The sequence below is a fragment of the Adiantum capillus-veneris genome, chromosome 13 (genome assembly GCF_014529385.1).
Source record: "Adiantum capillus-veneris isolate H3 chromosome 13, ASM1452938v2, whole genome shotgun sequence".
Lineage (NCBI taxonomy): Eukaryota > Viridiplantae > Streptophyta > Polypodiopsida > Polypodiales > Pteridaceae > Adiantum > Adiantum capillus-veneris.
Genome location: NC_140943.1, coordinates 81,563,726 through 81,635,814, shown reverse-complemented (window position 1 = coordinate 81,635,814; position 72,089 = coordinate 81,563,726). Strand labels below are relative to the sequence as shown.

Sequence of the window (72,089 nt, the reverse complement as noted above, 5' to 3'; positions counted from 1 at the left end):
GAATCATAACCACCTAGCGAGTGTTGAACAACTGGCGAATGAGGATAACCACCTAGCGAGTGGCGAACAACTGGCGAGTTTTCAACAACCATAAAAACCATGACATGAAAAGAAACTTGGTGAATGATGAAAACCATAACCACACTAACCATAAACACACCTGGCGAGTGACGAAACCCATAATCATAAAAACCATAAAAACATAAAACAATAAAAATTTTAAAACCATTAAAAAACACATGGAGAGTGTTAAACACGTAGTCGATAATGAAAACCATAACTATAAAAACCTAAAAAAACCCTTATCCATAAAAACACTTGGAGAGTGTCGAGCACGCAGTGAATGATGAAAACCATAACCATAAAACCTGAAACACCTGGCGAGTGTCGAACACACAATGAATGATGAAAACATAACCATAAAACCTGGAAAAAATCATAACCATAAAAACACATGGCGAGGGTCAAAATCCATATTCAAAAAACCATAAAAACACCTGGCCGAGTGTCAAAATGCATATCCATAAAAACACTTGGCGAGTGTCGAACACACCATGAATGATGAAAACCATAACCATAAAACCTAGAAAAAATCATAACCATAAAAACACCTGGCGAGTGTCAAAACCCATATTCAAAAAACCATAAAAACAACTGGCGAGTGTCACAACCCATATTCATAAAAACACCTGGAGAGTGCCAAAAAATATAACCATAAAACCACAATAAATAATGAAAACCATAACCATAAAACCCGGTGAATAATGAAAACCATAAAACCATAAAAACGCCTGGCGAGTGTTGAAACCCATATCCATAAAAACACCTAGAGAGTGGAAAAACATATAATCATAAAACCATAGTGAATGATGAAAACCATTACCATAAAACCTGGAAAAACCCATAACCATAAAAACACATGGCGAGTGTCAAAACCCATATTCATAAAAACGATAAAAACACCTGGCGAGTGTCGAAACCCATATCCATATGTACCATAAAAACACATGGCAAGTGGTAAAACCCATAACCATAAACCCATAGCCATGACATGAAACCCATAGCCATGACACTTTGATTCTGATTCCAAAAGTGTGGACAACCAAACAAGAGGAGCGAATACAACCTGCCATGACAAAGCACACACCACCATCAATCAACCATAATTTCAAGAACAAGAACCAACATACCACAATCAAGCAACATATTAGAAGCACACTACATGCCATACCTGCAACATGAGAACCATTTGTAGCAACTATGTCCTAAAACCAGTCATCAACAACAAAAAATATCCATCAACAAAGAAAATTCATCGAGCAACAGCTATGAAGGCTGCAAATAGTAATCAGTGAGACTCCAATCTCTCCTAGAAAAACAAAAAGCTATGAGAAAGTTGAAAGAGAGCATGGTAAACATGCGTGTCAAGCACACAAAAAAACTTACAAAAGACTGGCTCTCGTCTTCTAGTCACCCTTGCGCGATCTTCAAAGAGAAAATCCACAACAACTCTTGCATGGTAGTCCTTGAAGCCAGGATCAGCACACATTGTTTTCTTGCAATTACCACATCCCCACTTGGTATGGGATGGCTTTGAGCCATCCACTTCCTTGTGCTCAAACATGAGATTCTTTTCTTTTGCAGAGCATACCACACAATACTTACTTGCTACATCATGCAAACGTGTGGGAAAGTGACCATTGTAAGCATCCTCAACCACCGGCCGCTTACATACATAAGGCCTAAAAGCATTGTTTACCAACTACTCATGCATATGTAGCATAAAATCAAACCTAGATACATCCCTCTTTCCATAGAGGTCCTTCCCAATGATCCAACAATTTGTGAACACAGAATCCATGAGACCCCAAAAGCCTGCATGCCACCACTTAAACCCATGCATTGTAGTTTTCAAGTTGTATCCATTCCCAAGAACCATGCTATCAAACACATCACAACTAGCTTTACATGCATTATATTTCACAGCAACATCAAGCATGTAACAATCATCCTTGTTCCATCATTTACCAAACACTTCACCTCACCTTTTTGCATTGCATAGCAATTAGAAGAAAAAATAAATAAAAAAATCTTCTCCATCCATGAGCAAGCAATGAGACCTTTGCTTCTTGCAATAGGCAAACCAGTTAGCACCCCATGCTTGCTTACCCAAGTGTAGCATTTTTGCATTGGGAAAGTGCTTCATATTGCCACATAAGTACATGTAACACCTTGCCCTTCACATCTCAAGTGCTCTAGAAGCTTCACACAAGTAAAATACCTGTCAAAAAACACATGGTGCCCTTTTCTTGGAAGGGCTCTCACCATGTTTGCAATTGTATGAAAAGACAATTGAGGGCATGGCATCTTATCAAAAATATGAAAAGCAAAGTTATATCTGTTGCTGAGTCACACAAATTCCATACATGTATGCCAAATTTATGAGGCTTCTTTGGATTATAAACCCTGCATGGATTCAATTTGCATTTAGAGGGAATAATGTGCTCAATCACACATTGGCCTAAATTGTAATGCTTTTGAAATGTGTAATTTAACCTCTCCTCCAAGTCAAACAACTGCCATAACTTGTGCTCTCTACATCCACGAGGTGGTCTTTGTGAATTGTCTCGTAAGTGAAGAAGTCTTTTTATCTGTTGAAATGTAGTTTGACTCATTTTCTCACCAAACTTAGGAAACTGAAGTGAGCCTACCCATATCATCTTTCCAATAGTGTCATTTGGATGGCATGTAGTGAAGTGCCATGCCCTTAGCAACACCCATAAAATGCAAAAAAGTGACAATCAATAGGAACCTACCTGCATATAGAGTCATGCAAGCTGCCACACCTTTGCCTTTCTTTTTTAGCATACGTATTTGTTTCATTAACAATGTGATCAATGAGATCGAGTGGAAACAACATAAAAAACAAATGAAAACTCACAAAACTCAGGAGGTAAATGCCCCAAATCACGCCCTTTGACTCCATTGAAGGGGGGAAGACTCCTAAATGTGCCAAGAGGCTCTTCCTCAAGGCCTTGACCACTATTCCACTCGGGAGGAACAACATCAACAAACTCAGCATCACCCTCAGGAGAGTCATCAAGAACTAGAACTTCTACTTCTAATGCCTCATCATCACCACCATCTACCCTCTCACCCTCTGATGCATGTTCATCATTACTATCATCATCATCATGAACCACATCAAATGGGCTACTTGATGGTGTATGTCTCCCTTCTACATGTAGTGGATTTTGCTTGCGAGGCCAACCTGGTACCTGGAGCAAGGCACCTTCTTGGGCCACCAAAAAACCATTAAAGTAATCCTTAAAAAGGGAACCTACCCCTGCAATCCCATAGCGTTGTTGATTCAAAGCCATGCGTGCAAAAAAAAAAGCACCCTGTACAGTAGCGTTGCAGAGATTAGTTGGCCAAAAGCAATACTCATAACCTCAGGTAAGCATTGTGTGAAGCGAATAGGCATCGCAACGCAACCTTAGGATGCAACAACCATCAAACGGCCAAGAATTTGTGCAAATTTGTCTTCCACGCTATAGATTTCCTTCCACGCTCTCAAGTGTACAACCTTGTAGAGGTTGGCAAAATTGAGGGATAGTTTGATGATACAATTAATTATCTAATTATTATGCAACTAAAAAGTCATCAAATCAAGCTAAAAGAAACTCTGAGTTTTTTTCAAGCTATACGTAACTAGTTCCTATGGTAAATTTCAATGACCGCACTTGGGTTTATGGAATTAATTCTTCAAACTTTGTAAGTTAAAAGGACACAAAAGTGTCTCAGGACATAAAAATGTCATGTTACCAACCTAGTGTTAAGGAAGGTCAAATAGTTCTTTCTTAATTCATCTGCATTGACCAAAGCATTTATTTCTTCGTTTTGCAAACAAATGCACGATGTTTCTTGAAGATGTCCTTCCGTTGTCATTTGATTTTAAAATTTCTTTAAGTACCCATCTATTTCCTAATGGATGAAATGTTATAGCTTAAAGAACTTACACTAAATTATAGAATTTTAATAACTAAGGAACCACCTAGGACTGATCTGGGGCTAGGTTTTATTGTGGATATGATGCACAAATACTCTCATTAGTCAAGATGCAACTCGGACCCACCTTTTGGTCATCAGTGACCCTGGCCCTCTTGGCAGTGACCTCCTCCTCCATCTGGTGGCTTCTACGTATTATCCTTTATCATGATGTAAAAGGATGCTGATGTAAAATGATGCTTAACCATTAGGTAAAGTATTGAAAAGCTTAAAAAATTACCATAAGAGATTTTGTGGTATTTTTTCTAGTTTATTTTATCCAAGTTTTAAGAATCTAAGACTTTTATTAGATTATAATACTATAGGTAGTTCCTGTTGTTATGATATATTATCATGGGTTTCCAATACCCTTTTTTAGCTTTGATATATCACATAAATTTTTGAGTTAATTTACTAATTTTCTCCTTTAATTTATAGTCAAAAATAGAGAATTTTTGGCATATTAATTACCTAAATAAATATATAAAGAACATCCTTTTTCCTAGCTTTTTAAAATGTGTTGTAGCTCTAAATTTATCACCTAATTTTCTAAATTGAGTTTTAAATTCTAAATTCTGATTTATAATTGAAAAATTAAAGAATTATAAGCATATAATTAACTCATCTAAATATTTGAGTAAATATTATTTATTCTAGCTCCTTAACAATGGGTTTTAGCTTCGACAATTATCACATAATTTTTTTGAGATAATTTACTGATTTTCCTTATGAGTTTCTGCTAGAAATCGAGAGTATTAGACCTAATAATTGTCTAATCTAAATATTTGATCAAGAGATTTTTATTAAGATTTTTTAACAGTGTGTTCTACCTCTAAAAGTTATTACATAATTTTTTGAGTTAATCTACTAGTTTCTCCTCTTATCTTTCTACAAAAAATTGAGAAGGTTAAACATAGTAATTAGCTCAAGTAAATGTCTGATCCCAATATTTTTATCATAATTGACTAATAGGATATTCTAACTTTTAAAATTATCACATAGTTTTGTGAGTAAATTTACTAATTGTCCTCTTTGATGTTTTGCTACAAATAGAGAATTGGATATGGTAATTGTCTAAACCAAGTATCTGATCAATCTTTTTTTATCGCCGATTTTTCATAGTGAATTATAACTTTGAAAATTATTGCATGATTTGCTATGCCTTTTTATTAAATTTACTTTTTTATTTTTTCTAAAACTAAAGAATTTTAGACTTGGTAATCAGCTAAAATAAATAATTGACCAAAATATTTTATGACTACTTTATAAAAATATATTTTGAATTTAAAAATTATCACATGATTTTCAAAGTTATTTTGCTAATTTTCCACTTTAATTTTATGTTAAAAACAAAGAATTGTGGACTGAATCCTTATCAAAACTATTAACATGATTTTGAAATAATTTCCAAGAGGTTCTCATAGTGTATAAAATCTTTAAGAATTATCTCATGAGTTTTTAGGTAATATTTCTATATTTTTTATTAGTTTTAAGGATAAATAAAAGATAACTTCTAGTCTAATAGTTATCAAAATTTTGAAGACAATTTCTATAGCTTTTTTATAGTGTGTGAAAGCTCTAAAATTTAATGCATAACTATTTGAGTTATTTTAATATACTTTATCTTAATTTAAGCTAAAATTAAGAAATTTTTAATCCTAATATATTATAATAATCATGTAATTATTCTTTCTAATTACAAAGTCAATATTCAATAGTTTAAGTATATAAGATGAAGCTAATTAATAGAAAATCAATATTCAATAGTTTAAGTATATAAGATGAAGCTAATTAATAATATGAAAATCTTACTCGTTTTTAATATAAAATATAGCCAAATTAATTTTCTTTTCACTAATCTACATCATTTAGGGTTAATTACCTCGACTACTTTAATTGGAGTTTTGTACCCTTACGACTCTCTATAGAGCTAGAGAGAAAACAACAGGGTCTCAGAGTCTTAGAGAATTTGTGAGATCTACCGACTTCTTTATAGATTTTTGGCAAGCAGAGATTGTCCCTAAGTGTTGGAGTAAAGGCGCTCCATCGTTGGCCTGCCCGGATGTCCAGTGTCTGACCGCCCACTGTTTATACACACTTCCTTATTCTTTCTATAGATAAGAATAAGGAGCACCTCACTCATACACTAGAGTCTCTTCCAGAGGTTGCTCCACCCACACACACTGTGTACTCTCTCATTCCTACACGCACATCGCACCACGCATGCATGTATCCGTGCACTCGCACTCGTCAACTTGTATTAGAGCTTTGGCAACACGCATGCGACGGCTTCCTGGCGAGACGGAAGCGATGGAGCTCACCTATTGCGGCTTGAGCTCGACGGCGGTTGATACGGCTTGATGGTGTCAAATCTCAGCTAAGGCATGTATATTCAGCTTGCGTAGAGCTTGTGTAGCAAGCCATTGCTGAATTTTGCAGAGAAAGTACAGAAACAAGAAGTATTGCAGCTCGTTTTTTGCTGTTTTTTGCTCAAAAAAGAGTGGTTTTTGCATATTTTCATCACACGGAGTCGGATGGATATGATCCAAGAGTTTAGATTGGGGTTTTGGCACATTCTGCACACGATGGTGATATCCATTTTCTAAAATTCTGCTTTGATTATAGCAAGTGCAGCAGCAGCAAGTTATGTTGCATTTTTGGGCCGAAAACGGAGGTTTTTGGCATATCTCTCACACCCGGACTCGGATACATGTGATCCAAGAATCTACCCTAAGGTTTTGGCACATTCCAGATGCACTGGTTATATCAAAATTTTGAAATTCCAAGTGTTGAATTTTCTGCAGCAGTCTGTCAACAATCTCGACATATCGAGGTTTTGCAGTTTGATTCCTACAGTGTAGAGAGTGATGCGGTTTTCATCTTTGGCTATGTATGGCACTCTGTGGTGCTATTTGAGAGAGAATTCACCTTGTTTTTTGTGTATGCAAGTGATACTTTGGGATATGACTTTCGGATTGTTATACATCCGGATGCGGTTTCATGCGCATTGTTTGATTGTGTGGGGCATTTCAAAGAGCTTTTTTAGCATGGTTTTGTGCAGTTTCATGCTATGTATGCATTATGCAAATACAGTTTGAGTTAGCCATAGCTCGCAGATAGCAGGTTTGCAGTGTTTTTTTAGTAGGTACACGTTCATAGAGCTACTCCGGTCAGGAGTGAGCCAGTTTGCCAGGCTTTTGGCGTTGCATGTAGACCATTTGTGGATTTTGCTACTAAGACAGTGTCTACTGTCATGCATATTTGGTGATATTTTTTGAGTTTTTTTTCAATTTCCAGGGAAAACTCTGTCGTGGTTTATGTGTATTTGTAGTTTGCTCTCTGATGGTTTAGTGGTCTAGTTGACTCCCACTCTAGCAGTTATCTGCAGTTTTTTGGCTTGCGGTTTGCGTTGAGTTTTGACTCATTTTGCGAAGAAAATTCTGTTCGTTTTTCCCCGTCTTCTCGCCATAAAATTTTGAGTGTTATGCATCTTGTACAGTGGTCGATATATTCTCACTTTGACAGTGATCGAGTGTTTACTCTCACTTTTGACAGGTTTTGTCAATTTGGACACGGTTTGGTGTTCTTGTACCCACTCTTGCAGGAGTGAGGATTTGTGTATGCTTGTGTGGATACAATACAGGCTAGTCACAGGTTTCACATTGTAGATTTTTGCAAGCAGTTTCTCTTGTGGGACACGTTTTGAGCTAGTTTGTTCTCTACTTGCATATATGGTTATGCGCTTTACTCTCGGTTGAGTAGTTTGTCCCAGTTTATGCTTGCAAAGTTTGCAAATTGTGGAGTTGTTTTATACATATGTGAGCATCGATTTTGATGCGATTGATCATGCTTTTCAGCATTGTGTAGTGGTTGAGTTACCTCGCACTTTGTTGCCAATTTGGCATGGTTTATGGTTGAGATTGTACTTGAGGTTTTTCTCAGTTTGCAGGGGAGATTCTGTCAGATTTTTCCCAAATTTCTTGCCATACTTTGGTTCTTAGCCATACATTTATGGTATGCTCATAGTGGTTACATTTTTCCTTTGATTTTGCTTCATGTTCTCATGTCAACGCATATTCCGAGCGTGAGACTACAACATGCAGGTTACAGGTTTTCACTGTTGAGCTACTAGTTGGTTTATGCTTGATTAGCACAGTGGTCGAGTGATCTCCCACTTTTGACGCGTATGCATTGACATGATGTGTGGCACAATTGAATCTACAGTGATGGCTCGTGAGAGGAGGTCTCGTTCTTGCCGATACTTGCGTTGTTGGCATTGTGGTCACACAGGACATAGTAGACACCGTTGTTTCAGACGTATGAGACAACAGTGGTAGTTCCAGTGGCAGTGTATGCCATGATGGTGATATCATGCTTGTCTCGAGTGTACCTCTTGTAGATATGCCTATGGGTAGCACACTTTCTCCACAGTGATTACTAGATAGCGATGCTGCTTTCCATGTGACACCATGTTGCGAGTGGTTTAGCACTTTTTCTAGTGGGATACTTGGTTGTATATGACTTTCTAATGGTTCAGCATGTGACATAGAGGGTGCAGTATATGTTTGTTTCTCTTTGCCCAGTGGTGCATCTCACATGTTAAGGCATGTGCGCTATGTTCCTCAGCTGAGGTAGAGCTTGATCTCAGTGAGACAATTAGTAGATTTTGGTTGTTAGACACTTCTCCAAGAGGAGTCTTTCCAGATGCATTGCGGTTCACTAGTGATTGCCAGAGGAGCCCGCAGCAGCCTAGTATATCCTATGCATGTGTCTGAGGTTCGAGACATCGTAGTCTTGGTTTTGTTGCTAGCATGCTTTGAGCGAGAGACGAGACGTGTCTCTTTCATGGGTGAGCTCCACCATGCTCACTATACAGAGCATTTAGTTGTGCAAGACATGTCAGTATACTCTGTAGAGACAGAGATAGAGAGACAGTGCTCAAGTGAGACACAGCAGGTGTTGTCAGACTTTGTGCATGCAGAGGTAGAGCAGATCCGCTCCCTAGAGACAGATATAGAGTTAACAGATATGGAGTTCTTTGATATGCTCATGTTAGAGGCTGATGAGTTGGTTCCAGGATACACAGTTCCGTGTATGGATGAGAGGGACGTGGTTACCCCAGTGTCGACAGTGACACATCCATACCCAATGAGTAGTCTTGATGATTTAGTGATTACAGATAGCACAGGGGAGGCAAATACAGCCAGGTTTGTGCAGATTTTTTCAACATTCGGGCTTCTCATGTTCGACTTGTTAGTGTCAAGGCCCGATCTAGCAGCTGCAGTGGAAGCATTTGCAGCAGGGGTAGTCAGTCGTACGGTGACTGACACTAGCATGATGCTTCGGTGGAGCTTTGCATACCATACAGAGTAGTCTGTGGGATTTACATGCAGGCTCTAGCGGTGGTACGTACGCTCGCCTATCACCAGAGCGGATACGAATGCGTGTAGATTGACAGAGTGAGCCAGTGGACATAGGTTGAGAGAGTCTCTCACGTAGTTTCTTGTACATACTAGTAGTTTAGCTAGTAGGTCTCGGTTATCGATGCATCACCTTTAACTGGGAGATTCTTGGGGGCGCTCTGACTTTTGCCTGCCCGGACGTCCAATGTCCAACCGCCCACTGTGTATACACACTTCCTTATTCTTTGTATAGATAAGAATAAGGAGCACCTCACTCATGCACTTGAGTTACTTCTTGAGGCTGCTCCACCCACATCCTGTGTTCTCTCTCTCCCCTTCTCACTCTTCGCACACGCACCGCATTCGTGCACTCACACTAAGCACCCCCCATCTCCCCAATCAGGCCCTTAGCTACACCAACCACCCTATGTTGCTACTTTAGTCACTAGCATGCCCAGATATCTTCCCCAAGTACCCACCCAGCTTAAAATGGAAGTTCTGCTAACTTTGGTTGCACTTTCCTACTTCAACTAAAAAATATATGGCCCATGTGATAAATAACTATAGTCCATGTGATTTAATATCTTCAAGCCCATGTGATATAGTATCAACTCCCGAATTGGATCCAAAAAAAAAAAAGCTTAACTAAAGTCGTACTTAAGATTCCAAAAATACCAAATGTAACTATATTTATATTGAGGTTTCACTCTCAGTATTCTCATTTAATATCACGACACATTTTCTTTATTTCAAAAAGGTGGGAACCATAAATCACCCTAACTTAAGAATTTGACATGACCTCATCTCAATCAAAGTTAGGGAAGTCTTTACAAAAGGAGACTTCATCCTCCCACATGGCATCTTCAGTGGGATTATATTTCCATTTAATTAGATACTCTCAGATCTCTTTATTTCTAAGTGTTCTTTCTCTAGATCTCTTTATTTCTAAGTGTTCTTTCTCTAGTTTTCAGGATACAACTTGTTGTGTTTTATCACTCCTTGCTTTTGCATTACAATCTACTCATCATCCAAAGAATGATTGGGATTTGGGATGTAAGGATTTAGAAGACTGATATGAAATACATCATGAAGCTTGATGTGTTCATGTAGCTTTAGTTTATATGCTTGATCACTAAGTACTTTAACTACTTCAGAGGAACCACGTTATCTATGGCTAAGATTTTTTAATTTCCCTAATAAAAGATTACTTATTTTTTGTTCGACTCGAAGAAATGCTTTATCTCCTTGCTTAAAAATCCAATTGGATTGCTTCAAATTAGCATAGTGCTTTTGGTGGTCCGTAGCAGCCTAAATATCTTGTCATATGGCCTTCCATCTCTTCTAACATTCTCTTCAAAGCCTCTATTATTATGGTTGGGTGAGAGAAATTCAAGGGGGATACACATTCATGCCTATAAAGTGCAAAAAAAAAGGTGACATTCCAATGCTTCTATGAAAAGAAGAGTTATATGCAAAGTCCACCAAAGGAAGAAATTGTATCCATTTATGAGGCTCTCTGCTACAATGAGCTCTAAGAATGTCTTCAATTACCTGATTAAATCTTTCAGTCTACCCATCAATCTAAGGACGATAAGATGAATTGAAACATAGTTGGGTTCCTACGGCTTCAAATAAGGCCTTCCAAAACTTGGAAGTGAACTTTGTGTCCCTATCGTTGACTATTGGTAGGTCATGAAGTCTAAAGATTTCTTTGACAAAGAGGTGGCTCATATCTGAAATTGTATAAGTTGTCTTTATTGCAAGAAGTGAGATATCTTGGTGAGTATGTCTACAACCTCCATAATGGATTCATAGCCTCCTTGAACGGGGGGAAGGCCTATTACAAAGTCCATGCTAATAAATTCCCAATTCATTTGAGGATGTCTAGTGAATGAAGTTTTTTTGGCACCATCACACGCTCATGCTTAAATCTTTGACAAGACATTGTTTCATGTAATGGAGTACAACGCCTTTCATTCTTGGCCAGAAATAACTTCTCATAGCATTAAGGGTTTTCACATATCCAGGGTGTCCTTCTACCAAGGGGTTGTGTCCTTCAAATATCGTCTTCTCATAGCATTAAGAGTTTTCACATAGCTAGGGTGCCGTGCTACTACCAAGGTGGTGTGTCCTTCATATTGGATTAACGCTAGGTTTGTGTTTCAGCCATTAATGTGGCTTGAGCTACAATAGTGGCTTGGTGCCTCATTCTATAAACTTTTCTTTAGAGCTACCTATTTTTTGTGAAACCATGAAGATAAGATATTAATGAAGTCCTATCAAATAAAGGAACATTTTAGTATACCATTTTTTCCAAAAAAAAGTTCAAAATGAAAAATATTGATTTTCTAAAAATAGTAAAAGCCACTTAATTGGCTTTTAAATTCAATAGCATACATGTATTTCAAGCTTAGAAGAGTTCACAGTCATTTTTCTAAAAATGGTATAGGCATAGATTTTTATTGTATGCATGTCCAAGTATTTCTCAAAAAGTTCAATTGCTTTGAAGGTTTTTAAGGGATTTACATGGGGTATTAAAATTATTGTACTTAAAAGATAGGATATTAGAACTTTAAGGTTTTTAAGGGGACTACATGAGATATCAAAACATTTGAGCAATTTTTCCTCAATTGTACCTAAACGATAACCCCAAAAAAATACTAATTTTATAGGGAATTATTTATGTATATTTTTTTGAACTTCCTACATGCCTTGGGCACAAATCCCTAAAAGCTTTGGTGAGGTTTTCTATGGTTGGTAACAATAAGAATTTACACAAAAGCTACTTATAGCCACTAAAGTGTCTTATGGCCCTAGTGTGAGTCCTTTAGAGTTGAATTACTAGGGATGTAAAGTCAATGCTTCTACTAGAGAAGCCCATCTTCAATGAAAAATCATGGCTCTCTTTTTTGAAATTGAACTCTCTTGACCAAAGATCAATCCTTATGTTCCAGTGAGGCTTACTTGACCTTATCCAAAATTGAATTGTTAACCATGGAGATGGTTCCAAGGCCGTTTGGTTAAGAACATCAGCAATCACATTGTCCTTACGTCTTCTATACTTTATTTCAAATTTATATTCTTGTAAAAGCTTCATCCACCTTTGCTTTGCCTCATGTTGAGAGTCCGTTGGGAGAAGATCCACTTTAGGCTTTGATGGTTGGTGATTAATTGAAACTTGCATCCCAGAAGGTGATGTCACCACATCTTGAGAGCATGAATGACAGCAAAAATGTCATAAAAACTAATATCTGATTCTCCTAAATGATTTACTCATGTTAAAATAATCATTTAATATGGGGAAGTGCCAGGGGAGAAAAAGCTAGAACATTGGTTAAGCTGGCAGACCATAGCTTAGGATGGCCCCCCTTTTGGAAAATAGGGATCCAAAGGGGGGGCCATCTGCAAAAGATCAATGTGCAACAATGGGCTTAAAAGATCCTAAGGTTCAGCCCATTAAGACTTCCAAAATGCAAAGGTCCCAAAATTCAAAGGTTATGTCCAAAGGTCAAACATTAGGGAAATTGGATGCTTTGTGTCTGTCCCAAAAGTCTTCATGCATCCCTACATAGGAGGGGACGAGCCCTAGTTGTAGGACATGACAGAGAAACTCACACACACACACACACACACACACACACACACACACACACACACACACACACACACACACACACACAAGCTCCCTTTACACAAAGGGAACGAGGGACACATGTCAGCTCCCTAGCCCAGATGCCCACAAGGTGTACTCAAATCCTATTGGATGACCTTGGAGGTGGACCAATGACAATTAGGCTAGAGTAAATCTAGTTTAATCAATTTAAAAACACTTAATAAAAGAACCAATAAGAATTAAACTCTCTAGAAGACTATTGGATAGTCTCCCAAGGGGTCCAATGAGCATTCAGGAGCCCAATGGCTTGCCTGATTCCTATTGGCCAGGAGGCAAAGAGATCCAATGAGAGTTTAGTTGCATTTATTAATTACCTAAAGCTCTCACAAAAGGGGAAATGGGGACACACGTCAGAAGGCTATCACTCATGTTGCTTAATTTCCATTGGCTAGGCTTGGGGAGGTCCAATAGGATGTGAGCATGAGCAAATAGCAAGAGGGGTCGACCAAGAGAGAGGGGGGGCTGATTTTCTCAAGGCATTATTCACTTACACGCACACACAATCAATGTGTGAAGCAAGAATACTCTCTCTCTCCTTCTCAAGCTTTAATGGAAAGCTTACCACCTACTCCAAGCTTGTGAGAAGGGAGGCCTACACCAATAACTCTTGGCTTTGTGATGCAAATCCAACCAAGAGCCAAGCTTCAATGCATGCTCATCTCCTCTACCATGATAATTACTAAGCTAATCTATGCTAATATGAGTGATTATGTGAGGAGATGTATATCTTTCTCGTAAGAATACTCCTTCTTCCTCTCAATCTACTCTCATACCCCGCTAGCTCTCACCATCTTTGAAGGTGTGTGAGGTCTTTTGTTTGAGACCGTGAGGAAATTGATGTTGTGTTTAATAAGTGTTGTTCTTAGTGCTTGAAGTTTCCATTTTCATAGCACTAGCTAGTATTGAAGGAACACAAAGAATTGTATTGTAAAATGTCTCTCTTGATGGGAGAAACCATAATACACAACCTTTTGGAATGGGGGACCGGCTCCATGGAAATCCGATCCTCAACTGTTGTCAATTGCTGCTTAATTTCTCTCTCTTTTGAATTATTGTTCATGCTATCCAACTAGGTGTTATACTTTTTGTTGCTCTCTCCACCCAAGCACTCTTATCATTCTCATTAGGAATCTATTCTAATGAAATGCTCACTATGTTCATGCTATTTTTTGCTACACACAAGTTACTAGGCCAGTAATGTTACATTGGTATTAGAGCACAGGTTTCTCTTTTCTTGCTCAAGAAGGGAGGTCCTCAAGTAAGCTATAAATGGTTGGTATTATTAATTGCATGTGAGTAGGTAGAATAGGGATTTTTCAGCCTTGCAGTGCGCGTGCCTTTGTGCAATTAACAGGGCATCATCGTCGAGAGCTATGGTCTTAATAGTGGAGTCCTACGGGACTACGGCTTAACCATTATTGAGCTATTAGAAGCTTGACAGGAGCCGGTGATGTTTTGGTGTTGAACGACCTTCTCTTCTATTCCTTGTAATTAATGATATTCGAGCCACGAGTACAGTAGCTTGAGTTCTTTTTCTAAAGGGGTAAAGAGGAGTAGCCGCCTAGGGCTTGAAGTGCCAAAGTACACCTAAAAAGTACATCTAAAAGTTGTTAGAATGGTTCACAATAGTAAAGAGAGTGAAACTAATGTTGATAACTTTGATTTTGCTAATGAGCGGGCTACTAATGATGCCACGATGCTTGTTAACTATCTTGTTTCTAGGCTTCAACAAGCCATGGGCAATCCATCCCTCTCCCCACCATGACGAGAGAGCACCTAGGAAGCCTCCTTGCGAGACTTCCAAAAGAGGTCTCTCTCCGATTCGGGAAGAAGAAGAGGATCCATATGAAGGGCTCAGGAATTTGCTCCTTGATGACGCATCTCCTTCTCAAAGGAGAATTCAAGAGCCTCCACCGAAGGAACGAGAAAGAAGTGAGTGTCCTGCGACCTTGGCGGAGATGGCTCCACAAAGACGGCGGGCTAAATGCTCTCCATCACCTCCAAAACGGAGAAGACCATCGCATACTTCTCCACACCATACTTCAAAGAGGGATGACAAAAATCAAGAGAAGAAAAAGGCGAGAAAGAGGACACCCTCTTCTCCATCTTCTTCATCCTCTTCCTCTTATGAAAGTGATGGTGAAGACAACGAAGATCAAGGCAAGAAAAAGGAAAGAAAGAGGTCACCCTCTTCTCCACCTTTCACAAATTCTTCATCTTCTAAAGAAAGTGATGGTGCAACCTTTGAACCATCAAAAAGAAGAGGCCATAGGAAATCCTATGCCGCGTGGAAGAGGTCATCCAAGCTCAAGAAATGCAAAGAGGGAGGGAAGAGCATCTCTTTCCTTACCTACAATGGCACTTTTGGTGCTACGGACAAAGTCTTGGCCTTTATCCAACAGTTCAATGTGGCGTTTGGAGATGAGGGCTTCACAGAGTCCTCTAAGCTACGCCATGTAGCTATGCATTTTCAAAATTCCGCGAGACAATGGTGGTCTAGCCTACGGGCCAACGGTGAAGCTCCACGAACATGGAAAGCTTTAAGAGCTTCCATTATGAAGCAGTTTTTGGCAAACATATCCAAAGACAAAGTACTCACCGGATGGCGAATCTTGAAGCTCTCTCCCTACAAATCCATTCACAAATATGTAGACAAGTTTTGGGACTTACGACTCAAAGCCACTGTCTTCAAGAAGTTGGATTTTGGAGAGAAAAAGCAACAATTTTGTGCGGGCTTAACTGAAGAAATGGCGGAGTATGTCAACTCCCAAAGGCCACGCACCATATTGGCGGTTATACACCATACTATGGTGGCTTCTTGAATCAATTTCCAAACGGGGGCTAAAATAAATTCTAAGCCCACGAAAAACAAGGGTTCCAATGAGCCTAAGGGGAAGGACAATGTCCAAAAGTCTCCTAATGGCAACTCCAACAAAGCTAAAGAGAAGGGAGTTTACAAAGGCAAAAATAAACTCTCTCCTAAAAAGCTTGAGCGTTATTGCAAGGATAACCGTTGTTTCAAGTGTGGCGAGCAAGGGCATGCATACTGCACTTGTCCCCAAAAGAACACCCGCCATGAACCTCCTAGAGCTACCTTGGTCAAAATCCAAGAGGAGGAAATTCACCACAAAGGGTCTCCTCTATGCCATGCTTGGGGAAAGGTAAGAGAACATGATGCTTTTATTCTCTTTGACCCTGGTTCTACTCACAATTTCATATCCATAGAGTTGGCCACCGAGCGAGGCATACAAGCTTACAAGATGGGAGATGTCCTACCCGCGGACGGTGCTTTCAAGGGGCAAGAAGCTTCAGTCACTCGCTTAAACGGGAAATTGAGGTTCCATGTCCAAATCTATGTGGACAAAGAGGACTTCTTTATCTTCCCTCTCAAGCATGAGGATGTAATCCTAGGGGCACCATGGTTTAATCGCATGGCTGCCAATATTAAATTCTTTGAAAGGGGAAAAAGATATGTACATAGATGCCAAGCAAATGGTTAACACCATACCCATTGTACATACACAAGCTTTCAATAAGTCAATAAAGAGCTCTATTTTTGTGTACATGATTTTTGTTAAAGACTCTCAAAATGAACCTAATGTTTTAGCAAAAGAAAATATACACAACCAAAAGGAACTAGAGTTATCCAATTTTCTCAAGGGGTTTCAAGATGTCTTTATTGACGACAGCCCTTGTGAGGTACCTGTGTATGAGTTAGTTGAGAAGGGCATGGTTAGGCCTAGCTCATCTCCATTTTGTTCTCCTGTGCTACTAGTGCAAAAGAAAGATGGCACATATCGCATGTGTGTCGACTATAGAGCACTAAATAGGATCACTATCAAGAATAGGTTTCCCGTTCCACGGGTAGAAGACCTATTTGATAAGCTACGAGGATCCACCTACTTCAATAGGATTGACCTAAAAAATGGCTATCATCAAATAAGGATAGTTGATCAAGACATTGTAAAGATCGCATTTCGCACTACGTTTGGTCTTTACGAATACATCGTCATGCCTTTTGGCTTGACTAATGTACCAGCCACATTCAACCGCTTGATGGAGAAGCTATTCAGGCCTCACCGAACCTTTACTGGAGTGTTCTTTGATGATATCATCATCTACTCTAATTCATTAGACGAACACAAGCAACACCTCCAGGTAATATTTCAAGTTTTAAGGGAGAATAAACTTTATGTTAATCGAAAGAAAAGTGAATTTTTCTTACAAGAGATTCAGTATTTAGGTCACATTATCTCTCAAGATGGCATCCAAATGGATCCATCAAAATTAGAGGTAAAAAAAGGATGGCCTAAACCAAGGAATCTTCATGAACTAAGAAGCTTTATAGGTATGTGTGCATACTATAGACGCTTCATAGAAAAGTTCTCACTAATAGCAGGACCATTACATGACATAACAAAGAAAAACGTTAGGTACACATGGTATGCCAAGGAGAACAATGCTTTCGAAAAGCTTAAAGAAAAGCTTATCTCTCAACCTGTGCTTACACTACCGGATCTCTCGAATCCATTTGAGGTCCAATGTGATGCTTGTGGTGATTGCCTTGGAGTTGTTTTGCTCCAAGAAGGGCACGCCATAGGCTATGAAAGTCAAAGGCTCGACCCTGTTGAGCAAGCTCTAGGCATATATGAAAAGGAACTCCTCGCAGTTCTACATGCCTTAGACTCATGGAAGCACTACTTATTGGGGACTCCTTTCATTCTATGAACGGATCACCAAAGTCTTAAGTACTTCATGATGCAGACCAAGCTCTCCGACAAAAAAATAAGGTGGGAAAATTTTCTTTCGCAATTTCATTTTCATATCGCTCACATTGTTGGCAAGCATAATCAAGTAGCCGATGCACTCTCAAGACGGCCGAGAGTGAATGCGGTTTCCATAGCAACTCACAATGATCTATCTTCTATGATAGATGAGTATACTATTGATCCCGATTTTAGAGATGTGATTTCATCCCTTGCACTAGGGAAGAAAGAGGAACCATTTACTTTACAAGATGGTTATCTTCTCTATGGCAATAGACTATGCATTACTAACTCACTCCGTGAGAAAGTAATGTATGAATCTCATGCTCCTCCTTATGCGGGGCATAGAGGGATTCAATCTACCCTAAAGGGGATTGAAACATATTTATATTGGCCTACCATGAAAGCAAACATACAAGAGTATGTTTCTAAATGTGTGGTATGCCAAAAGACGAAGTTTGATAGAGGGAAGCAACCTGAATTGCTTCAACCTGAATTGCTTCAACCTTTGCCAATCCCTAATTCACCATGGGAGAGCATATCCATGGATTTTATCTTTGAATTGCCTAAGTCTATCCATGGGAATACGGGAATATGGACGATAGTAGACAGGTTTAGTAAACAAGGTCATTTTTTACCTGTCAAGAAGACTATCAAAGCCCATCAAATGGCAACCCTCTTCATTTCACAAATCTTCAAGTACCATGGCTTTCCAATGTCTATAGTGTTGGATAGAGATCCTAGAATGACCACTAATTTTTGGAAGGGTCTCTTTCAGAATTTAGGGACAAGGCTAAATTTCTCTTCATCCTATCACCCGCAAATGGATGGCCAAAGGGAAATAGCTAACCTAACAATTCTCGATCTACTAAACGCCTATGTAACGGAAGTAGATCAAAGATCCCAATGGGAGAAGTACTTACCCTTAGTGGAGTATGCCTACAATAACACTGTACATACTTCCACGGGAAAAGCACCTTTCGAGGTAATTAAGGGAAGATCAAAAAGTCCCCTGCTACTTAAGGTACACGGAAAGATCTTCATTGCAGATGAGTATAGCCGAAACCTACAAGAATCTTTCCAAAAGATTAAGGATGTTATCTCTATCTCAAAGCAAAGGCAAAAGGCTATTGTTGACAAGCACAAAAGATCCCAAGCCTTTAAAGAAAATGATTGGGTTTTACTCAAATTTCCCAAGGCTCGATTAAGACACACGACAGGCAAGAATCATACGGGACACCAAAAGTACTATGCTAAGTTAGCAAAAGGGTACTATGGTCCCTTCCAGATTCTTAGGCTAATCAATGAGATGGCCTATCAACTCAAGTTGCCCAACCATTGGCTCATACACAATGCTTTCCATGTGAGCCTACTAAAGCCTTACAAAGGAGAGCCACCTCAAGAACCAACTATTGAAGACCCATCAGAGATCGAGGACCAAGAAGAGGTGCTGCAACCCGAGTCCATTATCCGACATGAAGACAAGGTACTAAGAGGCGGTAAGACTATCCGACGATATCTTATTAAGTTTAAGAATTATCCTTTTGAAGATGCTAGATGGATGCAAGGCATACAAGTAAAGGATAACCTAAACCTTGTCAATGCTTACAATGCTTCCCTAGAGTAAGCAAATGTACAAATGTTCAAAATGGACAAAGTTTTTGTCTTATAAGACTCTCTTTTTCTTTATTGTGCACAAAAATGAAGTAGTATGCATGCTTAGATCAAGTTTGCGGAGACGACGTCTCCCAAACACCAAGTAGAGCTTGTCACTCTACTATGGAAGATTGATAGGACTAATGTGCAGACATGATTGCGGCAGTTTAGGCTCTCAAGCGCCAAATGGACTAGTCATCCATTCTGGAACGATGTTGTAGGGTAACATAGGGATCTTCTATCCGCTAGAAACAGAACTAATGAATATGCTTTATCTTCTCTACCCCATAGTCGAGGACGATTATGACCTTACCTAAATCTCTCACAAAAGGGGAAAGGGGGACACATGTCAGAAGGTTATCACTTATGCTGCTTAATTTCCATTGGCTAGGCCTGGGGAGGTCCAATAGGATGTGAGCATGAGCAAATAGAAGGAGGGGTCAACCAAGAGAGAGGGGGGGATGATTTTCTCAAGGCATTATTCACTTAAACACACACACAATCAATGTGTGAAGCAAGAAGACTCTCTCTCTCCTTCTCAAGCTTTAATGGAAAGCTTACCACCTACTCCAAGCTTGTGAGAAGGGAGGCCTACACCAACAACTCTTGGCTTTGTGATGCAAATCCAACCAAGAGCCAAGCTTCAATGCATGCTCATCTCCTCTACCATGCTAATTACTAAGCTAAGCTATGCTAATAAGAGTGATTATGTGAGGAGATGTATATCTTTCTCGTAAGAATACTCCTTCTTCCTCTCAATCTACTCTCATACCCCGCTAGCTCTCACCGTCTTCGAAGGTGTGTGAGGTCTTGGGTCTGAGACCATGAGGGAATTGATGTTGTGTTTAATAAGTGTTGTGCTTAGTGCTTGAAGTTTCCATCTTCATAGCACTAGCTAGTATTGAAGGAACACAACAAATTGTATTGTAAAATGTCTCTCTTGATGGGAGAAACCATAATACAAAGCCTTTTGGAGGGGGGACCAGCTCCATGCAAATCCGGTCCTCAACTGTTGTCAATTGCTCAATTTCTCTCTCTTTTGAAGTATTGTTCATGCTATCTAACTAGGTGTTATACCTTTTGTTGCTCTCTCCACCCAAGCACTCTTGTTATTCTCATTAGGAATCTATTCTAATGAAATGCTCACTATGTTCATGCTATTTTCCGGTACACATAAGTTACTAGGCCAGTAATGTTACAAAAAAGTTCTAGATCATCAGTTGATAATTCAACTTGAACATCAATTATGTAGGAATTTAAGGGGATAGAAATGAAAATATTAATATATTAAAATGGACTCCATTCATAAAATCTCCTACAAACTTCCATACATGTGAGCCATATATATACGCTTTGAAGTTAACATTCATTGGCTTGCAGCATTGCACCATCTACCTATTGGTCTAACTAATAACTTCATCCATCCTAGACAACTAGAGGGGTTTTCCACAGTCTCGTACTCGTCAAGTTGGGGGCTTAACCCCAACAAATTTCCCCTTAAGCCAAACTTGAGGATCATTGTTCTCGTGGGTAGTGTACTCCTAGGATACTATTGAAAACACTGATTCATCATGGTGGTTCTACATAGATTCATCACCATGGTTCACAAGGTGTTTTTAATCTCCTATGCTAGGTTCACAAGGTAGTTCCTTTAGCAGTACAAATTTATGTTATTTATTCAGTCGTATGTTGTTGATGCCATGTAGTGGTTCGAGTCTCATGATATCTTCATGATTCATCATCCAACATTTTTGTTCATCTTCATCTTCAACTTTATGTTTGTCGAATTGGTTGAGAGTGCAAGCTTCATGGCCAATGAGCATGATCGCCATAGCACGAGCATCAAGCTCCTCCCATTCATCATCAGTGTAAACACTCTCTTTACGCTCTTTCAATGGAATTGCAAGGCCCTTATTGACCAAGACATTTAGCATATGCTGCTTCCATATCATGAATTTTATGCCATCAAACTTCTTGATATAATACTCTTCTTTCTCAGAATTTCCCGCCATGACTGACAAGAGCAAATACAGGAGAGTGAGACTGGAAATTTGTGGCATAATTTGTGTGAAAATTTTGGCAGAGTCTCCTCTATTTAGAGATCAAAATGCTCAGCAAAATCACTGCAATGTCAATGCAAAAGAGTGCTATAGGAAAAATAGAGGACTCACACGAAAAATCCAACAGTCTCCTGTATACGGAGATCAAAGTCTTAAGCAAAACTAAGCCAAAAATAGTGCATAAACCAACAAAGAGTGTTGATCGGACATAATATATTTCTCAAAGAAAGTGTTGAATGACTATGAACTTGGTATCAAAATACATATACATCTATACATGTCTTATTGTGAGGCCACCAATGGGAATCTCCAGCAACCTAATCCACCTCACAGTGGGTAACTTGGTCCCCCAGTGCTTGTCTTCAAAAAACCTCGCGTAATGACCTTCACAAAAGGCTATGCAGACACAACTAGCCACCGTCTCAGAAAGGGCTCTTTCGAATCGGGTCTCAAAAATGGTTGAGACTGTCAAAAGAAGCCAAAATTGGCTCCAAGACGATGTATAATGGCAGTATATCTGCAACACAATGTACATAAAATTGTCACTTTGAAACAATAGGACATGCGTTCAAATAGGCACCAATGAGTATGCAAGAAAAATCAAAGAACCAGCTCCCTGTTGGAAGTAAAACGCTCTCAAAAGAACACATGCACTCTCAAATGCTAGTCACACATAAACCATATGTATCTAAAACTCCGACTGGAACTATAATGGCTATCACTATCAAAGATGCTCACAAATTTATTGAACTTGTGACTCTCTTTATGCGTGTAAAATTGTACTTGAGAGCAATCTCTCTGAGAAGCCATAAATAGCTCTGCATGAACAATAACACAGAGAACATACATCAATAATCCAAATCTGCTCTCAAAAACGCATAGAACTGTTGTTAACAGCAATATGTAACTTGTCTCTCACTGCCGACCGTCTCACTCTATACAATGCCAGAGAGCATGTGAAAACCTATAGTCAATGCCGCTGAAGTCGATGCCAATGTTGGGTGTTACTCCTCTATGGAAGAGATACCTCGTATGTCGATGTCCGAGGAGAAGTCATAGATGCCGCAAGCCAGGAAAACGGATTATCGATGGCGAGAATTGGAGTATTTGTCGTACTATGTACGCAATCCCTCTCTTCTTGTCGAATCCTTTCTCTTCTTTGTCGAGAGTGTGTGTATTCAAGGCCTTCAATGTTGAAGTTGAGATGAAGCTATTTCTTTTTCTCTCTCTACACTCTCTCTCTCAACTAGAATGCACAACTTCTCCTTAGAAAACAGCTTCGGTGTTTTTTATTTTGTGCATACCTACACTTCGAACCAGCAAACGGGTCTCCGTTTTGATAAAAAAAAGTTTTTGAATCAGAGTTTTGTAGCTCAAGTTATAAGCAAACAAGTTACATGTTCTTGCTTCTCTCTGTCTCTTTGAGCTCACAGAAAGCTCAATCTCTCACCCCTTGTGCCTTGTGGAGTTCAGCCCCTTGCCACCTTGATGCGTGAGCTCTATGTGTTGAGCTCACAATGCCTCCATAGCCATGGAAGCTCTGAGATTCGATCCATTGCCGATGTGAAGCTTACCGAGAAGAGAAAAATGCTAGGAGAGAAGTAGCACTGTAACCTTCGGTTGTGATACCATTTAAAGAGTGCATGGTGCGTGCGAAGTGCGAGAGAGAAGAAAAACAAACACAACCACTATGTGGGTGGAGCTATCAGTGAGGATTCGAATTGCCTCACTACTCATTATTATATATGATTAAAAGAATAGATAAGGTTAGTACGGTCAGTGTGATGGATGTCCGGTCATTTGGCATGAACCCTAGCATATTTCATCAAAACACGGCATATACAACCAGTCATTGACCAAGTGCAACTCTCAAGATGTACACCTCACAATAGACAACAATACAAAGCATACAAATATAAATCCAAACAGTCTTCTCTTTCCCACAATATGTTAATGGTCTAGTGTCAAAGAGAAAACAATTTTTAAAAAAAATTAGAAATCTCTAAAAACTCTTATGATCTTGCACAGAGAGAGAGAGAGAGAGAGAGAGAGAGAGAGAGAGAGAGAGAGAGAGAGAGAGATCATGCCAATCGATGATCGTCTTCTCTTGTCCATGACACACATAGCTAAGGTAATGGTCTATTGTCAAAGAGAAGAAATTTAAAAAAATCAAAAATGTATAAAAAACAAGAATTGTTCCACTGTTATGATGAGTTAAAGTTGTTTTCACTATACGGTAACAATTGTTTGTGTGTGTGTGTGTGTGTGTGTGTGTGTGTGTGTGTGTGTGTGTGTGTGTGTGTGTGTGTGTGAGAGAGAGAGAGAGAGAGAGAGAGAGAGAGAGAGAGAGAAAGAAAGAAAGAAAGAGAATGGTAACAATTATGTGTGTGTGTGTGTGTGAGTGAGAGAGAGAGAAAGAAAGAGAGAGAAAGTTCACATCCATTCAGGGTGATTTGATTTAAGTAAAATTGATTATTTGGGTGTAGAATGTTTCTTACACTCACTATTATCATTGATAATCAAAATCTACCAAATCTCTGAAATACCCAAATCCAAACTCACTGCAATAAAATAATTCCTTGATAGATAATGAAACGTCCCACGTATGGCCCTACAATTTTGAAAAAATTATGGAACATGAGAATCTTGCAAGTTCCTTGGCTTCGGTTAAGATGGAAACAAGAGGGGATCTGTGGCATCGGGCAAGGGGCGCAAGCACGACACCTGTTGTGACCAACAAGTGCACGCACAGGGATGGAGACGGCCGGGGGCAACCACGACAGGGACCACATATTGGCTACTCTTGCGATTTATTAGAGAGAATCAATTCAGATTCCTCCCCTCTACCTCCTCAAAGGTGCGGACAAAGCAAAGCTCTATGGACTCGAACTTTAAACATTCCCTTCCCAATGCAAGTCATTCGGGCTAGCTATCCCAACACAGCAATGTTGCTGCTCCACGTGCCCATGGCTCTCTATATTAAAAAAAATATTTTCTCTTCTACCCCTACATTCCCACCCTTGAAATTTTGCAAAATCCCATTTTGAACGGTAACAATTCTACATTTTTGTTAGACTCCCGAATGCCTTATTGTTTCAAAGTCGGTAATGACAACCCTTGAGTGAGAATATGTTGGGATCCGCTGCACCTAAGAGAGAGAATGATGGCCGAAGGCCAACCACGACACTATCTAACATGGGTCTTAATGACCCCAAGGCGTTGGGATCGACGGCTACATGCTCTCTGTAAGAATCTCGAGAAGAACGAGCAGCTGAAAAAAAACAACACCCCGTCGGAGACTCAAATGCGAGACCTCATGTTTTGCAGTTAACCATGCGCTCGTGTGGCATTCCTTGTCCCCAAGGCCATGCCACTCCATGATAAAGTGAAGTCGGACATAGGAAAAAGTAAACACGAACAAAAAAAGGGTAAACATGGACAAAAAAAGTAAACAAGGACAAATTGGATGGCGTCTGAGTTTTCGCGGGAAACGTGCTTCACTTCAACGGCGTCGATCCCACCCCTTGCACTTCATTCAATATCCCGTGTCAAAAAGTGTAGAAGGAAGTCCAGGAGTAGCAGCAAAGGGAGAGAGGCTACTTTATTATCTATTTTTGTGTTGTAAATAGCACCATCAAGCCTCTCAATATTTCACTCGAGAAAAGAAGTTGCACGGCAAGGGCTAAAGCATGCATGGTTGCATGAAGCTACGCAACCAAGAACTCATTTGCTAGCCTGCTCATGTCAAATGGCTAATATTTTGCTAGCCTGCTCATGCTCATGACAATGTGGTTGGGCATGTTCGAGCCACTCCATGGTGTTGTTCATTGCCATCATTTGCATGGTTAGCATGGACATTAGCGTGCAATGTTAAAGCACTACAAAGCAAATATAGCCGCCAACATGTGTTGGTTGTAGGGGAGTGTGAATGGCTACTACTTGTAAAATCCACGACAATGCCATCAAAGAAGCAATAGTGCTAGCTACATAGCAACCCATCCTGTGGCAGAAGAGGCAGCATGTCCTCCAAAGCAATTGCGGCTACATTTCCAATGATAGCGGCCGCGTTGTTCACAACCAACTTGTGGTGCAAATGGCAAGATTTGGTAGGACTGCAGTGTTTACGGGGTAGGGAATGGTCATTCAGTGACCATTCCCCGAAATAATTGTGACTACATGGCGAGCCAAGGGGAGGCCGCGAGCCATGGTGGGAGCAGTTATTTTGTGGGAATCGTCATTGAAGGACCATTCCCGGTTGTCAATAGTCCAGGGGAGGGTGGCCAATCGCATTCTGAGTGCTGACGTGTCTGCAATTTTGTGAAGCCCGGGTTATGTCTGCTAAATTGCACAATTACCAATGTTGACGTGGCTTCGTGTTATTGTTGTGCAGGCACTGACAATCGATGAGTGTGCCCTGACAATTCTGACTGCTAATTTGTCAAAGATCTTATGACTGGTCTCCTAGATTACGTTGTGTAATGTCTAGTGGTTGGGAGGGCCACGATCACCTACCCCTTGACCTTGGGCTTTGATAGGATGTAGTATTGTAGGGTAAGATAGATAGATAGATTCATTATCGTCCTCAGCTGCCAAATATGACCCATGGGACTAAAAAACGGGGCATACAAATGCTAACAAAGAGAGTATCAAATTTACAACGGCCAAGGCAAAGGTGGCAAGAAAGAAAAGTGAGAGGGAAGGAAAATGGTTGGGGGTGTTTAAAACAAAATTGCAACACACGTTGCTTATGCAATGAAGGTTGCTATGGGGCTTTTTGTGCCCGAAACTCCTCAATGATGGCTCTACCACCACGATAAATGGCCCATTTACCTGCATCATGTGCTTTTCTTACCTTTTGCAACTCTTGTTTCTTCATCTTGAGTTGCATGGGCGTTAGAGCTTCACTAAACTAGATGGTCATTCCCTTTAGAAAGTGAGTTTTGTTTTAGGAGTGCCGTGCGGTCCTCTTTGGTTTTGAAGACAAGGCTCCCTCGGTTGGTGCAGTGGTCACGGTGTACACACTCGATGGTGGAGGCATCGAATTTGACAGGTTGGATGGACTAGAGTGGCAGGAAAGTTGTCACCCTCGTCCCACCAAGTGGAGGGCAAGCCACCAATGCAAACGGTCAATGCAAGACCTTCACAACGGCGGCGCTCTTGCAAGCACTTCTCCACTTTAGAGGAGATGGCGGCAACATTCTCTTGAATTTGAGTGGCTAATGCGGCCACATTTTGGGTAAATGTGTGCACTACCTCCTTGGCCTTGGCTAAAATGCGATCGGTGTCTGCTTTTTTTTTTAGATTCAAGAGATTGGAGTCGGGCTTCGTGGGCGGTGAGGTGCATTTTCAGCTCGGCATTCTCTACCTTCAACACCTTGAGTTCAACTTGGATGGAGTCGAACGGATCCACCCGAAGAGGGACCACGAAGGATCAAGTCTTGGTGTCGAGAGTGCTCCTTTGCGTTCTGCCATGGAACTTGCAACAGTGCAGATTTGTTGTATTGGACTGTGTGCAACCTTCGTTTGTCCCTTCACTCACCACGTGGGAAACGTCCCTTGTGATGCAAAGTGCCGACCGCAAGGCATCCAGAGTGAGGGGATTCGAGGGGGTTGCCACGGAACTTGCAACAGTGCAGATTTGTTGTATTGGACTGTGTGCAACCTTCGTTTGTCCCTTCACTCACCACGTGGGAAACGTCCCTTGTGATGCAAAAGTGCCGACCGCAGGGCATCCAGAGTGAGGGGATTCGAGGGGGTTGCCTCGGCGAGAGAGTTGCCAGGGGTGAAACGCTGCTGCCGGGCACACATAGCGGGGGTTGCTATGGCATTGCAGGCTATCGGGCATAGAATGGGGGCTGCCTCAGCGAGGTGGGAGGGCGAGGCTATGGAGCAGCCATGGGAGGCTAGGTGTCGCCCTCGCACCCAACTGCTGCAGACGGCGTTTGGATTCGACGAGCGAGAGGGGAACCCGGCCAGTGAATGCGTGACGTGGAGGCCACTTCTCGACCTCCCTGCCTTCCGCTTCCCGGCTGGCTGTGCAGTGATCTTCAATCGAGCAAGCCTGCTGGCCGCTCCTCCGGCTATGCCGAGCAGCGGCCGGAGCTCCTTTGGGTGCTCCTCTGTCCGAGAAGTGTGTTCTGCCCTCCTACGCCATGCTGCTTGTCATCTACCCCAGCCCAGCTAATCTTTAATTAAAACCAGCAGAGCCGGAGGTGCAGCCCACTGCACTGCCCAACAAAGTCACGAGTTCAGGCTGCAGCCGTTGTTCTGAAGACTCGAGAAATTAATGTATAGGATTATATAGAATATAGATAGCAAAACCCCCTACAATTACCTTCTTTATGTGCACTTAGACTGGTATGATCACCCTGTTTATAGATTAGATGAGATGAGAGGTTTGCCAATGCTAATTCCGCAGAGGAGAGAGAGAGAGAGAGAGAGAGAGAGAGAGAGAGAGAGAGAGAGAGGTGGCTTTAGGATCCTCCAGCTTGGCGGTTCTGTCCCCACAATGCGCATGCCTCGGAGCTTGCTAGCCTCACCAAGCGATGCCTCGCTGTTCAAGTCATCACTGAGCTGAAAATCCTGTGGTCACCAAATCACTGAACGATTCCATGAAACCAGATGATTTCCCTGCAATACTTAAAGACAATTGTTGGGTGCTCATGTATAGAGAAGGACCTTACTTTCCTCCTGAATGAGGTGCTTTGAATGTGGCTCTTGCAATTTTGTAGCATTTTATTTAAAAGCTGCTCAAATTCTTGTTCACCCATGAAGACCTTTGGAATCAACTAAAACTCAGAGTGGACACATTTAAGTGATTATTTTCCTTTTCATCTACATATTATCAATAATATGGATCAAGTTCTTGTTCTAATGCCCCATTGCATTAATTAACTATAATCTGTGGATTTGGACTATTGCAATATAGTAACATGAAATATTTGAATCTAAGAGGTACTACTAGTCATGGCCACATCCTGAAGTTTTAACAATAGAGGACCCCCCTACTTCCAGAGTGCCGTCTCCGCATAAGCAATAATGGCCAGCCTATAAATGAGAAGCCCCTCTTAGCTGGTTAAATAGTTAGCATCCATATAAATGTTCCAAGAACATAAAACCATCTATTGTTAAATGATCAGAAAATTTCCTCAAGCAAAACCTAATAACTCAATGCCCTCAACCAGTTACAACAAGGGCAAATAAATTACTATCTCAATCATGATACAAGGGAGCATAACACTATACATTAGTGCTTCAGCGACATCAAAGGCGAGTGTGTCCTATGCAAGGGCCAAGGATGAGCCCAGTTCAATATACAATTTAAAACAAAGCTTGGCAGACACATCAGATATTCACCCCATGATCATGAGAAAAAACATGTAAAAAGGACAGTGTGTATGGATTTCTTGGCCACCTTGAAGTGTGATTCCCAAAATGATATACATTGTCGAGTCCAAGCATCGAACGTAACCTTTCAAGACCGTTCGTTATTCACCCTCTTCATCCTCAATGTTTAGACGGGGCTTTCCCATACTGAAATTCAATACTCTGCAATTCAGATTATACTCGATTTCGTTTTTCAATAGCATTTGCCGAATGAAATGCTCCAGATCAGAACCAATCAATCGAAGCGTGTATTCTGTTAGGTCTGCACCCTGCTCAAAAAGAAGAATCCTAAGAGGTCATGACACTTACATTCAAAAGGACCTGCATGCCAAAGTGTCATAACACACACAGGTTTTTAATTGTAATCTATATACCTAGATGAATCCAGGATATGCCCAGATTCACCTTTACAGGAAAGTACGAGGTATAGACTCATGGTGGTCATCCACAAGTCAATATAGCCATCAGCTCCATCATGCATAATATTGACTACATACTACAACATCCCCGCTTACTTCGTCAGTACTCAATAGTGGGTGTAGAACTAGGTACTCATACACCCTCCCCCCCCCCCCCAAACACACACACACACACACACACAAGGATACATCAATACAAAGATATGCATGCTGAATTTCTGTCAGAACTCTAGAGATGCGCAGACTCAGCCATAATGAAGCCTGGCACCAAAAGAAGGATTAAATAGGAAAATTTAGCACTAAAAATAAGGTCATTAATGTCGAGAATGTAACTCGGTTTTGTGTTTGTCCAGCTTCTGAGTTCAACAGAATCTCAATCTTTACCTCAGTCCATCCTTTGAACTACATGTTTCTTCGGACTCTTAATTGTGGAGAGAAATAAGACAAGCAGGTCTGCCTATTTTTGGAAGGAAAGGCAAATTTGTTAGTGGGTCAAGCCATGTAGATGAGAGATTTGGGAAGATGGAGAGAAGTTCAGAGAGAGGATGTAGTAACATCTGGCTAGCAAATTTGGAGCCCACTTTTGGATTTCATAAAAATTTGCATGGAACCTTCCCAATGATCAATGGGCATCAACCAAAATTTTGCAAAGAAAACTGAGCTTCATAAGTCACCTTGATTTAATTTTTCTCGATTGTTACCATGCTCTATTTTTTTTCTATTTGGTAGCACAATGGATGAAAAGCAACAGAGCTCTAAAACATTTCTACATTCAATTCAAAAACATATAAAAGAGCTAGAATTAAAAAAGTGAAAAAGTAATCTTAAGTAACATTATGAGCAAACGTCAAGAAAATAAACTTATTGACAACATATAAAAATTGAAACAATTAAATATGATATTGTAGAATATTCAGTTTAGCCCGAAACCCTCTGCCTCGCTCAGCAGAGAAACCTCTCTTTATTATTCTCGTGTGTTACATCAAGATCTGGATGGTTGGCTGCTACCTCAAGAAAGGTGAACTGATCTAGCCTACGTGGAGTTAGTTAGAGCTCCCTCGAGTTAGTTCCTCCACAATATGCACACAAGAATAAATGAAATAAATTTCAGAAATGTAGAAATAGTCTCCCACTAAAAAGTAGCAATCAAGAGATATAGTACCACCCTCCCATAAAAAAGTAGCAATCTCAAAGATCATTACCACGTCGATTCCTCACCTGCTTCCCAGTAGCATATATCTCCTTCCAATCAAGAAGTGCACTATCAGGCTCAAGCAATGAGACCTTCAGAAGCAATCCTAAGGTGTTCACTCATAATTCCTGTCTATGATCAGTTTTCAGGAGATTTTGCTTCGAAAAACCTCTTTTCACAAGGCATTGAAGATACAGGAAGTACCAAAAGTATTTTCCATAACTCCAAAAAATGTAGAAATGTCTCATGCCATTGTAATGTGTCCAAAAAATCCGACATGCATCTTAAAAACTTAGCCCCTCACATCCCATAGTATATGCTTTTGGTTCTCTTTTCCAACCATCTATAGGCTGCTCTGTCTGACAAGCCCACTCGGCTGCCTCATAGAAAGTGAAGATATTATCCAAAATACACCAATCCTGCACAAAACCTATTTGTGAAGCATGGATGAGATCCGGCATGAAGGGTTTCAAGCACCTACTAATCATGCGAGCAAAGATCTTATGCACGGAAGACATGAGAGTGATCGATCTCCATTGTCAGAGGGACAATGCATCTCCACCTTTCGGTATTAGGGAAATGAGTCATGAACACATAGAGGCAGGCATCTCTCTTGTGTCAAATATGTGTTGTAATCCTAAAAGCATAACAGGGCTGAGTGCATCCAAAGCTGCAAGAAGAACTGCCTATTCAATCCATCCTCTCCAGAACAAGATGCACCATCGAGGCCAACCATTGCTTCATGCATGTCTTGTATAGAGAAGGGGGCTAGTAAAGTGTGGCACACAATCTCTGAACCACAGGCTGAACGTGACACCAAAACTCTTTTCTAGCATTCAAAATATCATCATTCAACTGATCGGCAGTAATCAAATGCTCAAAATAATCTGATGCTCTGTCAAGGACCTCATTAGGATTCGTGTGTAACCTATCTACAGAATCTCGTGTGGCTCTAGTAGAACTTAGAAGTCCCCTTGGGACACTCCCGGAAGTGTGCAAAGAAATCCTTATTCATCCTATCCACTTTGGATATCCATGTTGATACCAAAGCATGGTACGCAAATTCGGATTTTTCGGTCTAGATGTGACCAATTGTTTGTCTAGTGTCAACCTCACACTCACCCAAAAACTCGTCTCCTAGAAACTCCTTGAGCTGCAACTCAAACGGTCTTGTAACTCAGGTTCCGTACGGAATAGGCCTCATCGCCGCTCTACAGCCGTCTCTCAGCAAGCTTAGGAAGATGCAAAGATGCATGTAGCCAGATGAGACGTGGGAGGTGCAAAACCAGTGCGTGTCCAAACATCCTAAATCAATCGAGTCAATGACGCATCCTGTAACACCAAGTCAGGTATACGCGATCCTCGTCTCAAATCTCAATGCAAAGCATGATCAGATAGCACTTTACAACGCCAAATCGTAATTGTCCCACCATGGGATGTTGCCCAGGCGCCAGCGTAAAATCTATCTAGTCGCTCTAGCAAACAAACTAACTGCCTTCTAATACCCTACGAAAGCATGTGGAGTGTAAGCCACAGATGGGATATGCCAAGCATCTGTACAAGAAACTGTAAAAAGGAATCTGTCCCAACCATCTCTCACATGGTGCTACGTATGGTAAAGATGGAGGCTGAACAGCTCTCCATTCCTCATTGGTGTCTACATTGTTGAAATCACCTCCAACAACCCACGAATCCACAAAAGGCAATACATTCACAATCTACAGGTAAAAATCGGCTCTTTCCTGCGCTGAAATGGGGGCATAGATGCACATCACCCGAGAAACAACTACCTCTAGAGTACACCACCTCGCTCTACCATGTACCAAAGACCAAGATCAAAGACGCCAATGAGGTCCCACAAAAACACATACACCACTGGTAGAATACTGTTGGCCAATTGCAGTCTCCCAAAATGTGTGAATCCTAAGGTAACAACTTGCCACATCTACAGTAATTGTCCAAATATAGCTTGTGCTCTTGCACAAGGAGAATCTCCACATTGCAACCTACAAGAGCGCAAACTCTGCAAAGCAAATTTTATTTGGGGCCACTGATACTAGTGTGATGCAACCCATTCACATTCCAAGTGACATTATATAAATCCATGTATCAATCATTGATGAATCTGAAACCTCAAGGGCATACATCAACAGTGTCAACGGCTACAAGACTGAGGATCGATGTCGAGCCCTCGATCTCTAGTCGAAGCCGTAGAACAAGGGCTAATAGAAGTGCATCCTCATCATGTGCTAAAGGTCGTAGGAGTCGTCCTAGAGCAAAGGAGCGAGCAACTATAAACAAAGAACCAAAGTAGTATGAAGAATCATCCCAGTGCCGACCGTACTCGCATGGTGAGATGAATCAGGATAGTATTGTCCACAGACATAATCAGAGGTAAACAATAACAGTCCCTTGTTCGTAGCCATTGTATAGCTCCTATACTCAGTGCCAGTCTATCTATAGCAATGCATGATGGAATGCACCCTGCCCAAGTCTAGATAGCCTGCAAAGTATGGCGTAGACAAAGTCCATGACTAAAACCTCTGTCCATGTCTCTGTGCCAGCAAAAGGTAGGAAGAAGGAGAGCATGAGACTCTGCCTACTACCTAGAAGAGAGCGTGCTTTTTGCGCATGTCACAAACTGGTGATGTGGCATGGCCCTGGGCATGGGGCAGCAAAGCGCACACACACACCCCGGTTGGCAGGCCCATGAAACGCGGAGACTGGCTGTAACAAACTGCTGACGTGTCGACCTACTGAAGAACGGAGCTACCGGCCGAGGGGCCTAAACAGTAGAAGAAGCAGAAGCAGCAATAGATTTCCGAAAATTGCATCGCTGCTGATGACGTGGCAGATTTTCGAAAAATACGTTGGCTGCTGACGTGGCAGAACTGTACGGATTTCCGCTTTTCACGCTGGCAGTGCTGACGTGACAGAACTGTACGGAGATTCCAGATGACAGGCTACAGACCGATTGGCACTTCACTTGAGCCCGGAGAGAACATATCGCTTCATGATCCTTCCCCACGGATTGACCTGGAGAAGTACAAGAATGTTGTTGGCTGCCTCGTATCTTTTGACTTATTCCCGACCAGACATCGGTTACACAGTTTCTGTCCTCTGTTCCTTCAACACCTGACCTCTTAGCGACATTGGTAGTGTACCCTGCGTACTTTGCGGTACATCAACGGCACCTTGGACCATGGTGTGTTCTATGGTTACTCCACGAGTTGCACCTTACTTGGTTGGTGAGATTCAGACTTGGCAGAAAATCAAGATACCCGACGCTCTACTACATAAGTAGTTTTCACACTCGGCTCGAGATCCATTTCATGGAGCAGTAAGCGGCAACCCACAATTGCGCTATCTTCTACACAGGCAGAGTACAGTGCAGCTTGATATGCTGCTTGTGAGGCCATATGGCTAAGGAGATTACTGGAAGGGTTGTGTTTTCTACGACTCGTCTTTTGTGCGACAATCAGAATTGCATTGCTATTGCCAAGAACCCTATCTTTCACGCTCGGACAAAGCACATTGAGGTGCAGTACCACTATGTTCGGGAGCGGGTTTTGGCTGGAGATCTTCATTTGGAGTATGGACCTACAGTGGACAATGCAATAGACATCTTCACGAAGGCTATACCTCAACGGACCTTGGCTTCTCACCTTCAACTCATCTGTGTTGTCTCAGCATCCGGTGCTGAGAGGGGGTGTTAGAGTTACACCACCGTTGCTTCGCCATTTTGTACGGCTAGTGATTGTCCCGTGGCCACCCATCGCACATCACGTAGATTGCATGGGAAAACACTTTTAGCACGTGTCCGGCCGGTCATTTTCTGAGCCTAGCTGGGTGCACACATTTTTAGCCATTTTTGGGCTTTTATGTTTTTTGCACCGGTTACATATTTTGCCCTATCTCAACCTAACATTCTATAAATAGAACGGTTAGGGTCTTATAGTCATTCATTGTGTATTGAGAGCTGCAGAGCACTTGTGTTTCTAGCGTTTTCTCTCTCTCCCTCCCTCCAGCATTTCCAACGCGCATGGCTCACACCCTCTCCGTTGCTCACTCTCACAGTAAGCCTATCTAGCAACTTGTATGGCTGGTGTTTACATCGCACCCAAACCTACATCCGCAGTATCCACCCATTTGGAGGAATCTTTATCGGTTATGCATTCACAAGCATCAGAAGCAGTCAGCATCAGAAGTATAGAAAGAATCCAAAGCTAGAAGTTCGGTAGTGGTGCCTCACCTTTAACAGGGGGGGATGTCACGTGCACACTTCACCTGCGCTACGTGGACATGCTTCTACTACAGTCTAGCATGAGTCACTAGCTTAGGACCTTGCCTGGCACCTTTGTGAGTCTCTAGCAGGACGTGCATGTCCAGGCCAAACCTGCATACCCTCAGTTGCACAATTAAGTCACTTAAGCATATAGGCATATGAACAGTCACTTAAATCATTTATTAATAAGTGACTTTGACATGACATTTATTAAAAGTGGGCAGGGGCAAATGGCTAAAGGACCTATAAAAGAAACCCTTTGGGCACCAATAGAAGGCAGAGAAGCAGTAGAGAGCCTCTCAAGAAGCACCAGCAAGACCAGCAATTTTTCTCAGCAAAAGCCAGCGTTTTCCCCAGTAGCCATCTGGCGTTTTCAGCCCAGCATCGCCAGCATTTCAGATCAGACCCGCGTTTTTTGATTCAGCCTCAAATCAGTTCAGCGTTTTCTAATTCAGCTTTAGATCAGTTCAGTGTTTTCAGATTCAGATCAAATCAGCGTTTTCAGATTTCAGTCATCTTCATCTCCAGCGTTCTTAGTTTTTAGCCTGTCGTCATCCTCGGCGATAGCATTCAGCCATAGCCTCTTCGTCGTCGTCATCACAGTACCAAGTACCCGTAGTATCCAGTATCCAGTCCTTAGCCTCGTTGTCGTCGTCGTCGTCGTCATCGCCGATGCAGTATCAAGCATCTACAAAGTACCCCTTAACACCTCATCAGTATCAAGCATCTACGCAGTATCCCCTTAGCACCTCATCAGTACCCAACATCAAGTACGCATTAGCATCTCATCATCTCAACACTTAGCATCATTGTATCAGCATTGTGCAAGTTATAAAGCAAGTACTTGCTCTGGCAACAGAGCAAGGGGGCGAGGGTGGTTAGGACCTGACATTCGGTGTCGTCTCTTCTCTCTCTCGTGTCTCTCTTTCATTGAGTTCAGTTTAGTTCTTTCAAGTGGTAAAGTAACCTTGTGTTTGTGTGCGGAGTACTAGATCCGAGCTAAACCCACTTTTGCTACACCTGACAGAGAGAGGTAGAGATGTGTAGAGGGGGGGAGAGAGGAAGAGAAGAGAAGAGAACCACACCCGATGGGGTCCCAACCAACCCTCTCAAGGGCCCCCCGTACCGCCAATGTGGTATTTGCTTATGATTGGGTACGTGGAATGTACACACATGCAATACCTCAAGTGCAGACTCTACTAACTCGAATGGGAAATGTCGCCTCGGTAACTCTTCAAAATGAAACACCTCCGAGGCTGATGCGGTGCACCTTTGTATCCATCTCGATGTGGGATTGTGGATGGCCACCAAGGAGTAGATCTGGGGCTGATTTGCACTCCCGATGTGAGAGGAATGAAGGTCTAAAAACGCATATCTCGATGACGCCAATGATAGGCAGCAATGGGAGCAATTCGGAGCAAAAAGCCCCTCGAGCCTCTCCTCGGTCATTCCCTCGCCGCATCGAGTGCTCCCATTGCTACCCATTATTAGCTCCATCATCATGGATGTTTTCAACCCGTCATCCCTCTCACATCGGGAGTACAAATCAGCCCAAGATCTACCCCTTGGTGGTGTCACAAGGCAGGCACCACGTGCCAATAGAAAAGAACAGACTGAACAGACTTTCAGCACTTCAATAACAACTGAACTGAGAGAGAAAGAGAGAGAGACGACACGCAACACGGAGTGGCGGAATTCCACCCCCGAGAGTATTGGCCCCAAACCTTGGGGTCCCTTTCGGTATTTCTTTATATTACTGCTGACTCGCAAAGTAAAACAGCCGGGGAGCACCTGCTCTGCAATCTGCGCGCTAAAAAGTGCCAGAGAGGGCCCCCAAGGCTCATATTTAAAGGCCCAAAGCCTAAAAGCATCAAATATGAAAAGCTGACCCCAAAAATCACTTTCCTAAAATTTCGGGATTTCCCTAAAAATCCGCCGCAAATTCCGAGACGTCCGTACAGGTGCCACATCATCATATTTTGATGTGCAAAGTCTTTTGAGTGTGTTCTGCTTTATTTTTAATGCCTTTATGTCACTTGGGGCCCCATCGGACGGGTCCCGATAAGTTGGTAGGACTTCTTCTTCTGTTGCTTGTTCTTCTTAGGGTTTCTAGAATTAGGGTTTGCAGGTTTTAGGGTTAGGGTTTCCAGAATTAGGGTTTGCAGGTTTTAGGGTTAGGGTTTTCAAAATTAGGGTTTCAATAGTTAGGGTTTCTGGCAAAAATTAGGATTAGGGTTTCTGCTCTCGAGCAACCACATCATCTGTAAGTTGGCTCCATTCTTTAGGATTTGACACGTCAGCAGTTTGTTACATCTCTCCTTCTTGAAAGAGAGTAATCGTCCGCGATTACAGCATATCTGCAAAACAACTCAAGTTAGCTCAAAAATTTCCGAGGATCATTCCGAGGGACAATCAGTTTGCTCTTTTTATTAAGGAGTTAGCTTCTCCTTTCTGCTCTTTTGATCAAGGAGTTAGCTGCTCCTATCGGCTGTTTGATCAAGGAGTTAGCTTCTCCTTTCGTCTAGATCGGAACTCTTGATATTCCGGCGTAGTAAAATTAGACATCACACCCAGACCGTACTGATCTTCCACAGGTGTCTTGATGCACTAAAATTACATACCCAGGCAATCTCATCCAATTAGGAATATTCAGTGGTTGGCACATCACAATGCAAACAAATGCTCACATATGCATGTTACAAGACATAGAAACATAAAGCCGCCGATGAACACTCCTCCCGTATAACCTAACAAGGTCCGGGCCGGGAGATATTCAACAACTCCCTCATCACTCCTCCCGCATAACCTAAAAAGGTTCGGGCCGGGAGATACAGAGCCTTTTACAACCAAACGCCCCACAGACCGCAGCCTGCGTCGTTTGGAGGTGCTGAGAGTAACCACTGCTCAGACTTCTTAATACTCCTCCCGCATAACCATCCAGGTCCGGGCCGGGAGTCACAACAACAATTATTTTACAAGCATACAACCAAACGCTCCCCAGGCATCGGCCTGCGTCGTTCGGAGGTTTTCAAACATACAACAAAACGCTCCCCAGGCATCGGCTTGCATCGTTCCGAGGTTCAAACAATACCAAAACAGTATTTTTCACTTCTCCACCCGGGCGTAAAATCACCAATCATTGAAACCAGTATCAAACCAGAGTCAAACAATTCAAATCAGCACCAAAACAGGTTCAAAACAGATACCATCCATTTCGAACAAATTCCAATCAGGATCACCACACAAGATCAAACAAAACTCAAACTTAAAAAGCAATCTCGACAGCAGTCGAGCTCGAAAAGTCGACTAACTTTCCATCTTGAAACCTGCACCAAAACTTAGGGTTAGGTTCCTTCCATGAGGTCGTAGCCGAGCACGGCATGGTCCATCAGCTCTTGGACAGACTGTGTTTCTTTGGCGGCGATGGTAGTCCCAAGAGATAGCAATCACACTAAACCTCCAAGGTCATCTTCTCATGAAAAGACATCTACTGGGAGATGTCGAGAAATTTCAAGTTATAATCTGCTAGGGTTTCCATGGCAAGCATTTCAGAATACCCCACTCTGCCAAAAGTTGCACTCCGAAGGAAGATGTCAGAAACCATATAACATCACGCAAAAATTTTCTTGAAAGCTTGCCAAGTACTTGGAGTATGCTGCTTGGTAGTTGTAGACATCAACATCTGCATGGCACTGCTTCTGAGAAAAACAATGACTTGAAACAAATCTGGATCCTTCTCTTGCAAGTGATCTTAATTGGCTTATGCCCTGTAAGACACTGCGGTGGGAGTGGCTCATACCTCAAATATAATTCAATTCCAATAGCTCTGTTTGCTCTTTTGTAGGACCGGTATGCTTTCAAAAAAGCACACGCCTGATGCTCTGATACCACTGTCACAAGGCGGACACCACGTGCCAATAGAAAAGAACAGACTTTTAGCACTTCAATAACAACTGAACTGAGAGAGAAAGAGAGAGACGACACGCAACACGGAGTGGCGGAATTCCACCCCAGAGAGTATTGGCCCCAAACCTTGGTGCCCCTTTCGGTATTTCTTTATATTACTGATGATTCGCAAAGTACAACAGCCGGGGAGCACCTGCTCTGCAATCTGCGCGCTAAAAAGTGCCAGAGAAGGCCCCCAAGGCTCATATTTAAAGGCCCAAAGCCTAAAAGCATCAAATATGAAAAGCTGACCCCAAAAAATCACTTTCCTAAAATTTCGGGATTTCCCTAAAAATCCGCCACGAATTCTGGGTGTCCGTACAGGTGCCACATCATCATATTTTGATGTGCAAAGTCTTTTGAGTGTGTTCTGCTTTATTTTTAATGCCTTTATGTCACTTGGGGCCCCATCGGACGAGGTCCCCATAAGTTGGTAGGACTTCTTTTTCTGTTGCTTGTTCTTCTTAGGGTTTCTAGAATTAGGGTTTGCAGGTTTTAGGGTTAGGGTTTTCAGAATTAGGGTTTCAAAAGTTAGGGTTTCTGGCAGAAATTAGGGTTAGGGTTTCTGCTCTCGGGCAGCCACATCATCTGTAAGTTGGCTCCATTCTTTAGGATTTGACACGTCAGCAGTTTGTTACAGGTGGCCATGAGCAACCCCTCATCGAGACGGATCCAAAGATGCATCAAATCAGCCTCAGAGGTGCTTCATTTTGAAGGGTTACCGTGGCGACATTCCCCATTTGAGTCAATAGAGTCTACATTGAGGTATTGCATGTGTGTACATTCCATTTATGCAATCAAAGCAAATACCACATCGGCAACGGTGTGGGGGGCCCTTGAAAGGGTTGGTTGGGACCCTATCGGGTGTCATTCTACCTCTCTCTCTCTCTCTCTCTCTCTCTCTCTCTCTCTCTCTCTCTCTCTCTCTCTCTCTCCATAAAACTACCTCTCATTCTCTCTCTAAAAGGAACCATCACTCATGCTAAGTAGCACACATTCAAGCAAGGAAAGAAATAAATATTTGTGGAAGTATAAGGTCTAGATCTTTAACATTTCAATTCTGCTGTACCTGACAAGTTTATGCCTGTTTATTGAAGAGCATTTCTATGCGTTTTGGTCTATGTGTATTGCACTTTGACAATCATTTTGATTGAGATTTTCTCCCAAATTCAAACAAGCCTCCGTCGAAATTTTTTAAAATTTTATGCAAGAAATCTTGCTCTTATGTCGAATTCTAAGGACAAGGATGTTTAGGACATCAAGAAGTTTGATGGGACAAACTTTGCGCTTTGAAAGTAGCAGATTCAAAATGTCTCAGTGCAAAAGAAGCAGAAACTTCCCATTTCATATGCCATGAGTAATGAGGAGATGAACATGACTCAGTTTCAATGGAAGAGTTAGATGCATTAGGAAATCTACGATTAGATTGCATCTTGCCAAGTCAGTTTATTTCACTCTGTTGGAGTGTGCTTGATGCGGAAGCTGTATAATCTTTGTATGAAAGAGTCCGCTAGTGCTGATAGCCATATCAATGAGTTCGACTCTTCGTTTGCCCAGATTCGTGCTTAGCACATGAAGATCGATAATGAGATGAAAGCTATTCACTTGCTTTGCTCATTGCCACTATCGTGGCATAGATTTTGTACTGTTGTTCGTAATTTTGCACCAAATGATACGTAATATACAATGATATCACTAGTTCTCTTCTTTGAAAAGAAGTGCGTTGTAAAACTATAGGTAGCTTGCATCATGGCGAAGCTCACTATGTGCAAAAAGAAAGTAAACAAACGAAAGGTCGTTCTTGGCAACGTGAATCTGGCAAAGATTGCAAGAGAGATACATCTCATGATAGATCAAAGTCTCACAATAAAAAGAGCATTCAATGTCATTTCTATGAGAAATATGGTCATATAAAGAAAGACTGTCATGCATGAAAGCGTGAGAAAGGCAAAAGAAAAAGCAATGACAATGATGAGAAAGAGGAAAAGAGTAAAAGTCCAGCGAAGATTCAAGAGATCAATCTATTCACGATTATGATGAACCGTAGGACATTAATTTGTTGCCTGTGTCAACGGATGTGTTCTATGATGCACAAGAGACTCATGTTTACAAAGTTCATGGCCAAGCAAACTGCTAGTCAATGGTGAAGTGTCACATATGTGGATCCTGGATTCAGATGCATGTCTTCATTGGCATTGGTGACATTACTACGATTTTGTTGAATGGCGTCAAATTTGTCGTTCATAATGTTCACCATGTGCCCCTGGTATCCTCTTTATTTATCTAACAAAAACAGTGTTCTTCTAGTGACTGAGTTGCCAATTGTTGCGTTGTGGCATAGTCGGTTGGGACATATTTCCAAGAAAGGGATGGAAACTCTTTCTCGTTGCCTGCTTTATCTTTTTTCGAATTTCCTTTCTGTGAGCACTATCATTATGGAAAGCAAACGAGTGCTTCTCGTAATGTTTTGTTTGAGAAAGAGAGATGGCCCTTAGAGCTTGTACATAGTGATGTATGTGGCTCCATGCTGACTCAGTCTCTTGGTGATGCATCTTATTTGTGACGTTCATAGATGACGCAACACGCAAAGTTTGGGCTTATGCATTAAAGTCGAAGGATGAGACGTGTAAGGTGCAACGGAATGAATGTTGTATTTTCTCAAGATTAGTGATCTTTTATTGCTCAAGGTTCCTTTTAGTTCTTGGGGAAAGAGAGAGCTTTCCGTCTTATGGAGAGTGCTATGATCACAAACAAAGTGAGTGGATATTGTGCGTGCAAGTGTATGAGACTGAGAGAAGGAGAGAGAAGAGATACGACACCCGAGAGTTTGTAAAACCCTCCTCCGAAGGCCCCACTCTCGTCGGCGAGAGTGGTCTACTTTGATTGCACAAAGGTGTACAATGCGAATGCAATGGACTGATGCAGCTTGGACTATGCCGATGACGACGACGGTGATGACGACGACGACTCGATGGCTGAAATCTGTAGTCTTCTATCTGTTGTTTTTCGGGACTGTTTCGGTGGCTGAAAATGACTGTTTTGGCTGCGTTTTGATGGCTGAAAATGGGAGGAGCATCTGCAACCAACTTGGGGTGAATCTGCTACTGTATCCTAGGGCTGGAAACGTTATAGATCTGAGGCAGTTTGGCTGAAAATGCACTAACGCTGGCTGATGCAGTCTCTTGCCAAAAACGCTGGCTGTGGGAGGTCAAAAACGCTAATAGACTGCTGTGGAAAAACGCCAGCAAGGCTGATTTGAAAACGCTAGCAAATGGGGACTTTTGGTGATGCTGGGGATCTGCTATGGCTGGGATGCTGAGGTAATGGCGATGGCCTGCAGTGGAAGGAAAACGCCAGGCTTGGGTGTAGATGCAAAAACGCCAGGGATGTGTGAAGATGCAAAAACGCCAGGGATGGTCTGAGGGGGTACTGCTGAGAAGTTGCCTGTTGAGCGGGAGGCTCCTGCTGCCTCTTCTGCCAGAAAGTGCTAACTTGGGTTTGCTTATATATTAACTTAGCAAAATTGCCCTACCTACTTTTGTTGGAAAGTCACTTAAAAATAGTAAGTGAAAATAACCAAAAATAGGAAAATAGGCTAAATGCACTGGAAAATTCCCCTAACTGATGCTAATGGATTCTGATGGGAATTCCGATGATCATGCTGTGTGCAACCGGAGGATATGCATCTATGCTAAGTGACTGGACATGCACAGTCTACGAATAGACTCACAAAAGTGCCCGATCACTGCAAATCTAAACTGACTTGACTGACGGGAACCTTGCTATGGTGTAGCTTGTCCACGGACACATAGGGTTGGGATGTGTCACGTGACAAGACGTTCTCTTACGTTAAAAGATTCATGTCAAGTGTTGAAACTCAATCTGGTAAGAAGCTCAAGGCTTTATGTCATGTGACACATCCCAACCCTATGTATCCGTGGACAAGCTACACCACAGCAGGGTTCAGTCAGTCCACTCAAGTCTAGATTAGTAGTGATCTGGCACTTTTGTGAGTCTATTCGTAGACCGTGCATGCCCAGTCGCTTAGCATAGATGCATATCCTCCGGTTGCACACAGCATGATCATCAGTATTCCCTTCAGAATCCAACAGATTCAGTCAGGGGAATTTTCTAGTGCATTTAGCCTATTTTCCTATTTATTGATTATTTTCACTTATTATTTTTAAGTGACTTTCCAACAAAAGTAGATAGGGCAATTTTGCTAAGTTAATATATAAGCAAACCCAAGTTAGCACTTTCTGGCAGAAGAGGCAGCAAGAGCTTCCCGCTCAATAGGCAACTTCTCAGCAATACCCCCTCTCAGCATCAGATCCATCGCCACCATCTCCCCTCGTCTGGCGTTTTTCCCTCTTGCAATCATCGCCCACAACCTCCAATCTCTGGCGCTTGTGTTCCTCTGCAGATCAGCCCCCAACTGCTAGCGTTTTGATATCCACAGCCAGCGTTTTGGCAAGGAGAACAACAGCCCTAGCGTTAGTGAATCTCAGCCCATGGCAGCGTTTTTGGCAGCAGATATTCAGCCCATTAAGATACAGATCTTGACCTAGAGCCTCAGCGTTTTTACATCAATTCTCAGCAGGTACATCAGCCATTAAAAAACGCAGCCAAAGAGGTACAATAACTCAGCGTTTTTCCCCTCAGCATGACCCCCGAGCAAGACATTCATTTTCAGCCATAAACAGCAGTACCACAATCATTTTCAGCCCTAAAACAGTCCAAGAAATTCAGCATAAGGAAGATCACAGATTTCAGCCTCAGTCGCCGTCGTCATCACCATCGTCTTGCATCTGTCCACTGCATTCGCATTGTACACCTTTGTGCAATCAAAGTAGACCACTCTCGCCGACGAGAGTGGGGCCTTCGGAGGAGGGTTTTAAAACCTCTCGGGTGTCGTATCTCTTCTCTCTCCTTCTCTCAGTCTCATTCACTTGCATGCACAATATCCACTCACTTTGTTCGTGATCATAGCACTCTCCATAAGACGGAAAGCTCTCTCTTTCCCTAAGAACTAAAAGGAACCTTGAGCAATAAAGATCACTAATCTTGAGAAATACAACATTCATTCCGTTGCACCTTACATTGGTATCAGAGCTTTGGAAGTGTTCTGCATTACTCAAGGAAAGAACCACAAGAATTTTTTTTGCTTGTTGCGATCGCACGAACCCAAGTTTACTTAGGCGTGGCGATTCCTAATCGTGTTTGGTTGAAGAGTGACAGGAATCCCAAGAAAGAAGAGCTTGTCCAGCCTCCCTTTGTGTCTCTTTTCACTCATTGAGAGCGGACCGTGCACTTAGCAGCCGGCCAATCGACGTGAGATGGGAAAAAGCAACCTTGGTGTGAGCGCAAGGCCCCCAAGGGGTGCGCCCGCAAAAAAGGGTAGAACTCGGGTGAAGAGAAGATCCTTCTCCAACGCGATTTGCAAGCGAAAGAAAACCTCAAGAACCCAAGACCCTCAAGACTCAAGAACCTCAAGAACCCAAGATTCTCATGAATCAAGGACCTCAAGAACCTCAAGAACCTCAAGAACCCAAGTTTCTCACGAACTTAAGAACCCAAGATTATAGTGCATGGTCGTCACCCGAAGCGGAATGGATACTTCGCATTCATGTGATAGGCATGAGAGAGGCGACGAAGGAGATTTTTCCAACCCTCCCTCTTCGCCATCTGCGCCACGAGTTGTCCTCACTCCTATGGAGATGATGGTCAAGTCGATGTTGGACATGATGGCACAACAACAAGAAACGAATCGAGTTGCATTGGCACAACTCGCAAGCAAAGCAGAAGAACAAGCAGCAAAGGACCGTGCACAAGAAGCCAAGGACCGCGAGCGCGATGAAAGAAACGCCACTTGCCGCAAAACAAGAAGAAAATCACCTTGCTCAGGAACATGAGCGCATTGCTCTTGCCGCAAAACAAGAAGAAAATCGACTTGCTTTCGAACGCGAGCGCGATGAACGAGAGGCTCAAAGGGAGATTCGTCATCAAGAATTTATTTCCCACATCCTAGCCTCGAAGACCGAACCACCCAAAGATCGTGGAAGTTCGTCAAGTGGCGCAAGCCACGACGCGGATTCCAACCATCCAATTACAAAAAAGTTGACTTTCAGTAAGTATGACGATAAGATGGATGCTACAGTTATTCATTCTTGGTTGCATCAATTTAATGCTTATTTTGCGACAACTAAGAAGACAGGAAATAGCAAAGTTTTGACGGCAACTATGTACCTTGCCGGTGATGCCATCAATTGGTACCACGCATGGCAAGAGGCACAGCTAGCCGCGCACCTAGAGGTAGCCGACGATTTCACACCTCTCTTTTAGTTGGGTTGATTTCCAAGACAAGCTCAAGGCACGGTTTATGCTATCTCAGTACCTAGCACGATTGAAGGACGATTGGCGCGCTCTTAAGCAAAATGGTATGCCGGTTATGTCTTTTTCTAATCGTGTTTTGCAGCTAGGTACCCAACTACGCATGTCGGATGAAGAGCGCAAAGAGGCTTGTCTCTTTGGATTGGACGAGTATATCAAGTACGATGTCGAGGTACTCGATCCAATCGATCTCAACAAGGCGGTAGCGATTGCTCTCGCACAGGAGATGAAGCACAACAAGGGAAAGCCTAAGGAGAACAAGACTTCCACAAGTACCTCGCAGACTCCTCAGAACAGTAAGAACGGTAAGAATGATAACTCTTCTAACCAATCTACCAACAGTATCTCATCAAAGAATTCTTCCAATGAATCTAAGGGTAAGGCTAACACAATTTCTAAACCTAAGCTTACTCCAGATGAAAAGGTAGCACAAGGAATTGTAGGAGGATACATCACGTCGGAAGAACAAAGCACGTATTCTAAAGAAGGTCGTTGTTTTCATTGTCACATTAAGGGTCACATAAAACGAGCATGTCCTAAGCTTGAATCGAATGAATCTAAAGAACCCACAGCATCCACTACATCTGTCAATGCAATGAATGATAACACGGGTGTGCCCAAAGTTTCTCAGGATCCTCCCATTGATGATTCTCTCATTAAATGTTATGGTCATACGTCGGGGCACCGTTTTGTCATATTGTTTGACCCGGGTAGTATGCATGATGTGATCAGTCCCTCTGTTGTTGAGAGAGCCCACCTCGAAGTAAGTCCGAGATCTCCTATCGAGGTCTCTGGCTTTCGTCCTGGTATGGACGCTCTCATCACGAAAGAGTGCCTTGATGTGTTGTTTGCAATTCAACAGACTGCCTTCACTAGAAGATTTATTGTATGTCCTCTCTCAGGATGTGATATGATTTTAGGCATGAAATGGTTTCGTGAAATAAACCCTCTCGTTGATTGGGAGGCTAGCACTTTAACTCTCAATGCCAAAAGTAATTCTCCTACTGTCTTTCATGGAGTGGACACTGCTCCTTCTCCATCTCTCATTGCTAATATGCAGGACAAGGTCGAAAGGATTCGGGATAAGGAGATTCTCTCAGTCTCTCTTTCCTCACAGCATGACACATAGGATTTGCATGATTGTGTGAAGCATGATGATGATTTAATTGACCATGATTTGCATGATGATTTGGATGATAAAGACAAGCATGATGAATTGCATGAACCTGATGTGATTGTTCACAATGATGATGTATTAGTTGATGCTTTTTCTAGCGAAGCTAATCTCGTTGTAGATTCGATCAATCACGAAGATCCGATCTTGGCTCTCGAGCCTTGGTACAAAGAGCCATTACAGGAAGTATTATGTGTTCGCATGATTGATACGCACGCATTGTTCGAGTGTTTCATTCGTGAAGGTTTCCTGTATTTTAATCAGCATCGTTATGTGATCCCTTTTCCTAGGCATGACATATTGTATTTTGAGCACGTTTCTCATATGGATGAGCACAAATGTATGCGGAATTTTCGTGAAAAGCTGAAAAGTTTGTATGTAAAGAAGTCACATTCCATGTCTCTTCCTTGGCATGACACAGTTTCCGAAAGAGCACATCATAGTATGAGCACCAAACATGGGCATTTCCATTGTGATTTGCCACAGTTGATTGATTTCGATCAAACAGAAAAGATTCGAGCGCATTGTTTGCATGTGTTTGATGAACGGGTTGTCACTCCGTCTCTATGTTCATCTACATTGCATACACAGTTTTTAGAGAAGACAATATTTTTTTCCTTCACTTTACATGGAATGGGTATGTTCATGGTTTTGTGTTGGAGATGGTTTCATGAATTTTCAGCCATGGAGATTCTTGAAGACGAAAGAAGCAGGACTCTAGACGAAGTTGAAGCAAGGAAGGAGCTATCAAAGACTTTGTCGCTTTTGGCGCAGCCCAAAGAAGCAAGCGTTGCAGACCTTTATGAAGTTCAAGTACCGCAAGACCCACACATCCGAGTGGGCCGACGAAGAGTCCCTTCCAAGATTCCGAATGCTGTTGGCGATCTCCCTGCACGCCATACAGTTCGGTACCAGTAACTCACTTTGAAAAGGAGAGGCTGTCACGTGACACATCCCAACCCTATGTGTCCGTGGACAAGCTACACCACAGCAGGGTTCAGTCAGTCCACTCAGGTCTAGATTAGCAGTGATATGGCACTTTAGTGAGTCTATTCGTAGACCATGCATGCCCAGTCACTTAGCATAGATGCATATCCTCCGGTTGCACACAGCATGATCATCAGTATTCCCTTTAGAATCCAACAGATTCAGTCAAGGAAATTTTCCAGTGCATTTAGCCTATTTTCCTATTTATTGATTATTTTCACTTATTATTTTTAAGTGACTTTCCAACAAAAGTAGGTAGGGCATAAGCAAACCCAAGTTAGCACTTTCTGGCAGAAGAGGCAGTAGGAGCTTCCCGCTCAACAGGCAACTTCTCAGTAGTACCCCCCCTCAGCATCAGATCCATCGCCACCATCTCCCCTCGTCTGGCGTTTTTCCCTCTTGCAGTCATCGCCCACAACCTCCAATCTCTGGCGCTTGTGTTCCTCTGCAGATCAGCCCCCAACTGCTAGCGTTTTTGATATCCACAGCCAACGTTTTGGCAAGGAGAACAACAGCCCTAGCGTTAGTGAATCTCAGCCCATGGCAGCGTTTTTGGAAGCATATATTCAGCCCATTAAGATGCAGATCTTGACCTAGAGCCTCAAAGTTTTTACATCAATTCTCAGCAGGTACATCAGCCATTAAAAAACGCAGCCAAAGAGGTACAATAACTCAACGTTTTTCCCCTCAGCATGACCCCCGAGCAAGAAATTCATTTTCAGCCATAAACAGCAGTACCACAATCATTTTCAGCCCTAAAACAGTCCAAGAAATTCAGCATAAGGAAGATCACAGATTTCAGCCTCAATCACCGTCGTCTTGCATCTGTCCATTGCATTCGCATTGTACACCTTTGTGCAATCAAAGTAGACCACTCTTGCCGACGAGAGTGGGGCCTTCGGAGGAGGGTTTTACAACCTCTCGGGTGTCGTATCTCTTCTCTCTCCTTCTCTCAGTCTCATTCACTTGCACGCACAATATCCACTCACTTTGTTCGTGATCATAGCACTCTCCATAAGACGGAAAGCTCTCTCTTTCCCTAAGAACTAAAAGGAACCTTGAGCAATAAAGATCACTAATCTTGAGAAAATACAACATTCATTCCGCTGCACCTTACACTTTACGTTCAGATAATGGTGGAGAATACATCTCCAAAGAGTTTGCTCACTTCTGTGCAAAATGGGGAATTAAGCGTGAGTTTAGTCAAGTGTGACATGAAACTTTTCGTGGTTTCCTCCATTTTAGAGTTTCGAGGTTTTGAAATGTTTCGTTTCGAGGCAAGAAGAAGTGAAACAAAATTCATAATAATATGTATATATTTATTTATATTTATATTTATAGATGCACACACATATACCAATATATATGTGTGTGCATATGTATGTGTACGTACATAGTGCACACTCAGATCTATATTCATAAGCACACACATATTAGGTGTGTGCATGCTTGTATAATTAAGTATAGGTAGACATACATACATACGATGAGAGACAAAGACAGGTAGAGATAGAGAGATTGAGTGCCCACTGTGTTGGCAGCTTGAAAAAAAAAAAAAAAAAAAAGCAAAAATCAATTTTCTTGCTTGAGAAAAACCCCTAATCTATCTTTCGTTTGTAGCTACAAACACTCTATATTTTTGTATCATTATGTCGCTAAATATTGCCAAAAACTAGTTGAATACATAATCTTGTTACAAAAATTTAGACCTCAAAGTCTCAATTGTTTCAACAAGTTTTGCGTTTTGATTGTTTTGCCGAAAGGTTTCAACGGTTTTGGGGTTTCCGAGTTTCAAAGCTGCGAAACCTCCGACGTGAAACAAGTTTCACGTTTCTTACCTAGCAAACAAGAAGCTTGACTTGGTGAAGATACATACATCAGAGAATGCGGCAGATGCACTCACTAAGAATCCCTCAAGCAAATAGGTTCAGCATTGTTGTCAGTTGATGGGCATCGAGTGAAGATGCAGTTTTCTTCAATAACTGTATAGGTTATATAGTTTTACGGTCTCCCACATCGGTCATTAAGTGGAAGAATGTTGGGTTGCTAACCATGTCGGCCACGCACACATCGCCCATCACTAACTTATGTTCGATAACCTTTGATTGTATAGATATACAATTATGAGCCACACAAAAGCTAATGCACTATCGTGTGCTACTATGAAGAAGAGGGTTGGCTCTCCCTCACCTTACCTCTCTCTCTCTCTCTCTCTCTCTCTCTCTCTCTGTGGATTGCATGCATCCGAATCCGCTCTTCCACTTCCCTTTAAGGGTCATTTTCTCCTAGAGATGTACCAATGAGGGGGCACATACTCCCCGAAGCGCTGCACGAGACCAGATTCAGCAAACCTGGCACACTAAGTTGTTTCGACCAATACAAAGGACATCTCAGCAGGAGATTTACATTCAGCAAGGGTCCCCCTTTGCAGATTGGTGGATATCAAGACTCACAGGAGACCGGTGGTCACACAAACAGCTACCTTATAGGCCTTATGTTGTGTGCAACCCTACAACACTGACTTGTTTCTTCTTGGTATCCATGTAGTGCAAAACCTCGAAAGAGCAAGTTCAAAAGAAGACAAATCACCATCTCTGATTACGCAGTGATGCATTTTACACAACAAGAGCACAAAAAAATTTCAAATCAACGCATAGCCAGCTTCGGAACTCTGAATCTGAATTCTGCAACTTAGACACTTAGCATAAAAAGGTCTCTGGCACAGGGACAAAGATTCGAAGGATTCTGATGGTCTTTTCACACCGACACATAGAAAACACAGCATGCAAGCAAGTACGCAAGGAGTCACAATAAGAATTCATAATGAGGAGGACTTACAGCATAATGATCGACAAGTGATTTGAACTCCTCAAAAACCTTCTGCGCTTTTTCCTCAGGCCAGACAAATTCATCATCAGGGTCGAGAATAAGGCTCAATTTGTCTGTTTGAGTCTGGTCCATTTTGGCAGTCTCAGGATCTATGTAAGCTGCGTAGATACGAATATGGCGGGTAGTGCTGCTAAGCCAGCGTCCTCCATCTTCATACGTCATGCCTTTGCTGACAGTGTCGCCCATAGCCCTCACCACCATCGCCTTGCTAACCCTTTGAATTGGCATATGTATCACCTGTGTATTCGTGGGTAGTACTCTCTTTTCTGAGAAAAGAGATCCTATCCACAGTTCTGAGCTTGTACCGCTCAAACTCGTAATAGCTGCCCTTCCCGCCATAGCCACCACCACCCAGTCACGGGTGAGTGAGTGAGTGGAATCAGTGAATAGCCAACTTCGTAAAAGTCTCATCCACATTTTTATCCACGTCGGTTCTTCCGGATGGGTCCCGGCCAGGCCTCAAGACTAAGTGGCACGGGCAGGGGAGGGTGGGATCTACGGCGGGGGCATTGTGAGTCGTAGGTCTAAAATGCGGGTACCCTAGATTAGACCATAGATTAAGGGTAAAAAATAATCTAGGGTACTCGCATTTCGAAAGTAATCTAAGGTACCCCATTATTGCGGGCAGGGGTTTGAACCTGTGACCTCACCCATGAGAGGCGCATGCCCTAACCACTACGCCATGCGCGCGTTTTAAAACATGGGGACTCTAATTTACTTAAAACATGTATGCAAAACGGCGAGCGCCAAAAGTAATCTAGGGTACCCTATATTACTTTCAACGCCGCCACTGGGATCTACATCCCACAATGCCCCCGCCGTAGATCCCACCCTCCCATGCCCGTGCCACTTAGTCTTGAGGCCAGGTGGCCCCTGGCTATGAGCATTGAGAGGGCCATCCACATATCCAGCGGGGTTGAAAATGTCACATGAATGGCAGCAAAAATCCTAGAGTGTCAGTCGCGTGGCAGACAAAAAAAGATCCATCCATCCACTAATTTTGTGAAGTTGGTCTATTGAAGTGCCATAGCCTTAATTGCTCGACTAAAACAAGATGTTTTTATACATCTTATAAAGGCGATCCTCAAAAAATAAGTTGAGACCACTTAAAAAGTACATCCGTCCACCAAGCCAAAGCCCTCATTCATTGTAAAACATGAAAAATGGAATGGAAATGGGAGATTTTTCCATGCTCAAATTTGAGTGTCCATTGAAATTTTGGGGGTGCATGTCCAATCCTAACCTTGAATTATTTATTTTAAATTGATACCCAGCTCACCTCCAACATCTCCTCGTCCATGTCCATCGTCAAACCGTCATGGGTGGCCCACCCACCATACGTTGCCCGTTGTCCCTAGCCCCAACTAATGTATCATATCCTTACATGAAACATCATTAGGTTGTTATTGATTACTATAATTGCAACGCGAATCGTCCACCCTCACCACTCACTCACACAAGATCTTAAATGAATTGGAAGTGGTGGGACCAATGGTAGTAAACTCGAGAATGAAATTCTTGGGACATGTGATCCCTCAATTGAGACAGGACTCTTGTCCAAGTTTACTCTTTTGGTCCAAATTTACTTTTGCTTGGACAAGTTTAATATATGAGTTTGTATTTGGGCATAGAGGTTAACAATACCCACACAAGCACACAACTAGAGTTGTGGCTCCCAAGGGGAATGTGAAGACAAGGGACTAAGTGTGTGCTTGGCAAGGGGCTAGGAGCCCATGGCCTAAGAAATGGTCCCTGTATAGCCATCTTGGGCTATAAAAGGGAGGTTGGGTGGTGAACCCCTTTTTCACCTAGATGCTAACAGTAACTTAAAGACATGACACCGCTAGTTTACGAGGGGAAAGAGCATGAGCAAAATAAGGATTCTGTGGATACCTTTCTCCATAAGTGGGAGGATATTCATAGGCTTAGGCACACACACAAAGAGGAAAAAGGGCTAGAGATTAGACTATTTCTCAAGGTCAAGGCTTACAAGTGGTGGATGACTATCTCTCAAGGTCAAGGCTTACAAGTGGTGGATGACTCTCAAGGTGCCTCATAAGCCGACTGTTACCATATACATGTGGTAGTGATGTGTGTGAACACACTAGGACCGTCGGGGCATTTTTTCCCTCTTTAGGAGGTTTTTTCCCCCGTGCATTGTATATACGCCCATCACTCTAGGGCTATCTATCTTTTCATTGCACACTAAGTAACATACTCTCTATTGTGTGCCTTGAGCTTCCTTCGTCTTTTCCAAGCTGTGTGTTTTTCTCTGCAACCCTAATTCCAACAATTGGTATCAGAGCAGGTCACGTCCTCCCGGGCTTAGTCGCCAGCTGCTCCAGCACACGCCTGCTCACTTTCTCCGATTTCAGTGAGCTTTGGTGAGCGTTCGCAGGTCTCCGTTTCCACTACAGGCAGTACTGCACAGGCTATTTCGTCATTTTGTGCAGATTTTCTGTCAGTGCCGTTTTCTGCATAACAGGTGCCTTATAGTCTTCTACGGTTTGTGCTATATAGCACAAGTTGTTCCCGCTCCATTTCTCCTATTTTCGGGCAGTTTTCACATCAGGTGCAGCATTTACCATGGCTGACAACAACAACACAGATGTGTTCAAGATGTTTGCTGCTGAGGACAGGTTGGATGGGGACAACTACCCTATGTGGGCTTATATGATGCAACATGTTCTTGTGTCAAAAGGTGTCTGGAACATTGTGCAGGGCATTGATGTACGTCCTGGTTCTGAAGATGTAGGCGATGATGAGGATGTTGCAGGTCTTGCTGCAAGGATTGCAGCTGTTAGAGTTGTTTTGCCTACGGAGAACAAGCTCGTTGGGATGTTAAGGATGCGCAGGCTCATGCATTGATTGCGTTGTCTGTGAAGCGCACCATTATTCCTCACATCCGTTCAGCAAAATCTGCAAAACAGGCTTGGGATACTCTAGCAGGTCTTTATGCAAGCCGCAATGAGGCTAAAATTGCTTTGCTGCGTAAAGAGCTAGAGTCAAAGATTATGCATGAGGAAGATGATATGGACACTTTCCTTACTAGTGTCAAGGATATCAATGAGCAACTCATTTCTGCAGGTGAAGTCATTTCGGACAGTTCCCTTGTGCAGACTGTTCTTGATGCCTTACCAGATTCCTACCAGACTTTTGCTAGTACTTGGAGACTGATGACCCAAGGAAATCCTGAAGTTGTCAAGTTTGATGCATTATGCACATTGCTGTTGCAAGAGTCACTTTCTAGAAAAAACAGGACTAGGCAGCGTGCAGTTGAACAGGCTTTTATTGCTTCTCAAAGAAAGGGTGGTAACAGTAATGCAGCCACTTCTTATGGTTCTGCTGCGAGTGGCAAAAAATTCTGTTCCTAATGCTTCTGCTGGCAGCACTTCGTCTGGCAATTCTGGTGATAAGGGCAAAAAGAAGATGCGTTGCCATTATTGTAAAGCCAATGATCACTTGATCAAGTCGTGTCCTAAGTTGAAGGCCAAAGAGGCTAAGAAGAAAGAGGGTGGTTCCACTGCAAATGCTGGTTCCACTACAAATGCAGCCATTGTTGAGTCTTCTGTGAAAGGAGATTGTGATGCTGATGTTAATGCAGAATGGGCTTTTAGCGCAGAGTGCACTTACAATCCTGCTGTCCATGATGCATGCTTGTCAGTTGCTACAGATTCACATGTGTGGTATTTCGACAGTGGTGCTACAAAGCACATTACCTCACATCGTGAATTGTTTACCTCTCTCGAGTCTGTCCCTCATGGGAATTCAGTCACTTGTGCCAACAACGCCTCTTATCCAGTTCAGGGAGTTGGAAAGATAGTGCTCACTGCTGCTAATGGCAGTTCCTTCACACTTGTTGATGCACTTTATGTACCTGGGATCAAGAAGAATCTATTGTCTGTATCCGCACTTGCTAGACTTGGACTTGTAGTCAAATTTGTGGATGACAGATGTACAGTTCATGATCTCAGTTTTGGTGATGAAATTGTTGCAACTGGGCTTTTGTGCCGTGGGCTGTATAAGCTCACTTTGTATGACAAGTGTGGACAAAATTTTGCAAATGCTGTTGCAGATTCAAGGGCTATTTCAGATGCAAAACTTTGACATGCACGTTTTGGTCATCTGAATTTTGCCAGTTTGCTGCGTTTGCAGAAATATGATATGGTTGCTTCTTTGCCGCCTCTTGAAGCACCTCTCAAACATGTTTGTGAAGGCTGTATTCTGGGTAAAATGCAGCGTTCTAAGTTTCCAAAGGATGGTTCAGTTAGGGCCACATGCAGGTTGCAGCTTGTGCATAGTGATGTTTGTGGGCCCATGCAAACTCCGTCCTTGGGCAATTACCTGTACTTCGTGACTTTCATTGATGATTACTCCAAGCATGCATGGGTATTTCCGCTTAAAGCGAAGTCCGAAGTTTTTATATGCTTCAAACAATTTTTGGCTATGGCTAAAAATGTCCGAAGTCCGAAGTCCGAAGTCCGAAGTTTTTATATGCTTCAAACAATTTCCGCTTAAAGCGAAGTCCGAAGTCCGAAGTTTTTATATGCTTCAAACAATTTTTGGCTATGGCTGAAAATGTCTCAAAATGTACTGTGGGCACCCTCCGTTCCGATCGAGGGGGGGAGTATATGTCTCATGAATTTAATGCATTTCTGGCTAGTCGTGGGATAAAACACCAATGTACAGTGCCTTATACACCTCAGCAAAATGGTGTTGCTGAGAGGAAAAACAGGTCACTAACGGAAATGGCACGATGTATGGTCAAAAGTCAAGCTTTTCCGCATCACTCCAGGGGGGATTTGTTACCATATACATGTGGTAGTGATGTGTGTGAACACACTAGGACCGCCGGGGCATTTTTTCCCTCTTTAGGAGGTTTTTTCCCCCGTGCATTGTATATACGCCCATCACTCTAGGGCTATCTATCTTTTCATTGCACACTAAGTAACATACTCTCTATTGTGTGCCTTGAGCTTCCTTCGTCTTCTCCAAGCTGTGTGTTTTTCTCTGCAACCCTAATTCCAACACCGACCACTTGGGCATCCTTTGAAACTGTATTCCGTAGAGAATTCTTTCCACCCTAGAATGAGCAAGATCTAAATTGGGATGCTTGATATGAGTGCTTGATGGACAATTTACCCAGTGTTAGGTTGTTACATGTACGCATCCTATTGAAGGTCGCGGTGAAGGAAATCTCTCTTCACATCCATTTGGACCAATTGCAAGTCCTCAATAGGAGTCTTACAGTAGCCCGAGCAAGATTTTATGGGCGACCTAAAACCCGAGAATTTTTTTTAATGGTTTGGACCCAATTTGTGTTATATGTTGCACCCCTTGCTTTTTTGCATGCGAATTCTAATTAGCTGAGCCTTGAGCCAAGTGCCTCAATTCCAATATGCTTTTGTTGAATTAGTCCAAGGCATGACATTTTTCCTAAATTGAATCATTAATATATATATATATATATATATATATAGCCTTCGTAGTGCTTGCTTATGGTACTTCACCCCGCATTGTGTACGATTCAATTCAAGCTTTTCCTCTTGCAATTGCACTGCAGTGTCATACAGTTAATTTTAAGTATTGATATTTGTTCTTGAGCAGCGCTCTTCACCATAGGTGGCTTACGTAAGTTGGTGAGTGGTAAATTAAAATTTCGTACTTAATACTCAATGGCACATAACTTCTCTCTAAAAATTTAAAATTATTCACAATTTTGGAGTTCAAAACCCCTATTTCTTTTTTTTTCAAAACTCACAATGGTGAGTGTATTATGTTAGCATAACCAAAAAATTACAAATTCAAGTCATGCTCGAGTTGATCCATGACTTCTCCTCAGAACCATAGGTACATAGGCTAACAAAGGAGCCACCACGCGACACTTTGTTAGAGAGCTCTACTTCAACAAGCACCCAAACAAACTATTCAATCAATGCGGCATCAATAGCTCCTTCCACTCTTTCGAGTTCATATGTCTCCCTATGGCGACAATTGCTTACCTGCTTTTTTGTATAATCTCCATGAATCTAGCTTTTTCAAAACCCCTATTCTACATTGATGTGCTTATGGGGATCTTAGAAATTCTTCTATCACTTGATAAGTCATGCAATATGGAGAATACCTATGGATGGAAAGTCAAAGTGACTGTTTGTGGTTCTTTAATCTTGTTCAAAACCACGTGAGTGCATTTTGAAAGGAACATGAATGAAGTAGTCCTCCACAATATCCTTCTTTTTTAGAAGAAATCAAGAGCTAGCTTTTATATCAACATAAACTTACTCTAGCATTGCACGCCAGCGTGCATTGCTAGAGTGAGTTTCTTTTTAATCAAAACCAACCCTTTCTTTAGGTCTCCCCAATCTCAAAAAAATAAAAAAATTATCTCAAAACATTTCAAATCATATGAAAATCGTAGAAAATCAATAATTTTACCTCATTTCTTGAATTTCTAGAATTACCAAATTTAGCAGCTAATTCGGACATTTAAAAATTAAAAGGTATTCCTAATGGCTTTCAATTAGCAGTGCTAGAGCGAATTTCTTTTTAATCAAAATTAAAAAGTATTTTTAATGGCTTCAAAAAAATCAAAAGGTGCTCCTAATTCAAAGATTCCACTCGAAAACAAAAAAAACGATGTGTTAATCTACAACAGGTAATGACAGGCAATGACGAAGCACATAGATTTGCAACAATATTACCTAAGAAAGATGAATAGAACATAGAGAGAGAGAGAGAGAGAGAGGCAGGCTAAAGGAAAAATAAAAGAGAAGAGAAACACCTATTTATATGGACACAAAAGGTCTTTTGACTTTCCATCTTCATTTGTCTTTTGACTTTTCACTTTCATTTGTCTTTTGATTTTCCATATTTATTTGTCTTTTGACTTTTCACGTTCATTCGTCTTTTAACTTTCCACCTTCATCTGTCTTTTCATTTCTTAAACTCACCCTTCACTTATGCACTTAATATGTTTTGAAAGAAATTTTATTTTTTTTGAGATTGGGGAGACCTAATTTAGGCACTTAGAAACAAGCTTTCATTCATATTGACAAACATTTTACATTGAGACACATGTATCAAATCCTTTCAATTATATTATTTACGAGACCTTGGAAACTCTTAATCATTAAAGTTTAAAAAAAAAAACTATGTTTGACTCGAAGAAAAATACTTGCATATTTTTTGCAAATTAAATTCATGGAAGACAAAAGTAAATGTCCTCATTTAACTAAGAGAGACCCATTTAGTTCATTTTCTACATTTGCTATATAGAAAAGACCATTGGCTTTGGAGTCGTGTGTGTTTTCATTACGTGTAAATGGATGGATAGATGGAGAGAGAGAGAGAGAGAGAGAGAGAGAGAGAGAGAGATGAAATGAAATGAAATGTTATATTAACGTCTTCAAAAGGCCAAATGACCTATGAGACCAAAAAGTTACAACGCAGTGAATCTGATACAATGTCTAAGTACTAATAATTAAAAGAAAATGTACTGAAATGGAACTGTGTAGGATATGAGCATGGGGGGAGTGAAAGTGGTGAATGAGGGCTAATATATAACACATTGTGGATGTGTGTGTGTGTGTGTGTGTGTGGATATAATAATGGGTAAGAGATGATACAAAGGTTGGTACAAGATGAGCAAGGTGTACAATCCTCAAAAGAGCTAAATCACAAGAGATCCATGCTGACGGATCTCATCAATCTCCTCCATGGTCAGTAGTCTGATCGGGTGGCATGCACGTCGGGCCAAAGTGACCCAAATCCTCTGATGCAGCCTCCGTCGTCGATGTTGTGCATTCCTCTGTATTCGTGGGGGTCTAGATCTCCCTGGATCGGTTGCTCGATCGATCAGCGTGCCTTCCGTGTAAGGAGAATGTGAGCTCTATTGTGGTAGCTGCTCCTCCGATTGCCCAGTGTCCACTCTAAAGAATTCTGTGATTTGTCTCTGAGATTGGCTAGCCTCTCCTCTCATCAGGCTCTCTATGTGTTTGTACAGATCAAGCAAGAACAGTCCTAGGCATCCATGGTCCTCATGTTAGGTTTAATGGTACATGTGGTCGACCGCCCATCACTAACTGCTACTAACCCTAAGTGTACAGCTATACATTTGTGTGAGCCACTAACACTAAGTACAATGTGTATTGTGCCTTAGTGCATAAGATAGAGAAGAAAGAAAGGGGGCACACAGTACGTGTTGGCTCTCCCCCTCCAACCTGTGTGTGTGGCTATGGTGTTGAGTGTGTGCGTGTTTCTTCTTCCACTTCTGCTATGCTCTCGGGTCCTCCCCTTCATCTGGTATCAGAGCGGTTTCATTCCCGAAATCGTTTCCGCATGCACGTGCACTTTCAAGAGTGCAAACAAGGTTCCGATTTTGGCATCGACAAATTCAGCTTTCTAAAAGTGTTTCCAGTAGGCGTTCTGGGGGTTTTCCCCCTTTCAAAGCCATTCGAGCCATCAGAAACCCCATTCAAGCTATGATTCAGGAGTTATATTTTCAGCCCTCTTTTGGTAATTTGTGTTGCAGAGTTTCCATAGCCAATTACAGGTACCATTGTTGCACTCTCTTCCATCTATGAGAGCACACGGCTCATTCGAGAGTGTGTAGCCTCTTTCGGAGTGGCCTCATACACACATATAGAGTGGGAGTTTGACGGCATTGTCTTCTTCGACTATAGATACAAGTACAGGTACATAGAGCGGCTTGGTTAGCTTTCTCTGTGCTTCTTGGCCTTGATCTCGGCTTTGGTTGCGGCATCGGCATCAACTCACATGCTACAGGTTTCAATGCTTGCGATACTCTGGTTCTAGTGGGAGCAGTTGTTTATGTGTACATGCATATGTTGACACTTTTGATAGTGTTTGAGCTCTTTTGAGAGCGGTTTGACTCCCTGTAGGGATGTTTATTTGCATGCACATGCTTTTGACGCCTGTTTGAGCTCTTGATAGACTTGTACGTCTTTGTGGATACTGCCATTGTACGCTTTTGTGGAGCCATCTTTTGGCTAGTGCGGCAGTCCTGGCCATTTCTGAGACTTGGTCTGGATGATAGCCATTTCTGGGACTTGGCTATACGTTTCAAATGTTGTATAGCCTATGTTGTTGAGGGTTGATAGTGTGAGGTTTTCATTGAGCTGGGGTATTCTCAAATGTGGATATACCTTCCGTGATATAGGTAGCTGGAGCATCCCTTACGGGCCTCGCCATAGGACATGTATAGAGTGGTATAGGTGCTTTGAGCGCCGAGTTGGTGGTCTATGGTCAGTTTGACAGTTTATGTGTCTCAATTGGTCTCTATATAGTGTGCTTTTGAGAGGAATTACCCTCTTTTATGCTTTGTGAGTGACATACTTAGTCATTTTGTCTCGTATTTTGGTTGACATAGTCCAAATACAAAGAAGACTCTGTCGAAAATTTCCCAGAATCTTTTGGTATTCTTGTCACCATGTCTACTAGCAAAGATCGTGACATTTATGGCATAAAGAAGTTTGATGGCACTAATTTTTCAGCTTTGGAAGAACCAAATGTATGATGTGCTTGTCCAAAATAAGCAAAAGTTGCCTATTGCCTATGCGGCTAGAACTGAAGATATGCACATGACTCAGTTTCAGTGGGAGGAGCTTGATGAGCTATGCAGGTCTACGATTAGACTGCACCTTGGTGAGTCGGTGTACTTTTCAGTTTTAGAATGCAAGGCTGCTCATGCTTTATGGCAGAAATTATGCGACACTTACAAAAAGGATATGGCTAGCAATAAGGTTTTCCTAATGCGAAAACTTTTCAACCTTTGTATGAAGGAGTCAACTAGCGTTGCTAGCCATATCAATGATTTTGATTCTCTTTTTACCCAGATTCGTGCACAATGCATGACCATTGATGATGAGATGAAAGCAATCTTTTTGTTTTGTTTGTTGCCACCCTCTTGGGATATATTTTGCACAGATGTTAGTAACTTTGCTCTTAATGGTACACTAAAGTACGATGATGTTACTGGTGCACTTTTGTCAGAGGAGATGCATCGGAAGACCATGACTAGCTCGCGTTATGGCAAAGCTCATTATGTGCAAAGGGATGATAAGCAACGTAAGGGTCGTTCTTCGCAACGTGAGTCCAAGAAAGAGGGCAATAGAGATGCATCAAAGGATTGATGTCTCGTGGTCACCGCAATGTTCAATGCCATTATTGTGATAAATTTGGTCACATAAAGAAGGATTGTTCTGCTTGGAAGCGTGACAAAGAGAAGGGCAAAGGTAAAGGAAAATATCATGATGATAAAGAGGAGAAACCAAAGAGTTCGGTTAAGATTGAAGAATTGAACATAGTTCACGATGACAGTGATGCGCAAGACATTAATATGTTGACTCAAAATAATGATTTCTTTTATGATGCACAAGAAACTCTATCTTTGCACAGTTGTATGCCAGCTGAAATACTTGTTAGGGGTGAAGTATCTCATACATGGATTCTTGATTCAGGTGCTTCTTTGCATGTCACACCTCATAGGCATTGGTTTACTATATATGAGGAAACCATTGGCTATGTTACACATGGTGACAATTACTCTTGTGACATTGTTGGTGTAGGTGATATTGCCATGGTTATGACAAATGGGGTGAGATTTATCATCCATAATGTGCGTCATGTTCTAACCTTGACACGCAATCTGATTTTGGTTGGACGTCTTGATGACTTGGGTTACAAAGCCACTTTTCATGAGCAGTCTTGGCGTGTTGCAAAGGGTCATTTTATTATAGCCCATGGTTCTAAAGTTGGTTCACTTTATCCACTTTATGTATCTGACAAAAACAGTGTTCTTTCTGTAACTGAGTTTCCAACCATTGCTTTGTGGCATAGACGGTTAGGACATATGTCAAATAAGGGAATGGAGACACTCTCTCGTTTGAGCTACTCATCCTCTTTGTCGTTTTTTTATTTTCCCTTTTGTGAGCACTGTCAATATGGAAAGCAAACACGGACACATCGTACACATTATTTTGACAAAGAAAGAAAACCCTTAGAGCTTGTGCACAGTGATTTATGTGGGCCTATACCTTCTAAATCCCATGGCGGTGCGTCCTATTATGTTACATTCATTGACGATGCAACACTGCATGTTTGGGTTTATGCCATGAAGTCTAAAGATGAGACATTTTCTTGCTTCAAGAAGTTCTTATCTATATTGAAACTCAGTCTAAACATAAGTTGAAAGCTTTACGCTCAGACAATGGTGGAGAATATGTCTCCAAAGAGTTTACAGACTTCTCTTCAAGTAGCGGAATTAAGCGTGAGTTTACAACTCCTTATACCCCTGCACAAAATGTTGTTGCGGAACGAACGAATAGAACCATCCAAGAGCAGATTATTTCCATGCTATCATAGGCTAATTTACCGCAAGCGTTTTGGGTTGAAGCATTATACACACCAGTTATGGTCAGGACATGAATTGTCTTATGAAAAACTCCGCACATTTGGTTGTGAAGCTTTGGTTGTGCACATGTACCCAAGGAGTTACGTGCTAAGCTAGATCCTAAGTCCAGGAAATGCATCTTCATTGGCTATGGTATAGATGGTCAATTTGGCTATCATTTACGGGATCCCGAAAGTCGATCAGTGATCCGTAGCAGTGATGTTATCTTTAATGAGACTAAGATGCATAGACACCCAGTGAAAGAGGTTGAATCCTGAAAAGTGACAGTTTTGGACGTATCACCTCCTGTCCAGACAGCTCCCCAGCCACTTACTACACAAGCTAGTACAAGTTCTGATCAGCCGCAAAGATCTCAAAGAGTCTCACATCCGCCAAAACGTTTTGTTCCAGGCGTGGATTTTGTTTGGCTGACAGATAGTGGTGAGCCTTCTTGTTACAAAGAGGCTATGCTAGCCAATGATAAGGTTTAGTGGGAACATTCTATGAAGAGGGATATGTCCAGTATTGCAAAGAACAAAACATGATAAATTGTTCCATTGCCAAAATAGGAAAACATTGCCTTGTAAATGGCTTTACAAGAAGAAGATTGACAATTAAAAAACTCGTTTAGTGGCCAAAGGTTTCAAGCAAGAATATGGTGTCGATTCTCCAGTGATCAAGATAACCACACTGTGAATGTTGCTTGCTTTGGTTGCCACTGAAGATATGGAGCTTGATCAAATGGATGTCATTACAGCTTTCGTACATGGTGATCTCAAGGAAGAGATTTATACGCAGCAACCTGAAGGGTTTGTGCTAAAGGGCAAAGAACATTTGGTATGTAAGTTTCTGAAAAGTCTCTATGGCTTGAAGCAATCATCCAGACAATGGTATCAAAAGTTTGATGCATTTATGCGTTCCCTAGGCTATAAGTGCAGTAATGAGGATCCATGTCTTTACGTGAAAAGATAACCCAATGGACAGCTTATTATGCTTATCCTTTATGTAGATGACATGTTTATTGCTGGTCATTCTAAGAAGGACATTGTTGACTTGAAAACCAAGCTGAAAAGTCAATTTGACATGAAAGATTTGGGTGAAGCCAATCACATTTTGTGTATGCGCATTACTCATGACCGTAAGAAGAGGTTGTTTTACATTTTTCTAAAAGAATATGTGCACAAGGTTCTTGATCGTTTCAACATGCAAAAGGGGAAGGCTTTGAGTACTCCATTTGCCTGCATATTTAAAACTTAGCACGAACGACTGTCCCAAATCTACTAAGAAAAAAGATGCGATGGCTAAGGTTCCTTATGCTTCAGCTTGTGGTAGTCTCATGTATGCCATGCTGGCTACAAGACCTGACATTGCACATGCAGTGGGAGTTGTCAGCAGATTTATGTCTAAACCTGGTAAAAAGCATTGGGATGTTGTCAAGTCGATTCTCATATACTTGAGTGGCATTGCAGATAGGCAGTTATGATATGGTCGTGGAGAGTCATCCATTCAGGGATTTGTAGACATTGATTATGCAGGCTGTGTTGATAGTCGTTAATCAACAACAGGTTGGATTTACACATTTGTTGGTTCTGCTATTTCTTGGAGATCCGTTCTTCAAGATTATACATCCATTTCTATTATAGAGGAAGAGCATGTTGCATTGAGTGAGGCATGCAAAGAAGCTGTTTGGCTTGATCGCCTAGTGAAAGATCTTGGATTGGAGCAGTGTACACCAGTTCTTCATTGTGACAGTCAGAGTGCTATTGCCTTGGTTAACAATCCAGTGTTTCATTCTAGAACGAAACACATTGATTCGCGTTATCACTTCAGTCGTGAATGCCTAGCAAACAAGAGCCTTGATTTAGTGAAGATTCCTACATCAGAGAACACAACGGATGCACTCACTAAAAGTCTCTCCAGCCATCAGTTTCAGCACTGTCATGAGTTGATGGGCATTGGATGAAGAGTGGTTATCTTCCATTCTTATGGTCTCCCACATTGGCCATCAAGTGGGAGAATCTTAGGTTTAATGGCCATGTGGCCGACCACCCATCACTAACTGCTACTAACCCTAAGTGTACAGCTATACACTTGTGTGAGCCACTAACACTAAGTACAATGTGAATTGTGTCTTAGTGCATAAGATAGAGAAGAAAGAAAGGGGGCACACAGTACGTGTTGGCTCTCCCCCTCCAACCAGTGAGTGTGGCTATGGTCTTAAGTGTGTGAGTGTGTGTGTGTGTGTGTGTGTGTGTTTCTTCTTCTGCTTCCGCTGTGCTCTCAGCTCCTCCCCTTCACCTCATACACCATGACTCTAGAGAGTGGTTCAAATCCCTCTTTGAATAGGCAGTGAAAGCAGCCTTGTATCTCATAGTAAATTGGGCAATGGCATGTGTAGTGCAACTCTGTCTCAGGCTCCATGTGACGTAGGGGACATGTCTTGGCCTCTGCTATTACTTTGTTGTATCTACTAGTCTCGACTTGAACCTGGTGTGAAGATGCGCGTATCTAGCCAATAGCGCATCGTATCCCATGAGATAAGCGGGTGTCCATGTATCTGGGACTTGTCACAAAACCATCCTCAGTAAGCTGGAGAAGATGCTCTCTATAGAATTCCATCTTCGTGCCCAGTTCTTATGCTGGTTATATCCAAGTCCTCTTGGTATCTAGCTAAGTTAGGTCTTGGCAGATGAGACTGGCCATCTCGGACTGTGTAAGAGTCACAGAGGTGCATCCAATGAGTACTAGAAGGGGTCCAATTTGTCCATGTTGAACCCATGTCCCTAAAACCATGATGTCCTCTCCCCATACCAGCATGATGTATCTCCCTACATGGTTCATTGTTGAGAGGATTGAAGTGCTAGGCATGCATATCTATCTCTGGGGAGGTCCCATAAGCGATGTATAAAGGAGAATGATCTAGTGAGCACCTCAATCACTAGTGGAGGGGCAGCTAGCTCTGCTCGAATAATGTCATGTGGTACTAAAGCCTTGGCTCTAATAAGCCACAAGCTCATGGAGACCAAAGGCTTCTCCATGCCTCTCCCTCCATTAGTGTGACCCGACCTCCCATGATGGTCCAAAGAAGTCCCCCATATATGAACTCCATAGTAATGTGGAAGCCACTAGAGTGTCAAAAAGATAGATCCTTGTTCGAGGCTCCAATCCATACAATGTTGCATAGGCTCTAGTCAATCTGGTCTCTATTTCTCTTCTCAATGAAAATACTAGTCCACTAAAGACCACCCCGAGGTAGATGTAAGCATTTGTATACTCCAATATCTCATGGCCATATGTCAATGTGGGAGCTTCTCTCCTGATCCACTGTGGGGTGGTGTTAAACACCACAACCTTGGTTTTACCAAGGTTGATAGACAAACCACTGTTGTGGACAAACCTATGCAATGCATCAAAGTGACGTTGCATCCCCTCCGTAGAGTCGGGGATCATCACATTATCATCAACAAATAACAATAATGGAATCCATGTCCCTGCCAATTCTGAACCTCTATCACCACCTCTCTCAATATAGTTAGAAACCCCATCTGCATACATACCGAATAGAGTAGGAGAGAGCGGGCAGTTGTGCTTCATCCCGATAGTGGAGTAAACCAATGTAGATAGCCTCTTTGAAGTGCGTACATGCCCCACTTTTGACCTATAGAGTAGGAGAGAGTGGGCAGCCGTGCTTCACCCCGATAGTGGAGTAAACCAATGTAGATAGCCTCTTTGAAGTGCGTACATGCCCCACTATTGACCTGTATAATGGCATGATTCCGCAAATCAGCATCTAGTTCTGGGCATTGTGTCAAATGCTTTGCAAAAATCCACAAAGCTACAATAGGTCCATCTCCCATGTGATCTACCCTCCTCAATAATAACTCTATCAAAATGTGGTCAAGAGTAGAGAAACCTTTCTTGAACCCTGATTGCCCGGCTGCACATATGCCCTCCCTCCCTGCCCATCTGCTTCATTACTGCTCAAGAATGGATGTGTACAACCGTGCCAACGTGTGTCTAATCACGATAAAGCAATAATTCCCAAGCTCCATAGGGTCTCCTGACTTGAAGATAGGTACGATAGTAGATAAACTCCAAGTATCAGCCAAGCCCTCACACATGGCACGCTTGAACATCACTCCTAGAATCTCTACAAGCAGATCCTTGGCATGTATAGAGTGCTCAGCCACCCACTAAGCCAACTGTGTACAAAGATGATGCATATTGGCCCTAGGCCTCTGTAGAAGTAATGGCAGGAGGGGGAGTGCTCATGAAAGAGTCGACTTGCCTCACCTGAGTGCTCATTCAAGAATAGCTGACATCGATCCTGCTCTAGGCGAGCCAAAAAAGCCCTCTTCTTTCGTAGCACAAGGTGTTGGAAAGCAATCCGAGATTGTCTGTAGTGATGGCCCCCAAAACCACCTCCCTCTGAAGTTTGGCTCTCGTTTTGTGGCACTCCTCATCATGCCAACTCTTCTCGGGTATGCTAACAAAACGTCGTCTCTGCCCAGACTGGGTGTGTGGATATGCCTCTACTGCTGCATCATGCAATGTCTATGTCAGTACAGTATGAGCTCCTCCAAAGGTCACCATGGCTCCTCAATGCACAGGTGTCTATAGATCCCATCTATGTAGACAGAGTCTGTCTCTTGTGTAAAGCTGTAGCGAGTAGGGGCTACTACCCGTGGCATGTGTGTGCTACACTAAACTACAAAGAGATGGTCATTGACACCAGGGCATGGTTTACTGCTACACCCACAATTTTGGGTCTAACTATAAGGTCCTGGATATTAGAGATAAAGCTCAGTTGTGCCATGGCACAATCCACTGTACTCGCTCCATGTCTGTGTGGAAAGCATGTAAAGCCTCCCATAGTGGTGGGAAATCTTTGTAGGCCGTTCAAAATGGCCAATCCATGTGCAGTCCCCATGTTTATCAAGTGTCGACATACTCATTATGCTCCACATCCAATGATAATCTAGATAGGCCCATCTCTGCAATATCAAGCTCCCTCAACATCTCCTTTGAAGTATCATAAAATACTGTTTGGTGATGGGCAATCCTAGCATTGAAGTCCCCCAAGATGATAATGTCACCATCTCAAGAGAACTCACATATGTCATTATTCAAAATAGAAAAGGGGGATTTTCCTCTAGGTGGTGTATATACTAATGTACTCAGTGGAAAGTAGCAAATAGCAATGTAGAGATATCTACCTGTCTTTGCCCTCTGTCTCACCCACATGTACCTAGCATGCTCATCCTTCCGAGCTATATGTACCAATAGTTGTAACTCCCATTTGTATCCATTGACATGTGGCATATACTGCCCAGGGGCATGGTGTGTCTTAGATTAGAACATGATGTCCCTCCCAGTGAAACTATCCTCAAAAGCACCCACATCAAAGCGTAGGGATCCATTACAATTCCAAGTGGCAACTTTGAGTCTGTCCCATAGGTATCACACTGTCATGCGGAGCGTCACTTCAATATCACCACTCTTCCAACCCGATACAAAGCAATCTTTCCTTTTTCCCTTGCCACTCTAATATCCGGCATTACCTCCTGCATATGAGAAATTTGCTACAGGGTGAGGTCATCTCCGACAAAGATGCCCATTTTCTTAAGGAGTTGCTCTCTTCTTCAAAAAGCCCTTGTTCGCTTCCATGGAGGGGAAACGAAGGATAAGTGCCCTTTCCTTCGAGGTTTCTGTAATTTTTCTTATTGCCTACTCTCGAAGCTCTTGTATGCGTTAACTCATTAACCCCCATCATAGTCATGAGTTTTTTTACCTCTTCATCCACATTATCTTTGTCTTTAAAGCCACAATTCTCACATGTAAGAAGAATGCACACATCTCCTTTGCTCCTCTTCTAGTGTCAAGTTAATAATGGTAGGTGGGCGTTGTCCCTGAAACCAGCAGAGTCCAAGACTACACTAGATGTGAGCAAGAATCCCATCCATAGACAAGAAAAGACACCCTAACACCTATCAACCTAACAACGAATTATTGACAACAGGTCAATCCAAGCCTATAGACAAAAATCTCCAAAGTCAGCGTCTTGGTTACCTAGCATACTTGGAGAACCTTGTGTTTAGGATGATGCGTGTGTTGTTGTTTTTAAACAAATTACACAAAAGAAGATATCATGTAATGGAATTGGCCTATTAACTTGAGAGTAGCGGAAATTAGAAAGAGCACTTTTGAGAATTTACTTTGTGAGCATAGCGGGTAAACATAATTGATGGTAGCAACATAAACATAGCATTTAGTTAACTTGGCATGAACAATACTTTTGCAAGAGAGAGAATTTACAAAACATGACAACAATTGAGGACCGGATTTATGCGGAGCCGGTCCCCCCTCCGATAGGCATTTGTATTATGATTTCTCCCATCAAGAGAGAGTTGTTACAATATAATCTTTGTGTTCCTTATGACCCAGGTGATGCAATGAAGATGGAAAGATTCATGCATCACAAGCATAACATAAACTTTGTGGAAAGCATTAACTATCCCAAGCCTCACTCCCAAGACCTCAAACGCCTTCGAAGGTGGAGAGAGCTAGCAGGGAATGAGGGCAGGGAAGAGGAAGAAGAAACATTTCATAGGAGAAAGAACTAGTTCCTCACTTATCATCACTCTTCTTGCTAGCATACATAATAGCATAGTAATGAAGATGGAAAAGATGGCAAGCTTAAGCATTGAAGGATGGCTCTTGGTTGGATTTGCATTCCATAGCCAAGAGTGTTGGTGTAGGCTCTCAACCTCTACTTGCTTGGATAAGGATAAGGAGCTCTTGCACTTTGCACAATACACAATGAGTGTGTGTGTGTGTGTGTGTGTGTGTCAGAGAGAGAGAGAGAGAGAGAGAGAGAGAGAGAGAGAGAGAGAGAGAGAGAGAGAGAGAGAGAGAGAGAGAGAGAGAGAGAGAGTGAGTATACCCCCTAAGCAGGTCCCCTACTTGCTTTGGTCGACCCCCCTTGTAGCTCATGCTTGAAGCTCATTGGACCCCTCCAGGCCATACCAATCATAAGCAGGATTCATACCAAGCGACAAGGGTAGCCTTGGGACAAGTGTCCCCGTTTCCCCTTTGAGAGAGAGGACTTGATAAATGCAAACTCAATTAATTAAATCTCCTAAATTATCATTGGACCCCTTGGATGGCCAACAAATAGACTATAGGTACACCATGAGGGTAACCTAGCTAGGGGCTTGACATGTGTCCTACTTGCCTCTTGGGCAAGGGGTGCCCTTTGGGAGAGAGAATGGTCAAGCAACCACCCCCATTCTTGCATGGCTTGCCCCCTCCTTGTAGGGATTCACTTTGACTTTTGTGCCACCTCAAGCCCCTCAAACTTGGGCCTAGTTCTCACCACAAGCTTGGCCCTTAAGCCCCTCAAGCTTGGGCTAGGTTCTCACCTCAAGCACAGTCCTAGCATCTCAAGCATGACAAGCACCTCAATCATCTTAATCAACAAGCACCTCAAGCATCTCAGCCATCAGGCATGTCAAGCACCTTAACACTAGGTTGGTAATGGGACACTTTTATGTCCTGGGACACTTTTATGTCCTATTAAGTGACCATTTTCCTTGAATTATGTCAAGAGTTTCAAAATGGATTTTGAGGTGCTATCTGTCTAGAAAGTTGTCTCATGAGCTGAAAAAAACTCGACATTTTTTTGAAATATCAATTCCATCTTTAACCTTGTCCTTGCACAACATTTCACAACCTAAACTATGTGAAAAAACGGGTCCTGTTTTTGGCTTTTTTCAACTTTTTGCAACTATATCACTCTAGAATTCATGTTTGTGAGGTCTATAATGCTAGAGAACTATCTTTAGTAGTCCTCAACATGTCCTGATACTTCTAGGCAGAAATAAATGTTAAAGTTGTAAGTTATGACCAAATTACAAAAATTGTCAAATCTTGTTTTTTAGCCAATTTTAGCTCTTCTATGATTTTTTTTTGTGGCTTTCATGATATCCAAATGCAGTTTTGATGTTCTATGTTGCATATTGTAACATAAAGCTAATATTCCTTGAGTTTTGGGGCACCTAATACCCTATTTTGCATAGTAGACAACGATGGTTGATTTTTTCAATTATAGAAGAAAACGAAACATTCTAGTATATCAAGTATAGCTTTTTCAATATTGTTAGTTTCTTGTGACAACTACATGCATTTTGTAGGTAGTAACCATATCTAGTCGTAAGGATCAAATTTGGCTAGATATTGAATAGTTTCTATGGGGTTCTACCACTCATAATGTTGAACCCAGTTTTTTCATGTTTGCTATATTTAGCACTTCATCTTTGTCCCCAAGATTCCCCTTGGTAAGAGATGTATTATTCTTTTGACATGCTCCATGGCTCCTTATGAACCTAAAGGACAATAGGGAACTAAGAAAACATGCATATATTATTTGTATTCAGCGTGGCTATAGAAACTTTGATGATAGGTTTGCATAATGGTAAAAATTCAACTTTTTTGTACCTATTTCTTTTGGCAAAACAAAAAATAAAGAGTGAGAAGCAATCATATATTCTGATCACCAACCCATTGAAGTTAACTAGGGAATTTATCTCAAGTCCTACAAAAATCCCTAATCTTATTTTTATGCAACAAAACGTAAGAAATGATTGTTTTGGTGAAAATGTACTGGTCCATCATTTTTGGAGGCTTGGTGTGACCAAAAGATGAGAAATTTTACAAGTTTCTTATTTTTTCCATGTGTAGTAGGCCTTGAACTATAACCTCATGACAGGATTTTACCAAATTAGTGGATCTACTATGGTTTTGGAGGTTTTTTTCAAAACCCTGAAAGGACACTTTAATGTCCTGTTAGGTTACCAACCTAATGTTAAGCTTGGGTCGAGTTCCCACTTCAAGCACAGCCCTTGCTTACCTAAGGTCAAAGGACTTTTAACACTAACTATTGGAGGTCTTCAATGAACCTAACCCTAAGGTCTTTATGCTCCTTTGGCTATCCTTGCTCTTTGATAGACCCTATCTCATTTGGGCCCCATTACCATTGGCCCCGTGTTGAGATAGATCTATAAGCACATGTCTATATCCTAACCCTTGTCCCTGTTTATTCTCCCACATTAAATGATCAGTTTAGTATGAAAAAATCATTTGGGTTGGTTAGATATTAGATTTTATGACATTACCTATCTCTTGAAATCATAGTCCTCCCTTGACTATGAGGTAGAAGAGATAAAGCCTTAGTCATTAGTCAATCTTACTTAACGGGTAGAGGATTCCTTTTTACCCTATGACATCTTTCCAAGATGGATGACCAATCCATTTCGTCATCCATTTCGTGCTTGGGAGACATAACTGCCGCAAGCATGTCTGCTCTTTAGTGTATTTCATTTTCCCAAAGTAGAGTGACAAATTCTACTTGGTGTTTGAGAGATGTCGTCATCACAAACATGATTCTAAGCATGCATACTATTTAAATTTGTGCACAATTAAAAAGAGAACTAGTCCTATAAGACAAAAACATGAGTCATTTAAGAGAAATTTGTACATTTGCTTACTCTAATGTAGCATTGTAAGCATTGACAAGGTTCATACTATCCTTAAGTTGTATTCCTTGCATCCATCTAGCATCTTCAAAAGGATAATTTTAGAACTTAATAAGATACCATCAGATAATCTTACCATGTCGTAATACCTTGTCTTCATGCCGAAGAATAGCTTTGGGTTGTAGCACCTCTTCTTGGTCTTCAACTTCGGGAGGGTCTTCAAGAATTGGTTCACTCGGTGGCTCTCTTTTGTAGGGCTTAAGTAGGCTCACATGAAAAGCATTGTGTATGAGCCAATGGTTGGGCAACTTGAGTTGGTAAGCTCTCTCACTGATAGGCTTCAAGATTTGGAAAGGACCATAGTATCTTTCTGTTAGCTTAACATAATAATTTTGATGGCCCGTAGGATTTTTACGCATCGTTTGCCTTAATCGAGCCTTAGGAAACTTAAGTTAGACGCAATCATGTTCTTTGAAGGTTAAGGCCCTTCCGTGCTTATCAGCAGCAGCAGCTTTTTGCCTTTGTTGAGAGATGGATATAGCCTCCTTAATCTTTTGAAAAGATTCTTGTAGGTCACGGCTATATTCATCGGCAAAACGAAGATCTTCCCATGTACTTTGAGTAGTAAGGGACTTTTAGGTCTTCCCTCAATGATCTCAAAAGGTGCATATGCATTTCCCGTAGAAGTATGTACAGTATTATTGTAGGCATACTCTACAAGAGGTAAGTACTTTTCCCATTGTGAGCATTGATCTACTTCGGTAACGTAAGTCTTGAGTAGATCGAGTATCGTAAGATTGGCTATCTCACTTTGGCCATCCATTTGTGGGTGATAGGCTGAAGAGAAATTCAATCTTGTTCCTAGATTTTTAAAG

At 41.9% G+C, this 72,089-nt stretch overlaps 1 protein-coding gene across 1 annotated transcript; it reads right to left on the bottom strand.

Annotated features, from left to right (window-relative positions):
* Nucleotides 1-28,962: 28,962 nt before the first annotated feature.
* On the bottom strand, nt 28,963-50,658 carry LOC147444334 (NAD(P)H-quinone oxidoreductase subunit M, chloroplastic-like). Its single transcript, XM_086526982.1, has 2 exons — nt 50,221-50,658; nt 28,963-29,259 (listed from the first exon to the last, which is right to left on the bottom strand). The coding sequence occupies exons 1-2, from the start codon at nt 50,608-50,610 to the stop codon at nt 29,092-29,094; spliced, it is 558 nt and encodes a 185-aa protein (XP_086383108.1). The 5' UTR covers nt 50,611-50,658; the 3' UTR covers nt 28,963-29,091.
* Between the last annotated feature and the right edge of the window lie 21,431 nt (nt 50,659-72,089).

What these genes read in the sequence shown, in the direction of transcription:
- LOC147444334 (XM_086526982.1), bottom strand. Translation starts at nt 50,610, where the DNA reads ATGGCGGGAAGGGCAGCTATTACGAGTTTGAGCGGTACAAGCTCAGAA. An exon ending in CACTTGTCGATCATTATGCT is followed by an intron (nt 29,260 to 50,220) that starts GTAAGTCCTCCT and finishes CTTTTTGAGCAG; the next exon opens with GGTGCAGACCTAACAGAATA.